The sequence below is a fragment of the Eucalyptus grandis genome, chromosome 9 (genome assembly GCF_016545825.1).
Source record: "Eucalyptus grandis isolate ANBG69807.140 chromosome 9, ASM1654582v1, whole genome shotgun sequence".
Classification (NCBI taxonomy): domain Eukaryota; kingdom Viridiplantae; phylum Streptophyta; class Magnoliopsida; order Myrtales; family Myrtaceae; genus Eucalyptus; species Eucalyptus grandis.
The window spans coordinates 37031518-37101689 of record NC_052620.1 but is presented as its reverse complement, the minus strand read 5'-3'; the positions used below and the strand labels follow the sequence as shown (position 1 = coordinate 37101689).

Below are 70172 nucleotides of genomic sequence, written 5' to 3'. Positions count from 1 at the left end.
CCGGATTTTGGCTTGCGCTAGAGTACTAATTTGGCAATGTTCGTCCTTAAATTTGTGCCATATAGGATTTGAGGTGTCAACGGAAGGGTGCTGCGGCACGGGGAACATAGAAGTGAGCTATCTCTGCAATCGTCTCGACCATCCCGTGACGTGCGACGACGGCACAAAGTACTTGTTCTGGGACAGCTTCCATCCCACCGAGGCCACCTACCAGACTCTCGCCAATCAGATTTACCGCAAGTACGCTCGCGAGCTGTTCTGAGATTCTGAAGCGGAAATCACGTGGTTTTTTTTTTTAACTCGATTTCAACCTGGCAAAGAATGATCTGAACCAGAGAAGTAGGACTGATTTCAGATTAGCTGTGTGCCAGACAGATGTATTCTTGGATAAACCAAGAATGATCTGAACCAGGCCCAAGGCAAGCCCTGTGTTCTTTTACATTTGTCACTAAACTGTCAACTATTCGGTTCGAGCTGAGTTTTCTGAAAACCCAATGTCCTGAACCAAACCAAACATTAGGGATGTACGATCGCTTTAAACTGAACCAAATATCACCCGACTTAAAAATCTGATTGATGGTTGGGTCGCGTCACTTCGATTTTTCCCCCCTCCTCACAAGATAAAGTTCAGCAAACCAGCCCTGGGCTCATGATTGCCATGGCCTGCTAATCACATGTTCTAGGAACAAGTCTCCCATCAACATGGTATCTTTTAATCTTTACGAGAGATGGACGTGCCTGAAATGCTGCAGAAGCTCGCGATTGCTGGTTTAACACAAACAATCTTTTTTTAACTTTCAGTGTGACAAAATACAAGTAAATTGATAAAGATGTAGTAGAAGCTGATGCTCGATTGTAAAATAGATCAGGTACTCCTCTCCTTCGGATCACAAGAGATACATTTGTCTTACCCGAACATCATGCAAGTTTCCCTAGCAATCAATCATATGTAGGGGTACGTGACAAAGTCGCTAATGTACGATAAATTAAATTTTATCTACAGGCAATTATTTCGAACCTCGGCTTTTCCCTCGGCGGTTCTTCGGGTTAAAAAGTTTGAGCTTATGCATCTTGTTTCTTATTCAACTCTTAACTCCTCGAGAAGACCTTGGGAATTAGACAAGGATATTATCAAAATTGAATGGTGACTTCAGTTCAAGTTCCTATGCGCCTCCAAGACAAGACCAGTGAGGACTTTTTTGCTCGTTCCAAATCCATAAGTTCTCTCATTGTTGTTTTAGAAGTGAAGTATCGAAATTTGCAAAGCGCTTCATTTTTGCCTTCAAAATTTAAAACGGGAAAAGTATCAAAAGAAAATAAATTTAACCTATTAAATTGATACCAATTAAGTTCTAATATTTCAATTGAACTAATTTAATTTTAAACATTTTGTATTTGTGCCAATTGAGTCCATTCAGTCAATTTTAGTTGGAAATCGTAAACATGAATATTGGTTGTTTTACATGGCGCAACCGACACTAATATAAATAATTTTAATAATATTTTCACTTTTTTTAATTATGATTTTTTCATTTTCTTTTCTTCTCTATATTATTATTATTATTTTTATTTTTTTTAGATTGAGGGCAGACAATGGTCGTTGGCTGGCCCTCGCCGGCCGCAATAAGCAAAAATGACTACGACAATGTGAGAAAAAATGACCCTACAAGAATTTCCTCCTCTTTTTCCTCTCCATCCTACAATGTGCTAGCATGGACTATGGAAAATCATCAAATGGAGATACCGACTAAAGTGTCCCTCTGGTGCACTTTCGTGTACCGTGGCCGCGCGCCTAAACGACGAGCGAGACGGCTTCCTAAAACATGCCACCTGCTGCTGCAGCTCTTCCTTGAGAAGTTTGCCTTAACACCTTATAAAAATCGCACGATCTGCGAAAAGGAGAGTTGTGCCAAATAGGCTCGTATTTCGTTTTGCCCCATTTGTTTCGCTCTTTCCTTTCTTTACCATATAACGGACGCACGTTCTTGCAAGGAAGTTTGACCTTTATAAAAATGGGACCGAACCAAGTTCATGGTCCCGGCTTTTCCATCGCGCGTGGCTAGGCTTTTTGGCCCTTGCCCCTATTAATCCAAGCTACAGAACCCTTCTCCACGCGTGGTGGCGCACTTAGAAGTCAAACTTTACCAAAAAATCGTTGACCCATCCAATGAATCGCATTGACAAAATGGAGAAATTTACGGTGGGTTATCGAGTGAATTTCGAATTTTGGAAATATTTGATCACGTCGCTTACAAATAACATTTCAAACGAAAAAAATGTCGAATATATTTTATAACAAAAAATTAATATTAATCAAAATTAGGCTTAATATCCTAAAAAACCTCTAACTTTTGGTTTAGTCCCAATTCTAGTCTATACTTTATTTGTCTCATAAAAAACCATCAACTTTTACTTGAGACCTAAATCTGTTTCCATTAACTGACTGTCCAAAATTTCTCTTGACAAACCTAGAGATGGGAAACTCCCGAGCAAGTTGTTCAAGCGTCCCAAGCTAAGTGTCCCGAGCGCGAGAGGAGCATGAGATTGAAGACTGAACATATAATCGAAGATCCTTGAAAGAGATGGAAGAAAGACTCTCTTGGGAGTTAGAGCAATTGAAGGAAGCCAGCCTAATTGCTCTAGTTTTCATTCAAATTTCAGATCCAATAAGATGTCGTTGGGCTAGCATCGAAGTTCATCTTCAAAAGACATCCTTTTGGATATGAAATTTAGGAAAAACTAGAGCAATTGCATGGGAAAAGGGTGATTTGGTACAGAGATTTAACGAAGGCACATATGAGACTTAAGTAAAAGTTTGTGCTCTTTTATATGATAAAAAGAGTTTAAGGTAGAAAAGGAACTAAACCTAAAGTTAGTGGTTTTTTATGATATAAACTATGGTTTATGATAGAATTGAAATTAAACAAAAAATTATATGAGTTTTTTTATGAAACGTAAAAAATGAAAACATATATATGATTCAAGTTAAAATTGATTTTTTTTAAAATATTAAGCTATTGAAATTGTTTGAAAGAGAGAAAGAGAAAAGAAAAAAACAAAGACAAAAAGGTAGGTCAGTGGTCGCTAAATGGGATGTGATATGATAATTGCTGGCTTCACAAAAGCCACTTTTGGGGGTCATATCTTGCCGGTGGGACTAAAGAATGATTGAATCGACTCCCCCTAATATGCGCAACACGAGACCAATAACGTGGACCTCTAGCGACAGCGCTAGTGAAGACAATTCCCTCTTAAAAGGCTCGAACAATGACAATCTTTCAACATTTGTTGTGGAGTGATTAGCGCAAAGACTACGTAGATGCTGATTCTTGGCCGTTGCTCGTGATCTTAATCCTCTTGTCTAATTTCAATTGATATGTCGGGAGCGCCATGTTTCATTTTAATTTCGAGGGATTAAATGGAGTTTGGAAGGTCAAGGCATTGTGCATCGTTGGCACTGCCTCAAATTTAATTCGACTTCTCAACCCGAGATCCCAGAGGGGAGTCACGCCTTTTGGATCATGTATAACTTTAATGAGAAAAGAGCTCACTTTAAGCACCGTTTGTTTCGTGAAAAAAAAAAAAATTGATATTTCTTGAAAATATTCTCTCGGAAGTCTTTTTTTAAGGAGATGTATTTTCCATTGATTGGCTGAAAATTCAAGATGGAATGAAATATATTTTCCATCGTTTGATATGGAAAATTTGATTTAATTTTCCTAAATAAGCATATACTATTCCGGTGCTAATAATTTGCGTATGGGTAGCTAGTTATAGGCATTAGAGTCTAAAGTCTGCCCCGATGGACTTTGACCCGATCATCGAGGATCGAAGCATGGGCGCCCAAGTCCTGTGCCGGTTGTTGATGGACCTAAGCACAGGCATTAGTTCTCAGGCCTAGCTTTGATAGATTTGGGCACAACCTTTGTGGACTTGGGCTCACACGTTTGGGGATATTGTGCTAGTTGCTTGGCCTTTATGGACCTTAGCCGGAGTGTCGAGGCTTCACGCCCAACTTCTATGGACCCAAGCACAGGCGTAAGGGGTCTAAGCACAAGCATTTGGGACCCGAGCTCGAGCTTTGAAGACCTCATCCCAAACGTTAGGGTCCTGGGAACCAACATTGGAAATTCCATACCCAAGTATAGAGTTAAGCCAAATGTGATACTTAATCATATTTTGAAAAATAATTTTTGATTTTTTAGGGTTAGTTCATTTCACGAAAAATTGGTCATTTCCAAAAAATATTTTCCCGGAAGTCATTTTTCTAAAAATAACAATATTTTTGGTGTTCGGCTAAAACCTGAAAATGATTTGATAAGAAAAATATTTTTCGCTCACCAGGCGAGCGCGAGCATCAAGCTCGAGGTTCGCCAAATCAACGAGCTTGAGGTTCACCTAGTTCAATGACTAGTCAAGAAAAAAGAAGATGGGAAACAAAGAAAAGAAAATTAAAAATAAAAATAATTCGAATAAAAAATAAAAGAAAAAGAAGAAAGGGGAGGAAGAAGTGAGGATTTGTAAAAGTGTGAGATAAGAGAGATCAAGTGAGGAAAATGTTTTCCACTTTTCAAAAGTAGAAAACATTTTCCTCTTTAAAGTGAGTTTTTCCTGAATTTAAGCATGTATTTTCTATTGATTAAGAAAACATTTTTCATTGACTCACTTTCCCAAATGAACCAATCACGGGAAATGAGATAAAATACTTTTTGTGAAACAAACAAAGTCTCAATCCGGTGCATTCGACCCATATGACCGTTCCAATAAACTAAACCGCGATCTAGAACTCGATTTTAAAATTAGGTCACTAATGTAGACAATCGGAACATCATATAAAAAAGAACATTATCATGCATAATTGTACCCTTTCTGTACACAAAATTTCATGTGGATCTTCAAGGGGAGTTTAAATAGCTCAAAGGCAAGTGCTCTTTTTGTATCTTAGCGAGCACTACTAGTCCCTTCCCTTAATTTTCACATTAAGGGTGGGTCCAAAATTGGGTGGGATTCCAAAGTGATCCATCCACTTTCTAGTGGGAGTGGCCCCCCTTTTTTTTTTCAGTCCCTATCTCTTTTGCTTAGCGGAATTTAGCTGTCGTGGTCGTTGGCACTTATCGCCCGACCCACATGGGTCACATTAGTTACTGACTCGAAAGGGAGATTTCTTTAGGATTTGATTAGTGCGAGTGGCCCGTCCTCTATTGGCTTTAACGGGGTTCGTTCGCATACCGAACAATCTCGTACTTGACCCCGTGAGGGTCTGTGGACGCTAGCAAGACGTTCACGTCATCACGAAATAATTATGTTAAGTATACTCTGTGTTTCCACGAGAGAATCGCGATATCGGTAGCTTTTAATAGGTCTTTTTCACCACTCGTGCTGAAACGTTGTCCTACATTACTTCACAATGATCTTATATTCATGTGGTCTCTTCCATTGTTAAATTTCGTTTGGCGCTCCTAATCCGTTTTTTTACATGTGAGAGGAAGTGTTTAAAAATTGTTATATATTGCTTGATGACAGGTCCTAGATGCTATTTATCTTAACTTGGTCTCTCTCTACCTATAAGTAGCTACGTCAAAAAAGGTCATAAACCCATGTTCAGTAGATGGGTTTCTTCAACATAATATAAATGTTAAATTGGCCAAAATGGGACCTAAATAGGTCCGCATATGGGTTTAAAACTTATACCCAAATCACCTTCATGACACTTTTCCCATTCTCTCTCCCTAGCACTCTGTCTTGCATTTACTTGCTTCACATTCTCACCTCAATTTGGATATAAATTTTTATATATTTGATTGAATATGTAAATATTTTAGCGATACAAGTAGAGTCGGTATTTATGTGAGCATATTCAACTCAACTCATCCGTTTGACGGATTTATTGATAGAAGTGTTGAGATATCATTCTACATTGCTTGATGGCTTTCACGTGATATCCTTCCATCTATAAGCCCAGTCACGGCACATTGAAATGCTTGGGTCGTGACGAGCGAGGGCTCTTTTTTAACCAACGAAGCGGACGCTTCATCTTCGAGAATGATGGGAATAGTTTATGTCGGAAAAATGCATAAAGCACGTTCCGTCCATCACGAAGTAATCCCCCGACAAATTGGTACGATGCAATTAAAGGCCCGACCCGCGTATCCATCCTCGGACTTAACGATTATCGACCATTGAACCAACCAGCCTATGTACATAGCAAAGGTATAGGCCTAATTCCCCTAAAAAATACCCCTAATTTCAAGTCTAATTTCAAATTTGCCCTGCACGTTTTCATTAAAAAAATTTCTAAACTTTTAATCTAATCTCAAATCTGTACCAAACTTTTCTTTTATTTTGAAAAAGATTACCAACTTTTAACTTTAATTCCAAATCCGTCTCCTATGTCAAAAAATCGTTATTAGCCATTTCTAATTTTCCTAATTTTTATACTGTAGAGCTGTTTAACGTCACTTTGCTAATGTGGATTTATTATTGATTCAAAAATGGAATGGTCATGTCAAATCACTAATGGTGATTTTTGGATTGGGGATTAACAAGACAGGTTTGACACTAGAATGAAAATTTGTAATTTTTTTAAGACAAAAAAAAAGTTTCCTCAATTTCCCTAACTTTTATATCAAAGAATATTTTTGTTTTAGAGATAATATTTTACATCACTTTATAAATGCGGATTTGTTATTGACATGAAAATGCTACGTCAAATAACTTATAGTGATTTTTTATTGACATTAATGTGGATAGATTTGAGACTAAATTTAAAGTTTGTAGTTTTTTTAGACAAAAAAAAATATGGGGTTGATTTAAGATTGGACCTAAAATTTGAGGATTTTTTTTCTTTTTGGAATTAGGCCCAAAATTATAAGTCCAGCTTTTGTTCTTCGATCCTCACCCACGGTACTCCAAGTTAATAAAAAAATATGAACGATTTTTTATAATATATATATGTGTGAGTATATTTTAATATTGCATGCGTACGTGAAGATGTGGAATCTAGAGTCACAGGGTTTCTTAGATACATGATCGATTGTCGCCCCCGTGACGTTAATCATTGACCCTCTTTTCCCTTTTTTCTTCATTGTTTTTTTCAAATTTCAGAGCTCCACGGGACTCTGATTATGGTACTTAACCTCGAAATTAATTATTATTAGTCGATTGAAAAATGACCTGGCAAGTGCAGGACAACAAACGAAGGACGAGGACACGGACTGAGGAACATCCGCCTGGTGGAAGGTCGGTTCCGGCAGCAGGGATTGTGCCTCGAGACAGAAGGTCGTGACGACGACGGCGCCAAAGCGCCAGGCGATCGCGATACTTCAAAAAAAGAAATGTAATTATGATAAAGATAAGGATAGTTTGATTGAGAACAGAAGGTATTCTTGAAGTTGCAGTCGAAAGGGACTGAAATTCTGAAGCAGAAAGGCATGTGGAAACAACCACCTGATGGCAACTCCCATGGTTAATAAACACTGATGATTTCAAGGAAAAGAACGAGTAGATCAAATCGAAAAGCATTGCTAGTAATTAGTAACGTAGAAAATGACATAAAGAGTATCCCGAATTCGGATCTTGGAGATGGTGGCTTCGTGGGTAATATTATTGTCATTCAACGGCTCGGATTTATCAATTAGTTGATGTTTTTATGGACCAGTGTCGTCCCGACAACCAAGTTTGATGGTGTACGGTCCAATGTTGTGTTATAAAAGTATAAATTTTCCAGGAGTAACGTAGAATACACATATTATTGGCGATTGCCAAAATAGTTTATTTTCATAAGTATTTCAGCTGTGTTTTTTATTATGGGGAGAGTAGAATGAAAAGATATGGCTTTTAGATTAGTGCAATCACTCAAAAGATGTGACTTTTAGTTGAACAGTTATAACTCCTGGAACTTGATGAATATAACAAGAGTAATAAGAATATGAAACAGAAAATCATGCGTCGCATGGTGTGAGAAATTATTGGCGATTTTCGAAGCAGTTCATTTTCTAAATATTGTATTATTACTATGATTTTTTTAATATATGTATAACATTATATAAACATACATATATTTTCTGGAAAATGAAAAGACATGACTTTTCATTATGAAAAAAAAATTATTAAATTTAATCACTCGTGACTTTTAGATTAAGGCACTTGCCGAAGAGTTACGACTTACATATTGAAAAATTACAGCTCCAAAAGCTTGATGCACCTTTTCGTCTACGGGAGGTTTGATCATTTATATGATGAAAAGGGGTTTGATCATTTTGCAACTTTTGTGGTTTGCAACATTGGTAATCTACGAATTTACCAACTTTTATCAAATTAAATTACCATCACAAGTACCAAGAAGAGTGAGGTAAAAGGATGGGGACAGCATGATTCATAGAAATATAATTTTTTTTTTCTATTATCAAACAGATTTGCATTTTGAAATAAAAATTTTGAGTCGTTATCAAAAAAGTTTCTTTCTTCGTAAACTTGTCTGAATAAAAATGAATAAATTAATTTATAATAAATCAATTTCTATTTTAAATTTTATCATGCGCAGCTTAAGTATTATAATCCGATAGCGAAATATGAGTGGAGCTTGTAGGGGAAAGCGAAATTTTGTTCACTTTTTTATCACGTGCTCAAGTCCCGCTAAAATAGGTCAGCAACGACTTGAGTCCTTGACCCATAAGGGCGTTAATATCAAGAGAGATCGCAACCTCAAAGGCTTAAAAGAGAGGCTAAGCCGCCGCTCAATGCATGTGATATTCTCAGTCCACCCGTGAGGGGCACTTCAACCCTGAAAGGACACCCAACGAGGGTATAAAAGAGTGATTTTTTTGCACAAAAAGTAAGTGAAAGTGGTACATATCTGTTTGATAATGTTTTTGTTACTCTATTTCTATTCTTTTGATCTTCTTAATAGAATAAAAATATTAATCTGTTAAGTAATATCGGCTATTTTTTCTATTTCCTGAAATAGATAAGTGATTGGAAATTAATTTGAAAGTAAACAAAAAATAAATAAAAAAACATTTTTTATTTTCGGAAACAATTTCTTCAACAAGTTTTTTTTTTTTTTTTTTCATTTTATTCTTCTTCCTCCTCTAGCCGATTGTTGAGGCTGAGTCAGGCTACCTCATCTAACCATTCTAAGGTTGCCTTGGCCCAGCCATGGTGAGGCTAACCTCACTACCTAGCCACAGCAAGGTCGTTGGCCATCATCAAGGCTCGGTGCCCGGCTAAAGGAGGAAGTAGAATGGAGAGAAAGAAAAAGAAAAAATGAAAAATCTTAAAAAGTTATTAAAAAATTGAAAGAAATTATATGTCATTAAAAAAATTGAGGATTGTACCTATCCTTTTTTCTATTTTGAAGATAAAATTATGTGTAGTTACCAAGTGCATTTAAATGCTTAGAAATCCGTCCATGGAATAAAATTGAAAAAAAATGTTTCTTAACATAAATTGTTCTCGAAAATAAAAATGTTACTAAACGTATCCAAGTAGGTATCTTTCTCCCCTAGTCTCTCTCCTTCGCCTACCTCTCCATCCCTCCCTCGTTTACTGACTCAGGCACCGAAGGGTCTTCTCGAGACAAATTCCAATACTCTTCATTTGCTTCGTGATTCACAACGGAACTCAAGAAGACAGCGCATTTACAGGGTTCCGTGATTAAGAATCACGAGAAATCCTGCATAAACCCTTCTCGTGAGAGATGGATCAAAGACGACGTAAGTTCTTCTTCCTTAGCATAATTACTTTTCTAATCTAATCTAACCAAAGACAAAGTGGATCTTTGTCACATTGAAGACTCCCATCGCATAAAACCAAAATAAAAATAAAAAATTAACAGGATTAACCTGATGGAAGTGAAATAAAAATAGAAAAGAAATCACGTAGTTGTTGGAGAAACAAACGACGCTCGTGTCAGAAAAAGGACACGCGCAGTTAAATGGTAATATTAAGGTCGATAGGGAAATCAGGAATCGCATTGAAAACTCCCAAACATAGTATAAAACCGACCATTTGTGTGATTTCCAACCTACGTAAACTGACCGTTCGGAGTTTTTTTTAACCTTGGAAACTGTAATTGGGATTCGGTCCCTCCTTGTTCTTTTCCTCCCCCGAGAAAATCAGAAAAAAAAAATCAACAATAATTTATAATTAATAAGGCGGTTCTCGAATAATTTATTCACGACAAGCGTGGGAAAAAAAATTGGGATAGAAAGAAAGATTTGTAGAAGGTGGTATCTGGGGCAGGTCGGAAGTGAAGGATCATTCTTATTCTCTTTTTCCTAAGTCGAGGTAATATTATATTATCGTCTATTTATTTATTTATTTATTACCGTGAAAATTCCCTTTTATTTATTATTTTCGGGGTTTCATTTTTGAATTGCTAATTGTCATTGGCCAGCTCCGTCATATCGGTAGTAGGATGGTGGCTCATGAGGATTTTTTCTGGGTTGAATCCTTAGATCGAGTCACATCCCTCCGTTTACTTTTTTTATATTGAGAAATTGATTATCAACTAACATCTAATTTAATGAGTATTTCAATTGTAGAAATCTTTTGATAACGACCAATTGTTTCGTTTCTATTTCATTTTTATATATTTATTTCTTAATCTACAACAGCCATTTTCATCATATCAAACACAGTGTCGCGTATTTTGCTCTGTCATTTTCTCTCTCTTTTAATTATGCATCTTTTTTTTTCTCCTAAATAATGAGCATTATCCCCCATGGATTGATACCTAAAAATACTTACATATTTACATAACTGACAAAAAAAATTCATCCACTCATTTTTCCTATTTATTAATTTTTTCATTCCTTTCCTTTTGTATTTTAAAACTCTAAATGGTCCTGTTTACTCTCATTTAACTCTACATAAATTTAAAAAAATGTATTTATTATATAATTAGATTAATTTATTCAGCCACGTATTTTCCACAATTCTGAAACTTTCTGCCCGTGCGACGGAATCTAGTTGGTCCGGCTAAGGTCGTTTGATTATCGAATCTCATTTTGGCTTATGTTATTGTAAAAGACGGATTGATTTGATTGAGACTGAGGGACTGCAAGGCTGGATGGACAACACAAGACGCTGGACACGTGGCGTGTGATCGGCACGCTATCCCCACCCGTCCCATGCTGCTCCGCATATTGACATATATGCCCCCTGCTTCTGTTATTAATTCTATGACAACCTTAAAAATCAAGCTCGTCACATCGTTCTCAATTAACAGTGAAAATAGTGATTTATGATTTACCAAAAAAACATTTGTGGTATATTTATCTGGCGAAAAATGAATAGTTTTAAAATATATTTCTAAAAATAATCAGCCTTATCCCTTGCGTAAATGAATGAATGGAAAATATTTGTATTATCCATGGAAAAATCTTAACTTAAATTGTTATTGACAATGTAATTACTTTTTATTCAATAATATTACTTCAAGCTATCATAATTAGAATTTTTTTAAATCATCATTTTTGTCAAATAAACATAACCTTAATGATACCGTTAACAGTATTATTCTTCCATTTAATTTTGGGTAGAATTGGTATCGCCGACCCTACTATGCTAAGTAAAGGATAAGGTGGTGAAAATGAATGAAATTTCATGTTCGAAGGTTGAAGGATGTTAAGATCATTAATATTATTGTTTTCACTCTTACCAATTCAATTCAATTCCACGGTTACATCACAGGAATAATAAATTCCATGCATATTTTTTATTTTAGGAAGTAATTGACAAAAAAAATAAAATAAACAAATAATGGCATGTAAATGCAATCGAATTGAATTTGTTCTAGTAAAGCTTTATCATCTCCAGCATGATGAACGAGGGAATTAACCATTAAAGAACTTATTGCACATGCTAGTCGATGATGGGGTCTGACTTTTCGCACGCCATAATTTCCCCAAGATGGTGTCTTTTTTTAATCTCTCTTTTTTTCTAATCAGAGGACTATCCCATGGCAACGTTCACCTAAGGCAAATAAATCATTTCGTGATCCACGTTGAATTCGTGGGAGTAATCATGCTTCTCGAACGACCGTCGTTACAGGAATTTTGACATTAGCTCCCCTCTTTTTTAGGCACGAACCCCGAGACTCAATTACCTAACAGCCTCGTGAAAAAAATCTTACTGGCCCCATGTCCCGTTTGATTTAGACCCATTAGACATCGATTTGTAGGAATATGAATTTCTTTTTTTAAAATTTTTTATGACATCACTTGTTGCAATTGAAGTAATTATAAAATGTATTAGAATTGCCTTTGGTACGCAAGGATGGAATGGAATGCCAACTATTCCAAGCTACATTTCCATCTTCCAATGCCTAGTTCGGTTCAAGTCTAATCGGAAGGAGATAGACTATAGAATATTAAGAAATCATTTATATAATTCATCTGGATCAATCTCGACCGGTTATGATGAGCAGGTATTTTTGATTTTTGAAACTCGGATTGTTCATCTAATCCCGCCTACTTGTTCATCACCATAATCCATAGTGTGAAACCCCCCTTTTTTTTTTGGGTAGGTTTTCGAGAGGGAAATTCCTAATCCGAATTATCGACGAGAAACAGTGGGCGACAAGAGAAAAAGATTTTTCCAAAGCCTGGCAGACGGATTTCGCTTTGATGCCGGGGGGATCACGTGACCGGCTACCCACCACACGCCCTCGATAAGCAAAGGCGGGCGGGGCACGTGCGCCCCTCCCTCGCCGCCTTCTGGCGAGTCCCACTCGCCAGCTGTCTGCGCCCCTCTCACAATTAAATTTTAAACGGATTTATTCTTCTTTTCTTTTACCTCCTTTTATTTACAGCCCGTAAATTAAATTAAAATCCAGTCCTTTTTTTTTATTTTTTCTCTTTCATAGTCAACGCCCGCATTCATCGCCTCCGGCCTCCCCAAAGCTGTCCCATTCCGACCAAAAAAAGAAAAAAGATAAAAGAAAAAAGATAAAAAAGCTGCTCCACCTTTTTCCATCGCCCCACCGGTGGCAAATCGCCGTAATTACGGCGACCTACCGGGGGCACGGGGGTAAATTCGCGGGGACCCACCAGGCAAGGCAACTGAAAACCAAGCGTCTCCGTCTTCGCCTTCCGCTTTGTCTCGAGCGGGCGGGGGGGCATGTGGGAGTGCGGATCGGCACTAGCACTTGGCGCTCTGCATTTGCAGCCATTGAAGATGGACGACGCTTCTCAAGGTCTCCTTCCCTCTCTCTCTTCTTTCTCTCCTTCTCGCATGCTCCAAAAGGATGCAGAGCAGGCGGACGCGCGTCATCGACAGGTGAACCAACGAGGAGAAGAAGAATCGCCCGGCAGAACGGGGAAGGTCTCTTCTTTCGCGCAAAGCAATGCCTGTCGCTCTCGCACTCCGATGCTCTGCTCTGCTCTGCTCTGCTCTGCTCTGCCCTCCTCTTCTTTTTCTTTCTTTTTTTTTTTTTTTTTTACTTGCATGGAGGTGGTCTCTGCTTTTTTAGCCTGAAAATCCCACCTGAAAAGCTCGGAGAAAAAAGCCGTTTTTTTTCTTTTCAAATCGAAAAGGCGAGAAATTTTCTCGGAACCCGCGAGGCTTTTTCTGTACGAGAGAGAGAAAGAGGGTAGCTTTCCATGTGCGTTTCGCCGGAGCTGAGCTTCGCTTCCACTAGCTCAGAGCTGTGGATGAGCGACGACTTCGCGTGCATTTCGATCTCGCGAGTGATTTTCACGAGCGCAATTCCCTGTTGCAGGTCCCCGAGGTTGCGGCTGCGGCGAGTGATAGGAAGTGCCCGTTCGTGGCAATTCACGGGTCCGTTTCTCCGTAACAATGTCGCTTCGCAAATTCATTGCTGTCTGAGTAGAAACGCTTCGGCTGTCCTTTCGCTTTTCGCCGCTGAAAAGCTGGTCAACAACGAGCGTAACGGATAGTCATGTTCTGTTGGACGAAGCTTTTTCCTCAGTTCCCTCGATTTCTCTGCTGCAGGTGAACTTCCGGAGCACCGGCGGGTTCGAATCCAGAAAAAAATCGTGCATTTTGCGACGCCTTTCGTCTGAAGATCTCGCAGAGTAGTGGCGTTCGAATCCGACTCCGTAATGTTTTGGCTGGACAGAACGACGTGACTTCCGAAGACCTCTGAAAATTTTCGCGGCGTTGACGGGACGGAGAGGTCGTCTGAAGCTTCAATTCGGCTTTGCATGTGCGTGAATTGGGACCGGAATTACTGTCTTTGAGCGTGGACTTCGATCTAGCCGCACGACCCATCTGCACTTTCTCGACTGTCTTTCAGTGGAGAGCTTAGCGAGCGACATTGCATCGGAGATCCAATGGCGGGCGTCTAGAATTCCGGGTTCGTGTTCGGCTGAGTCAAAATTCCTCGTGCCGAGCGGTCGTCGTCGACATGGCTACTTGGGAAGCTTTCGGAGAGGTCGCGAATGTGGCCCAGCTCACCGGCCTCGACGCCACGCGGCTGATCGGGATGATCGTGCAGGCCGCCAACACGGCGCGGATGCACAAGCGGAATTGCCGGCAGTTCGCTCAGCATCTGAAGCTGATCGGCAACTTGCTGGAGCAGCTCAAGATCTCGGAGCTCAAGAGGTACCCGGAGACGCGGGAGCCCATCGAGCAGCTCGAGGACGCGCTGCGGAGGTCGTACATCTTGGTCAACAGCTGCCAGGACCGGAGTTACCTCTACCTGCTGGCCATGGGGTGGAACATCGTGTACCAGTTCAGGAGGGCGCAGAACGAGATCGACCGGTACTTGAAGCTCGTCCCGCTCATTACTCTCGTGGACAATGCTCGAGTTCGGGTGAGGATTTCTTTTCGCTCTTGTCGTTGCTGTGTATGATTATCGTGATCGTGAGACTGTGTCGTGGAGTCGATAATGATGACGTATCTGAGATCAGGATTGCATGTGTTTATAAAAAATTCCCTACCTTTAATCAAAGGGTCATGTCCATGGATGCTGATGATACGTGTTATCGGCGAGGTTACAGAATTTTCTCAATAGCATTCTGAGTGATGACTTGATTGCAATGAAATTTAAATCAGGTCAACTGATGATAAATCTCAGACAAACAAAATTTTCTTTAGGTTTGGTTAGCTTACCAGGTAGGACTCCAGTGGAGTAGAGTTCATATCACTTCAATTTTCCGTAGATATCAAAATGCATTGCTGGTCAAAATCTTGTGCATGGTTTCCGTCATGTTGTAGTTGGAGAAAGACCTGTAAATAGATGGAAGTTGATTTTGAAACCTTGAATGAGTTTTTCTGGAATAAAAGCTAGAGAGATGTCATTGCGACTTGCAATCAGTCCTGGAGGGAAGAATGGTAATTGGAAGGAAAACCTGCGTGGTTCATCTGAAAATTTGTATGTTGAGTCTTGTCTGTACGTTCTCCAAGGATCTTGCTTTATCTCGGAGTCCTCATTGGGAAAGGATCAATTTGCTTGACATAGGGGACTTTTCCTACTATACTGAAAAGCGTGTTCAAGTTGCTAGTGTCGAGGGCTTTGCTTATTTTTGTTATTAATTTACAGGAAAGGTTGGAAGTTATTGAGAGGGATCAACGAGAATACACATTGGACGATGAGGACCAGAAGGTGCAAACTGTAATCTTAACGCATGAACCTTCGAAAAATGATGCCATGATGTTGAAGAAAACTCTGTCCTGTTCCTATCCAAACCTCTGTTTCAATGAGGCTCTGAAGAAGGAGAATGAGAAGCTTCGAATGGAACTTCAACGGTCACAAACAAACATGGATATGAACCAGTGTGAAGTTATTCAGCGCTTGCTTGAAGTCACAGAAACTGTTGCCTCAAATTCACTCCCTGATTATGGTTCACCTGTCAAAGGATCCAAGAAAAAGGAGAAATATACCTCTGATGCTGATAGTGATAGAGAACAATCCACGGGAGAAACATATCCTAATAATTCTACCAGCAAAACTTCAAGGTCAGTCTTCTTTGAAGTTGAACTCCTTTATGTATCACCATCACCACTGCTGCCTTCAGTAATTGGCTTCTTCCCAATCTTTTGTGGACTCCTGTCTGGCTAATGTAGTTTTAGTCTGTTAAGATTAAGAGGGATCACTTGCAAACATCAAAGTGACATTGCTTTGGATAATTTTGTTGCCTGCTCATGTCACTTCATCGACTTAAACTGATAAATGACCCAGTTTTGATCCTGTTTAACCTCTTTAATCATCGAAGCGTCTTAGTGCTTGAGGTGTTTCTACGAATATGCTTCATGTACTTCATTGCACTGGTTCCAGCTTGAGGAGTTGAAAGGATTTTGAAAAATTTGCTTCTTCCTTTGGTGGACAGAAGTACATCAGTCTCCTTGGACAATGATCTGCTCCCATCTAAGGGTTCATATGGACATTATGAATGGCACACTGATTTACTGGGCTGTTGCTCAGAACCACTTCTATGTAAGTTCCCTCATACAAAATTTAATGACCTGCTATGCAAGTTCTTTTGAGACAACCATAAAGTTCTACATCTCTACTTTTACATGTGAGAAATCAGTAAACCTCTGTGAGTTCAACCCAATGATTCGATATCTCCCTGTCATTGTACTTGCCAAAGCAGTTTATCTTAATTCCTTACTGCCCAGTGGCCCTTTATACCACAAAATCCTATTACTCCTGTGTTTATGACATTACCTCCATTATCACCACCTTTTACATAGTAATGATGGCATAAGAGGCTCACTACCTCTATCTGTAGCAGTGCTTCCCTTTTCCCTTAGTGAAGTGTTAAGCAGGGGTTATCAGATGAACTGTTGAGTTCCCCTCCCTTGAAGTGGTTATTGTTCTTCACAGTGGTGCTTTACTGTGAATGACCTCAGACATGCAGACAACATTTTTCTATTTAAGGGGCAATGGTTAGCCATCTATATCAATACTGATTGTGTTACTGTCAAGCGTGTGTTCTTGATTTATGTGCAATATACCCTGCATTCTAACAGCTTATCTTGATGTGCAGGCATTAAAACATTCTTCTGCCCTTGTGATACATTTTCAAAAATTGCTACTGTGGCAACTAATAGGCATATGAGTAAGCAAATCTCATGTCATATTCTTGTTTAGATTCTATTATAAATTATAACTTTAATTATATGGCTGATTGGATGTTTAATGTATGTGTTGTGTATGAATTACCATGCAATCATTTAGCATTAGATGCACAGACTCTCGCCCCTCGACTCCCCACTAAATAAAGAAGCAGAAAAAGGGAAGAAGAGTTGGAAAAAGAGAAATTGAGAAATGCAGAAGTAGCTGGGTTAAGTAGCCCATATTTCAACTCACTGATGAGATGATACATGATCTGTCTACAAGAAGATTGTCTATCGTATGATGCAAATGTACATGACTTAAGCTCATGCCCAAGAATTTTCAAAGGAAGAAAAGATTTCAATTAGTTGTAACCATATCTGTACAGGAATAGCCATATGATTTGAAGTGTAGAATCTATGGAGATTCATTTTTCAATAGTGTTTCGCTTCTGCTTGAAAAGGAAAAATAACATGCAAAATCTAAGCATTTGGAGGCTGCATTTGAGGAATTAATTTCAAGACGCACTCTTGCTCTTGGCTTAGTTTTTTAGCTCATAGTCATTGACCGTCTCAGACCAAAACAATAAAATATATATATATATATATATATATAATAAATATATACTATCAACTGAGTTGGCTCTCTAATTACCATCAATTAGTACTAGTGCGGCTTATGTGGATACCTTATTGGTGAGTGCTTCCAAGGAGCTCTAAGTTTGTTCCTCTATTGAGACTGTCAACTTGAAAATGCAGAATCACTTCTGCATGTGCTAAGTGGAACAACTTTTAGTTCAAGATTTGCAGTGTCTATGCCCTTTCCACTTTACAAGAGCTTGAATGTTCTCTTACATACTCCAAAGATACTTTCTCATTTCACAATTATAGCTTCTTCTAACTTCATTTTAGTAAACACTCTAATTTGAATAATGTTGGACACATCTGTATCGTGAGAACATAGGAAAAATCTCCTAGCAAGACTGTAGTCCTATGCTTGTGCTTCCAAAGTTGAGCATCCTTCCTTGCTCCCATCATTTGTTGTCGATTGTTGCTCGACTGGTCTACATTTATTTTCGTAAGTTGATTATTCTGCTGCAGTTGTAAGTTAACTACAAAATTGCAGCTTTACCCGTTCTCTGGTTTTCATAAATTAATTGGCAATTTTTCATGATTTCCTGAGCTTGACCAACAGTGAACTATAAAAGGCACGCCTCATTTTTCATATTTGCATGATGAATTTTCTGAAGATACACTTGTTTATGAATGTGTAGCATTGATGCATGTAAAAAAGCCTCTACGATGTCGAAACTTTGAATTTGGAGCATGTCTTTTCATGCGCTTGCAGAGTTCTCAAAGTTGCGGATCCATGCATAGTAATACATGAGCGAATGCTCTGTGCCGGTTATATGTCTGAATGTGAAAATGGGGAATCACGTGATTTTAATTAAGCATGTGGATACATGACATTGCATTCCTCTTCAAATGTAACTTTGACAACTTTGCAGAATCTTAAGAACTCTGTGCTTCCTTATATTCCATGAAAGCTAACTGAGATATTTTCACATATTCACCAGGTCCAGGAGAAGCATGCAATGATTTGTTGGCATATTCATTAATACTGTCATGCTGTTGCTACACGTGCTGCGTCCGAAGGAAACTACGCAAGATGCTGAACATAACGGTAATTCTCTTATCAAACATGAAAATGTGTCATATTTACCAAACCAAGCGATGACAAAACCAAATGGATTATCTGTCCACTCGATCCTCTTCTTCTCCATGAAAATGATCTTGAAATCTCTTGGAAATTTTCAAACTGTCTCTGCAGATAGTGGGTGTAGCTCCAAAAGACCTCCACCCTGATTTTATAGGATTTCAAGCTTACTAAATTTGAAGTTCAATACTTTCATTTTGCGAAATTGATGTGCTAATTTTCATGGAGCATAGGCTTACAGTATTATGTGCTTTGGATGGCGGAATGGATCTGAAGAAAGAATGGAGGAGAATTACTCACTCTTGTCGTATGCCTCACTTTTCTTCGTCTAATTTTGGCAGGGAGGTTGGTTTGATGATTTCCTCTCACATTTTATGTGCTGCTGCTGCGCTCTCGTCCAAGAATGGAGAGAAGTGGAGATCCGAGGGCTCAGTGGTAAGTCGCTCGACTTCTGTTGTCAGCATGATCTCGTACGTCGTGCAAACAGCGACAGTAGTCAAAGTGATAACTGAGTAATCTCTGAAAGGATCTTATGTAGCAATGCGCTTTCCCTTCACTCTGTTGTTGTTTCATTCCGAATCTTTCCGGGTTCTTCAAACTGAAAACGAGACATGCGTAATGAGTTTAATGTACTGACTCGCAGGTCATGAGAAGACGAAGACAAGCCCTCCTCCCTCACAATACATGGAATCGTGAGCGGCCGCTCACGAGGACCCCGGAAAGGATCGGATGCCTAGGGAACATTGACATAGAGGTGATACCTAGTCACCTCCAGGAACTTCTCCGGTGTAACATATACGACATTGTAAAGCAGTTCGTTCTTTATCTCTTGAACTCCGATAGCCGGTGTACCACATAAAGAATGATCCGCAGTAAGTGTCTGTGTCGTTCTCTTGATTAGCTTTCTGCACTGTTCATACCAAAAGTTTGTGACCACACAGCAGGGTGAATGAGATAATTCAATTATGTTCTTGTGTTCTTCTAGGTCGAAATTACTTGCAAACCACGCGACAGCTCTGCAGGATGAATTTTTAAATTTTTGATGCGATCCTATTTATTTATTTATTTTTTGGAGTTGGAGATGCGATTCTAATTAATGTAATGGCAAATAGCTGCATGTATAGGTGGATCTGTTAAATGAATAGAAGTCGAAAATGATCAAAACTCAAATTCATCAATTTAACTCGTTTTAATATATTTGATGCAACATGAATTTTGCTACTAATATCTGACACAAATCTATATTCAACACATACTCGACTTGATTTATGTTGTTAAATCATTCAATCTATATCCAACACATACTTGACTTGATTTATGTTGTTAAATCATTTTTCTATTTAAAAAATTGATATCAAAATTGAGGTGAGCACGGAATGAGCGAGGGGAGTGAAGAATTAGAATCATATGAATGGGATGGGTTGGCATTTAAATAAGTTATGAATATTCTCGATAATTTTGTGGGCTTTACTATTTTAAACCCATTAATAATCGATTTACTAAACTCAACTTATCAAGTACAGGGTAAGAAATAGGTCAATGATTCGTTTTGACTATCCATCGATCGGTCGATTTAGGCACGGATGGGCGATGCCATATACGTGCATCATAGGCATGATGCGTGGGATGGAAGGAAAATTCATCAAAATTCATAATGGGAAATTAAATAAAATCTATACAGATGGCGCCAGATATCCTTTATCAAAACTTTGAGTTTAAAAGTGAGATTTAGATTTGATTTGGATTTTGTTTTTCAAAATCCGTAACCCCAAAAAGAAAAGAAAGTTACACTAAATCTCTAAAAAGGAAAAAGAACTGCACAATAGATTACCGGTAAATAAAAACGCATCGAAAAATCTAAATAGAAAATGAAATAAAATTTAGCAAAAGGTCTAACATCCTTTTTCGAAACTCCAAGCGAATCGAATTGAATTTCCGGGTCGGATATACGCGTGTTCGCGTCACCGACGTACGGCCCCAATAAACTTCCCGACACGTTTCGACCGCTCGATTTCGAGAAGAGAGGGAGAAAAAGCGACAGGGCCTAGAGCGAAATCCGGTCGCCGATTCTTGGCGCGGAGAGGGAAGGGAGGACGATCTTCTGCCGGTGCCGGCGAGGAATCCGTTTGGGAAGCAGCGGGAGAGATGGCGACGTCGAGGAAGGTAACGCTGCTGAGCTCCGACGGGGAGTCGTTCGAGGTGGAGCAGTCGGTGGCGGTGGAGTCGATAACGATCAAGGACAGTATCGAGGAAGGCGGCGCCGGCAACGCGATCCCGGTGCCCAATGTGAACAGCAAGATCCTGGCCAAGGTGATCGAGTACTGCAAGAAGCACGTCGAGTCCGCCAAGGCCGAGGATCGCGTCGACGACGAGGACCTCGTGGCCTGGGACGCCGATTTCGTCGAGGTCGACCGGGCCACCCTGTTTGACCTCATCCGGGTCGGTTGATTCCCTCCCCATCTTTCCCTTGTTGCTTTTTTTGGCTTCATTTTGTTTTCGGGGGCCTTCGGTCGGCCGGAGAATCTGCGATTCTTTGCTTTTTTCAAGTGGGGAAACTCTCTGTGAGAAGCACTTTCAAAGATCCTCTGTTTTTATCTTCCTTATGGGAACACTTCTACCTTTGAAGTTGTAATATTATTACATTTCAATGAGCTATTAGGAGCACTACCATCTCTATTAACTGCTTTTCACAGTGCATTTGAGTCATATATCATCTTTGAAATGGCACAATGCTCCTTTAAACGACATGTTGAAGTCTTCTAGTAGCATCGTCAACATGAAGTGCCTTTCTAGTTTTCTCAAATTGAATTTAGCGATTGTGTAATTATCCATGGAACTAGCTTCAGTTGGTGGAGCTGCATTTGATATGCCTTACTTGGACCATGTGCTAAGCTTTCTTAATTTTTTTTTCCCTAATTGTTGTTTTAGCCTTTGAGGCTGGCGTGTGAATATTTCTGTGCTATTAAACATCATGTAGTTTGACGTTCGAGCTAGTTAAGTGGCATGTGCTGTGCCCTGCATCATCTAGGATTATATTATCGAATCATTGATCATTAAAGATAATTGGAAAAGGGGAACCATGTGCAATCTTTTTGTTGGTGAGGAATTAATGCGGGAATTTCGCATTTGGCATAGAAATAGGAAACTTGTGCTTGTCCTGCACCCACGCTACTGCTTAACTTTGTGCGGGAGGGACTAACACAGTGGTGGGGCTTCCAATATGAAGGGAATTGTGGATTCCCAGCCTGGGCAGGGTCTTTGACTTTGGAGAAACCTAAGTGTTCATTTAATATGCCAAGGTCTTGATTGTAAGGGTTTTCTGTTTTTACAAATGGTGAACGTGATGCGGCATGGCCAACTCTTTTTTGGTAATAAGCTGTTTCAATTAGTTGTTACTCAGTCTGACGCATGTATGAATTTGTGTCTAATCAGGCTGCAAACTTTCTGAACATCAAGAGCTTGTTGGACCTAACATGCCAGACAGTGGCTGACATGATCAAACGCATGACCCCTGAGGAGCAACGCAAGACCTTCAGCATCAGGAATGACTTCACCCCAGAGGAGGAGGAAGAGGTGCGGCGGGAGAACCAGTGGGCATTCGAATGATATGTCTTAAGTCTCCTCCTGAACCTATGGAGATGGTTTGTGTTTTATTTTGCCGTGTCATTCTTTTAGTCGTTGAAACATCTAGTATATGACTTTGCTTGGCTCACGAATGTAGATAGCGGTTCGTTATGGTGGCATTGTTGGTTGGCTGGATCCTGCTTTTGGACTTCAGCTCCCTTTTAATGTTACTAAGATTATCCTGTCTGATGATGGCCCTATTGATTTGATTATTATAATTTATATGCATTTGAACCTTGAATTGGTCGATTGGGGTTGGCTGTGTTGCCCCCGTGTCGAATGAGCCACCGGATGGAACACAATAAAACGATTGGGGATACGGATCCTATACCATCCATGAAGGTGGTTCAGGGATTGGGATGAACCTGCAACGTCATGTGCTATCGCCAGTGCTATCGCCAGTGTTGGGAAAATTGAACGCCGTCCGTCTATCATCTACACAGGCATTTCATTTTCAGGTCCTAGACATGCATTTCATTTTCAGGTCGATTTAATGCATGAGTTATGAGTATTGCAGATTAAGCGGTTGAATGTTTTTTAGTCAAAAGAAATTTTCATTCTTTACTAAAATAATCACTAAAATAATACATGCAAGGATTTTCATTCATTACTAAAATAATCACTAAAATAATACATGCAAGGATCTATGAGAAATCTCAAAAGTTATCATAACAAGATAAATTCATAGAACTTCAAAATAAACCAAAAATCAGTAATTATATGCTCGTTTTTAATGAATAAATTTATAACTGTATCTGGGCAAAATGATCAACAATCAATTACTAAATCACATATTATCATTAATGATGAGCACATGTCGAGATCTCCAACTATAGGTGTGACTTTACATTTCGGCAATGTGCCCCTAAGATTTGTGTCTCTAATACTATTACTGTACAGAGGCAACATAAACATATTGAAGAAGCTTGGATTTCAAACCTATGAGTACGAGATGCCAAAGTTTTTAAACAAAAATACTTTAAATCATAGAGTTAATATCAAAGGTGCTGTGAACACCATTAAAGCTCACAGATATAAAATCATGAGAGTAAGGAAAGAAAATAAGTAAAAATAAAGGAATAGCAACTCAAAGGGGGAGATTGAGGTCAAATCCCTCCCCAGAAGTTGAAGAGAAAAAAAAAAAAAAAAGGCTAAACTCAGAGAGGGGGAGAGAGGGATTGAATTGTCGACGTTATTGACTAAAATGAGAAAAAGGACCTCAAATGTATGAGAGAGTTTTCACTTTTCAGATGGAAAAGTTTCGTCTTTCTTGCCATGGAGGTTGACACATGAATGGGTTGGTGTTTAAATAAGTTATGAATATTCTCGATGATGTTGTGGGCTTTACTATTTTAAATCCATTGATAATCAATTTACTAAACTCAACTTATCAAGTACGGGTTAAGAAATAGGTCTATAATCAATTTTGACTATCTATCGATTGGTCGATTTGGGCATAGACGGGCGGGCCTATATACGCGCATCATGCATGGCATGATTCGCGGGATGGAAGGAAAATCCATCAAAACTCATAATGAGAAATTAAATAAAATCTAAAAAAGATGGCACATATATTATTTATCAAAGCTTTGAGTTCTAAGGGTGAGATTTAGATTTGATTTGGATTTTGTTTTTCAAAATCCGGAAACCCCAAAAAGAAAAGAAAGCTACACTCTCCATTCGTTTCGTAGAAAATGTGGCGTTTCTGGAAAATATTTTCTAGAATAATGTAATTATTTTCCGGTGTTTGGATGAAACATGAAAATGAAGTGGAAAATATTTTTCGATGTTTGGTAAGGAAAATATTTTCCTTCATATCTCTTTTTCATTTATTTTATTTTTAAAAATGGATTTTTCATATTTTTAAAAATTGATTTTAATTATTTATAATTTTTAAAATATATTATTAATTTTTTTAATTTTTAATTTTCTTTTCGTTTTTCTTTGTTTTCCATCTCCTTCTTTCTTGGTTGGTCGTCAGCCACAACAATAGCTCGTGACCGGCCATCGGCATGCCTTGAGCTTGTCGATGAGCATGAAGCTTGCCTCTCATCAGATTGGTGAGCGCAAGCGTTGAGCTCGAGGCTCACCAGATTGGCAAGCGCAAGCTTGAGATCGACGGGCTCGAGATTCGCCTAGCGACGGTTGACAACTAGCCAAGAAAGAAGAAGATGAGAAACAAAGAAAATAAAAAGAAAAAAAGAAATGAAATGAAAAAGAAACAGGAAATTAAAAATAATTTGAATTAAAAAAGAAAAAAATTATTAAAAAATCGAATAAAAAAAGAAAAGAAAAAGAAGAAAGAGGAGGAGAAAGTGAGGATTTGTAGATGTGTGAAATAAGAGAGATTAAGTGAGGAAAATGTTTTTCACTTTTCACTTAACCAAACCTTTTGCATGGGCTCGTCGAGCACTTGTATGGTCTGGGGAGGCTTACTTGTCTTATACTTTTTTTCCTTTCATGAAAAACATTTTCCTTAATGAATCCATTTTCCGTGAATGAACACCAGAAAATCTGAAAAACGTTTTTTTGAAAATTATTTTTTGCGAAACAAATGAAGCCTAAAAACGCCTTGAAAAATCTAAATTAGCAAAAGGTCTAACTTCCTAACTCCAAGCTCGAATGGAATTGAATTTCCGGATATGTTATATATGCCCTTTCGCCTCAGTGATGTATGGCCCTCGATAAACTTCCTGACACATTTCGACCCCTCATTGGTTCGATCCAGGGCGCTACCCCGACCCTGTGCAACACCCGATCAGGGGCTCACCAGATTGGCAAGCGCGAGCTTGAGATCGACTAGCTCGAGATTCGCCTAGTGACGGTTGACAACTAGCCAAGAGAGAAGAAGATGGGAAACAAAGAAAAAAAAAAGAAAAGAAATGGAAAAGAAAAAGGAAATTAAAAATAATTTGAATTAAAAAAAAAAAAAATTATAAAAAAATCGAATAAAAAAAGAAAAGAAAAAGAAGAAAGAGGAGGAGAAAGTGAGGATTTGTAGATGTGTGAAATAAGAGAGATTAAGTGAGGAAAATGTTTTTCACTTTTCAAAATTGAAAAACATTTTCCTTAAAATTAGAAGAATTTTTTTCCTTTTATGAAAAACATTTTATTTAATGAATCCATTTTCCATGAAATGAACGCCAGAAAATCTGAAATTTTTTTTTTTTAAAATTATTTTTTGCGAAACAAATGAAGCTTAAAAACACTTTGAAAAATCTAAATTAGCAAAAGGTCTAACTTCCTAACTCCAAGCCCGAATGGAATTGAATTCCCGGATATGTTATATACGCCCTTTCGCCTCAGCGATGTACGGTCCCCGATAAATTTCCCGACACGTTACGACCCCTCATTGGTCCGATCCAGGGCGCTACCCCGACCCCGGGGGCCCTTTCTCCTCCTTCGATATTAAGCCCTGCCCCCTCCTATGTAAGCCCTGCCCCCTATTATCTGAGTCATCTCTATCCTTCTACAGCACTCGATTTTTCGATTTCGAAGAGAGAGAGAGAGAGAGCGACAGGGCCTAGAGCGAAATCCGGTCGCCGATTCTTGTCGCGGAGAGGGAAGGGAGGACGATCTTCTGCCGGTGCCGGCGAGGAATCCGTTTGGGAAGCAGGGCGAGAGATGGCGACGTCGAGGAAGGTAACGCTGCTGAGCTCCGACGGGGAGTCGTTCGAGGTGGAGCAGTCGGTGGCGGTGGAGTCGATAACGATCAAGGACAGTATCGAGGAAGGCAGCGCCGGCAACCCGATCCCGGTGCCCAAAGTGAACAGCAAGATCCTGGCCAAGGTGATCGAGTACTGCAAGAAGCACGTCGAGTCCGCCAAGGCCGAGGATCGCGTCGACGACGAGGACCTCGTGGCCTGGGACGCCGATTTCGTCAAGGTCGACCAGGCCACCCTGTTTGACCTCATCCGGGTCGGTTGATTCCCTCCCCATCTTTCCCTTGTTGCTTTTTTTGGCTTCATTTTTTTTTCGGGGGTCTTCGGTCGGCCGGAGAATCTGCGATTCTTTGCTTTTTTTCAAGTGGGGAAATTCTCTGTGAGAAGCACTTTCAAAGATCCTCTGTTTTTATTTTCCTTATGGGAACACTTCTACCTTTGAAGTTGTAATATTATTACATTTCAATGAGCTATTAGGAGCACTACCATCTCTATTAACTGCTTTTCACAGTGCATTTGAGTCATATATCATCTTTGAAATGGCACAATGCTCCTTTAAACGACATGTTGAAGTCTTCTAGTAGCATCGTCAACATGAAGTGCCTTTCTATGGTGTACATTTGTTAATATTTTCTCAAATTGAATTTAGCGATTGTGTAGTTATCCATGGAACTAGCTTCAGTTGGTGGAGATGCATTTGATATGCCTTACTTGCACCATGTGCTAAGCTTTCTTAATTTTTTTTTCCCTAATTGCTGTTTTAGCCTTTGAGGCTGGCGTATGATGAATATTTTTGTGCTAGTAAACATCATGTAGTTTGACGTTCAAGCTAGTTAAGTGGCATGTGCTGTGCCCTGCATCATCTAGGATTATATTATTGAATCATTGATCATTGAAGATAATTGGAGAAGGGGAACCGTGTGCAATCTTTTTGTTGGTGAGGAATTAATACGGAAATTTTGCATTTGGCATAGAAATAGGAAACTTGCGCTTGTCCTGCACCCACGCTACTGCTCAACTTTGTGTGGGAGGGACTAACACAGTGGTGGGGCTTCCAATATGAAGGTAATTATGGATTCCCCGCCTGGGCAGGGTCTTTGACTTTGGAGAAACCTAAGTGTTGTTCATTTAATATGCCAAGGTCTTGATTGTAAGGGTTTTCTGTTTTTACAAATGGTGAACGTGATGCGGCATGGCCAACTTTTTTTTGTTAATAAGCTGTTCCAATTAGTTGTTACTCGGTCTGACGCATGTATGAATTTGTGTCTAATCAGGCTGCAAACTTTCTGAACATCAAGAGCTTGTTGGACCTGACATGCCAGACAGTGGCTGACATGATCAAAGGCAAGACCCCTGAGGAGAAACGCAAGACCTTCACTATCAGGAATGACTTCACCCCAGAGGAGGAGGAAGAGGTGCGGCGGGAGAACCAGTGGGCATTTGAATGATATGTCTTTTAAGTCTCCTCCTGAACCTATGGAGATGATTTGTGTTTTATTTTGCTGTGTCAGTCTTTTAGTCGTTGAAACATCTAGTATATGACTTTGCTTGGCTCACGAATGTAGATAGCGGTTCGTTATGGTGGCATTGTTGGTTGGCTGGATCCTGCTTTTGGACTTCAGTTCCCTTTTAATGTTAGTAAGATTATCCTGTCATATGAATGTTGCTACTAATATCTGAAACAATCTATATCCAACACATACTTGACTTGATTTATGTTGTTAAATCATTTTTTATATTTAACTAATATTAAAAAATTAATATCAAAATTGAGGTGAGCACGGAATGAGGGAGGGGAGTGAAGAAAGAGAATCATATAAATGTATTGGTGTTTATTTAAGTTATGAATATTCTCGATGATGTTGTGGGCTTTACTATTTTAAACTCATTGATAATCAATTTACTAAACTCAACTTATCGAGTATGGGTTAAGAAATAGGTCTATGATCCATTTTGACTATCCATCGATTGGTCGATTTGGGCACGGATGGGCGTGGCCATATATGTGCATCATGCGTATAGCATGATGTGTGTATGGAAGGAAAATCCATCAAAACTCATAATGGAAAATTAAATAAAATCTAAAAGGATGGCGCCAGATATCCTTTATCAAAACTTTGAGTTCTCGGCATGAGGTTTAGATTTGATTTGGATTTTTTTTTCAAAATCCTGATACCCCAAAAAGAAAAGAAAGCTACACTAAATCTCTTTAAAAAAGAAAAAGAAAAAGGAAATGCACAAAAGATTATCAATAAATAAAAACGCATCAAAAAATCTATATAGAAAAGGAAATATAATTTAGCAAAAGGTCTATCTTCCTTTTTTGAAACTTCAAGCCCGTATCGAATTGAATTTCCGGATTGGATATACACTTTTTTCGCATCACCGACGTATGGCCCCAATAAACTTCCCGACACGTTTCGACCCCATAATGGTTTGATCCGGGCCTCACATAGAATGATCCTCCTCCCTCACAATAATCGGATGCCTAGGGAACATTGACATTAGACTCGTCAAATGGGTGGTTCATTTGGGTTTGGATTGGGTCAAAAATGGGTTGACCCATATTTGACCCATTTAACTTAGTTTGACTCATATTCATGTAGTATAAATTTAATAATCTGTACATGATCCGATCCATACCCAATTCATACCCGACTCGACCCGTATCGCCAGATTTGGCGAGACTCGAGCTCGCCCAACGCTGACGAGATGGAGTGTTGCTGAGGCTGAGGCCCCACTAGCATTGAGCGAGGTCTGATCTTGTCGATCTAGCGAGGTCTTCATTGGTGAGGTAGAGGCTCGATCTTGCCGATCCGGTGTGACCGAGGCCCCACTCGATATCGATGAGCTCAAGTCTCACCAGATTGGGAGAGGCTCGAGCTTGGCCTGGCCGTTGCCGTGTTGGCCACTGGCTAAGGATGGAGGAAAAAGAAAGAAAAAAGAAAAGAAAATTAAAATATGAAAAATAATTATAATTTAGATTTTTTATAATTTTTTTATAAAGTTAAAGAGGGAAATATTGTGTGGAGCTTGGGTTGGAAATTTAGAAATGAATTCCAAAGTTCTAACTCACTTGATATTTTAAATGAGTCAAAAATGGATTATAAATTCTGACTCATTTTGGATCCATTTAAATCAAACTCACTTTTTGATCCTGGATTTTTAAAAATCTCTAACTCATATAATTTAAATATGAGTCCAAAAATAGATTTATGTCCCATTTAAACACCTTATCGACGTAGAGGTGATGCCTAGTCACCTCCAGGGACTTCTCCTTAGGACATTGTAAAGTAGTTCGTTCTTTATTGCTCGATCTCCGATAGCCGGTGTAGCACATAGAATGATCTAGCGTCCGTGTCGTTCTGTTGATTAGCTTTCTGCATTGCTCATACCGAAAGTTTGTGACCACACGAATGATTATTAGTACTCGATCCCAAGGACCTCCTTCTATATTAAGCCCTGCCCCAACTTCTCTCGATCCTTCTACCGCACTCGATTTTTCGATTTCCTCGCGAGATTCGATTTCGAGAGAGAGAGAGAGAGAAGAAGCGACAGAGCTGAGAGCGAAATCCGCTCGCCGATTCTTCGCGCAGAGGGGGGAAGGGAGGACGATCTTCTGCCGGTGCCGGCGAGGAATCCTTTTGGGAAGCGGGGCGAGAGAGATGGCGACGTCGAGGAAGATAACGCTGCGGAGCTCCGACGGGGAGTCGTTCGAGGTGGAGCAGTCGGTGGCGGAGGAGTCGCAGGTGATCAAGCACGTGATCGAGGACTGCTGCACTGACGACGCGATCCCGCTGCCCAACGTGAACAGCAAGATCCTGGGCATGGTGATCGAGTACTGCAAGAAGCACGTCGAGTCCGCCACGGCCGAGGATCGCGTCAACGACGAGGACCTCAAGGCCTGGGACGCCGAGTTCGTCAAGGTCGACCAGGCCACCCTGTGTGACCTCATCAAAACTCATAATGGGAAACTAAATAAAATCTAAAAAGACGGCAACAGATATCCTTTGTCGAAGCTTTGAGTTTTGATTTGATTTGGGTTTTCTTTTTCAAAATCCGAAAACCCAAAAAAGAAAAGAAAGCTACGCTTAATCTCAAAAAAGAAAAAGAAAAAGAAAAAGAAACTGCACAAAATATTATCAGCAAATAAAAACGCATCGAAAAATCTAAATAAAAAAGGAAATAAAATTTAGCGAACGGATCTATTATACGCCTTTTCGTGTCAGAGACGTACGGCCCCGATGAACTTTTTCGCGACACGTTTCGACCCCTCAATGGTCCGATCCAGGACGCTACCCGCTACCCCCTCGCAGCACTCGACGGGGGGACCTCCTTCTATATTAAGCCCGGCCCCCACTTATCTTGCTTCTTCTTCCGCACTCGATTTTTCGATTTCCTCGCGATATTCGATTTCGAAGATAGAGAGAGAGAGAGAGAGAGAGCGACAGGGGCCTAGAGCGAAATCTGGTCGCCGATTCTTGGTGCAGAGAGGGAAGGGAGGACGATCTTCTGCCGGTGCCAGCGAGGAATCCGTTTGGGGAAGCAGGGCGAGAGATGGCGACGTCGAGGAAGATAACGCTGCGGAGCTCCGACGGGGAGTCGTTCGATGTGGAGCAGTCGGTGGCGGTGGAGTCGCAGACGATCAAGCACATGATCGAGGACGGCTGCGCCGACAACGCGATCCCGCTGCCCAACGTGAACAGCAAGATCCTGGCCAAGGTGATCGAGTACTGCAAGATGCACGTCGAGTCCGCCAAGCCCGAGGATCGCGTCAACGACGAGGAACTCAAGACCTGGGACGTCGATTTCGTCAAGGTCGACCAGGCCACCTTGTTTGACCTGATCCTGGTCTGTTGATTCCCTCCCCCATCTTTCCCTTGTTGCTTTTTTAGGGTTCCTTCTTCTTCTTTTTTTTTTTTTTTTTTTTTTTTGAGTTTCTTCTTTTTCTTTTTCGGGGGCCTTCGTTTGGCAGGAGATTGGCGTGTTGTTCTCGAATTAGGTTTTGTTGGCTTTTTATTTTTATTTTTGGGGGTTTGGTCGAGGGGCTAGGTTTTGCGATTCGGCAATTAGGGTTTCGCTTGTTCTGTTTGACCGATTTTTTGTTTGTGCCGAAAGATCGGATTTTTTTCCATGAGATCGGGAAGTTAGTGGGTGGTCTTGATGAGGGATTCAGGGTTCTCCGTTGAATTTGTCGAATGTGGGTGGCAAAGAGAAGGACTGGGGATGCAATTCCGATTTGAACTAGTCCGGTGCGAGGCCGTGTTCGTGCGAAGTTTGATGTGTTGATTGATGTGCGTGTCATGTGTTCTTGTTCTCTTTTGCTTTCCCTTTTTTCCCCCTTTTGTGCTTGGCAAATAGGATTCTGTTTGCTACAGGACGTCACGCTAAGAGGGATTGGACGGTACACGAGGAGTGGAATTGGATGCTTTCTCTTTTGGTGTGTGCACCCATGGTAGCCTTTGTAAATCAAATCACGCAGGCCGGCCTATATACAATAGGAAACCCTTTTGAGTTTTGGGGAGATGATTTGAATTGACTAAAACGTTAGATTCCTTGCTTTTTTCAAGTGGAGAAAAACTCTGTGAGAAGCACTTCCAAAGATCCTCGTTTTTTTCCTCCTTACGGAAACACTTATACCTTTGAAGTTGCAATATTATTACATTTCAATGAGCTATTAGGAGCACTACCATCTCTATTAACTGCTTTTCACAGTGCATTTGAGTCATGTATCATCTTTGAAATGGCACAATGCTCCTTTAAAAGACATGTTGAAGTCTTCTAGTAGCATTGTCAACATGAAGTGTCTTTCTAGGGTGTACATTTGTTAATGTTTTCTCAAATTGAATTTAGCGATTGTGTAATTATCCATGGAACTAGCTTCAGTTGGTGGAGATGCATTTGATATGCCTTACTTGCGCCATGTGCTAAGCTTTCTTAATTTTTTTTTCCCTAATTGTTGTTTTAGCCTTTGAGGCTGGCGTATGAATATTTTTGTGCTATTAAACATCATGTAGTTTGACGTTCAAGCTAGTTAAGTGGCATGTGCTGTGCCCTGCATCATCTAGGATTATATTATTGAATCATTGATCATTAAAGATAATTGGAGAAGGAGAACCATGTGCAATCTTTTTGTTGGTGAGGAATTAATGCGGAAATCTCGCATTTAGTATAGAAATAGGAAACTTGTGCTTGTCCTGCACCCACGCTACTGCTCAACTTTGTGTGGGAGGGACTAACACAGTGGTGGGGCTTCCAATATGAAGGTAATTGTTGATTCCCAGCCTGGGCAGGGTCTTGACTTTGGAGAAACCTAAGTGTTCATTTAATATGCCAAGGTCTTGATTGTAAGGGTTTTCTGTTTTTACAAATGGTGAACATAATGCGGCATGGCCAACTTTTTTTGTTAACAAAGCTGTTCAAATTAGTTGTTACTGGGTCTGACGCATGTATGAATTTGTGTCTGATTAGTCCGCAAACTATCTGAACATCAAGAGCTTGTTGGACCTGACATGCCAGACAGTGGCTGACATGATCAAAGGCAAGACCCCTGAGGAGATACGCAAGACCTTCAGCATCAGGAATGACTTCACCCCAGAGGAGGAGGAAGAGGTGCGGCGGGAGAACCAGTGGGCGTTCGAATGACATGTCTTTGAAGTCTCCTGAATCTATGGAGATGATTTGTGTTTTATTTTGCTGTATTAGTCTTTTAGTCGTTGAAACATCTAGTATGACTTTGCTTGGCTCAGGGATGTAGATAGCGGTTCGTTATGGTGGCATTGTCGTGGCTGGATTCTGTTTTTGGACTTCAGTTCCCTTTTAATGTTACCAAGATTATCCTGCCTGATGATGGCCCTATTGATTTGATTATTATAATTTGAATGCATTTGAATCTTGAATCGGTCGATTGGGGTTGGCTGTGTTGCCCGTGTTGAATGAGCTACCGGATGGAACATAATCAAACGATTGGGGATACGGATCCTATACCATCCATGAAGGTGGTTCAGGGATTGGGATAAGCCTGCAGCGTCATGTGCCATCGCCGGGGTTGGGAACATTGAACGCTGTCAGGCTATTATCTTTTTTGTCAAAAAAAATTTCCATTCATTACTCAAATTATTATTAAAATAATACATTACAGAATTTATGGGAAATCTCAATAGTTATCATAACAAGATGAATTCATGGAACTTCAAAATAAACAAGAGTCACCATAACAAGACAAATTCATAGAACTTAAAAATAAACAAAAAATCAGTAATTATATGCTTGTCTTTAATGAATAGATTCATAACTGTATCCAACAGTCAATTATTAAATCATATATCATCGTTAATGATGAGCACGCATCGAGATTTCCAACTATAAGTGTGACTTTGCATTTTGGCGATGTGCCCCTAGGATTCGTGTCTCTAATATCATCACTGTACAAGGCAACATAAACATATTGAATAAGTTTATATTTGAAATCTACGAGAGCGAGCCTTTTAGCAAGTGCGAAATGGCAAAATTATTAAATAAAAGCACGTTGAAACATAGAGTTAATATCAAAGCTGCTGTGAACACCATTAAAACTTATACCTACAAAATCAGGAGAGTAAGGAAAGAAAACAAGTAAAAATAAAGGAATAGCAATGAGAAAGGAGGGGGTGATTTAGGTAAAATCCCTTCCCAGAAAGTTGAAGAGACCGAAAAAAAGAAGAGGCTAAACTCAGAGAGGGGAAGAGAGGGATCGAGTTGTTGAAGACATTTGACTAAAATGAGAACGAGAACCTCAAACGTACAAGAGAGAGTTTTCAGACGGAAAAGTTTCTTCTTTCTTCCGACGAAGGTTGACAAGTAAAAAAATATTCCGTTGCCGGGAATCGAACCCGGGTCTCCTGGGTGAAAGCCAGATATCCTAACCGCTGGACGACAACGGATTTGTGCAACGTTGGTACGTCATATTTAATTTGACGGATTCTTTCTTCTTAGGATAATTGCTTTAGCTCAAAATTCAAATTGCTGAGGGGAGAGAGATATTTAGATGATGTCTTGATGTGGCACGGCAATTTAACCAACTAATCGCAAGATATCCATTAATCCCTATACTTTCGTATTGAACTAATTCAAGATCATTTATTCGAAAACAAGATCATGAACTTTTTAAATAGATGCGTTAAAATACATTTCTTCTTTTTTCTTCTTTCTTTTAAATTGCGATTTTCCTTGATTTTTCTCAAGTTTCAAATTCGAAATATCAATCTTGATAGTTGCACGTATCAAGCTTTTGGAGATATAATATCTTCTTTCTGCGTTTGTTGAATTTGGCACGTTCGATGTCATTTTTCTCAATTATTTCAAGGGTTTTTTTTGTCTCCTTTCATCAACTCTTCATATTTCGGAGAGACAAATAAAAAATAAAAAGCTTTCTCGTTTAGACTTAGGAAAGAATCAAGCATCTTGATTTACTTGGTAGATAGACTGAAATTTTCTGACTCATCTCTAATATTATTCCAGAAGAAGAGCCGTCTAACATATAACTAAAAGTTAATAAACTACTGGAGAAAAGGAGAATAATTAGCAATAAAATGCTCAAAAAATAGCATGTTTGTACTTGATTAATTTAATTTAAGCCTACCGTGTTTTTCTTAGTAGTATCAACCCAACAAGGCAACCATCCAGCAACCAAAAGTCATAAATTTTAAGGAAAATAACCAGAATGATCCCTAAACTTGGACTTGTTATATAATATGGTCTTCGAACTTTAATTAGTTCAATGTTGTTCATAAATTGTAGCTCAATGTATGATGTCGTCTCTAAACTTTTAATTTGTTCAATACGATTCTTGAATTTTTGGTACATGTGCAATTTATAATTCATAGAGATTAGATTGAATCCGAGATATAATAATCTAGAGATTAGATTGAATGTTTACCATAAGTTCAAGAATCGTATCAAATAAATTAAAAGTGCAGTGACGACATTGCATATTGGACTTGAAGGGAATTTCTGATTCCCAAAAATCGGATTCAACACTAAATTGAACCCCTAAACTTGTGTGGAAGACGAGCCCGGGAAAAAACACATGCATCACTGATCCTAAGGCACATCACAGAATCGAACATACCTTGTTAGTCACAGATTAAGCACCGACGCTGATATGAGGAAGATAATTTGGCCCTATTCGATCCGATGACGCCAATTCGCCTTGAAGGGAAGATGTGTGTCGCCTTTTTCTTACTGTTTTTCCTTTTGGAAGTGTTTTTGAGGGAGAGAGAGAGAGAGAGAGGAACGTACGTTACTTCAAAAAGGTGCGTTCCTCCCTCTTTATTTCCCCTTATACATGTCCCCTCCAAAAAGAAACGTGTCCCTTCATTATATCCCTTCATCCATAGGCCCTAATCTTGTGGGCTAGGCTTTTAGGCCCAACATGGGCGGACAGGCCAACTTAGGCCCATCACATTAATAATTAAAACCATCATCTCCCACTCACACATGGTGGGCCGAATATGATCCTCTTTACCTCTCTTCAACATTCATACTGGTGAATAATCCGTGCGACCAGATGTTAGGAATATATAGCAGCTCATAATGGGCATCACACTCTGAGTAGATTTAGTATGCAATACCCTAGATTGATCAATCACATTTATATTTTTCTTGATCTCTTTTAAATAATGATATATATATTGTATTCACAATTATGATTATCCAAAAGATAGTCATAATTGATCGACTAGTGAATACAAAAAACTACAATGTGATTCTCCAAATTCGATCTTCTTCTTTCCTTCAAACTCTTAATTTCAGTTCAGCTTACTTTTTCTAGAAATATCCCATTAGATTGAATCAACTCATAACCATTAGCAACATTCTAAGATAGCAAAACACTAAATAGAAATCTTGAGAATAAGTAAGAGTCATAAAGGCACTTAAATTAAGGAACTCTTTTCCTCAAGAGTCTCACACGGCATAAAAGTTGAGATCAAACTTTTTGCCACTCTTATTGATCGTCTCATGCATACTGTCGCGACCAATTTTTTCGGGGTTTGAACCACCTTGGGTTTTGGCTAATGGATTGTTAAGCCTAAACTTAACTCGGGCTCTCCCAAGCCCATACCAATTCGCGACTTAGGTTCAAGTTCTTAACATGCAAATGATTTTCAATCAGAGTCGCCACTAATCTATTTTTGGTGGGTCGATTAGAAACCCAAGTAAAGTAACGGGAGATTTACTTTATTCCTACGGACCGAGAGATTTGGGTACGGGGACTTGGTTACGCTAAATTTCTCTAACGCCCTTTCGGTACCATTTCTTTTATTTTGAAAAATGAAAAAAAAAAAATTGTTTGGCAAGCAATTTGAATTGATTTTAATTCCTTAACATGTGAGGTGGATTAAACGGTGCGCAAACCACCAATTTAACACTCAAGAAACCAAATGAATAAATTCGAGTGACTTACCTCAAAGCAACGAAAGATTCGCAATGTTAAATTAAAATCCACATCAACAACCCTAGATATGGTTTCTAATTAACACATAATTTTTATTTTGTTTTCACTTTTTAATGAAAATCATGCAATATGCAATGCAATATTAACTAAATGACCTAATTCTAATAACATGTAATTTGAATGGGCCTAGCAAAAATACTAAATGACATGCATCTCAATGAATTCTAACCCTAATGACGTGCATATGACAATTTTTCTTTTTCCTAAAAGAATACATTTTTTATCCTAAAAAATAAAGACAAATCAACCTATGGCATTTTTTATTTTTTTATGAAATTCGAAATTAGGTGAAATATGAAAATTACCTAATTAGATTAAGATCCTATTTAATTTGTATTAGGAATTAGGTTGAGCCACATCCTAATTTAAACTAAAATATTATCTTAACCTAAACAATCCTAAAATGCAATATATCTAAAAATGCCTAAACTTATAACAAATTAAGAAAAGATATTATCTAGAATTAAACTAAGTGCAATTTAACCCTAATATGCAATGACATGCAAAATATGCCCTAATTCTACATGACAAGTGTATGATGATTTTTTATTGTGTTTTTATTTAATCTCGAAATTAAGAATTGTCAAATAATTAAACGTGCAACCTAAATTAAAATCTAGCAACCTAAATTGATTTATTTGATTTTTTTTTATTTTTATGAAATTGAAATTAAAATTCCTATTCTAAATATGCAAACCCTAAAACAAGTAATATCCTAACATGCATCTAATCTAAACCGATTTTTATTTCGAGAATTCATGATAAATAGAATGCTTTGCCTAAATATGTAAATAACCCTAAAACACGTGATATTCTATCTCAAACATATCCCAAGATAAATAAAAACAATCGAATTCATTCAAAATTACCCCAAAAGGGACATCACATATCGCTCAAATCAAATGATAATATTTCGCTAGTAAAATCGATACTTTGATCTTAAGCCTTAAAGATCAAAACATCAATTTTAGTCCCGTTTAATTAATTATTTCATCTAAAGCTTTATAGATGAAATAAAAAAACCTGCGCGGTTGCGATTCGGGTGTCACATGAGATTTTCAATTATGCATAAATAGGTATTTCAACCAAAGAAAACAACACATAAAAAGATAACGATAAAAAAACAGAGAAAAACCTAAACTTGCTTAATAAAGTAAAGCAAAAATACCTAGTAAAATTTTTCTTTTCTTTTTTTTTTTAGAAAGAAAAAAAAAATCTTGGCCGCTGGTTTTAGGGCTCCGGTGGGGAAAGAACGCCGGCTAGGGTTCCGGCGAGGGCTCAACAGGAACCGGCAGCGAGCGAGCGGTGAGCGCGTCGGCACGGGGCGGCGTCGCGGACTGAGGAGGGGCGACGAAGCTGGGATCGCGGACCGCGGACCGCGGGTCGTCGGGACGATGGAGGTGCGGTGGAGCGACGGCTTGAGCAGCGGGGGCGGCGTCACGGGCGAAGCTTGGAAGTCGGCGCTTAGATCTGGACCGGCTACCGTCGGGGGCCACGAGCAGCGAACGAGGATGCGGGGCGGCGAGCCGGCTCGGAATCTACTAGGTCACGAGTTGCAGGCGAACCGAGGGCGAGATCAGCGACGGAGCAGCAGATCGGGGAGCTGGGGCACTGCAAGTCGGCGACGGCAGAGACAGCGTCGGGGCGACGCGAGCTTCGGGCGTCGGGGCTGCAGAAGGTGAGCGGCGGCGGCGGAGAGTCGGTTCGGCGCGACCTTCGGGCGTCGGGGTCTGATCTGCGCGTGGTTAGGAGCGGAGCAAAGGCGGCGTCGGATCTGGGTCTTCGTCGAGATGGGCGGGACAGATCTGCAGAGGTGACGGGGGACGCTGTGGCGCGTCGGGGCAGCGCGGACGAAGGCGGCGTCGGGACAGCGACGACGCGGGCAGTCGGCGCCGGCGCCGACAGAGACCCCCTCCCCCACGAGGAAGATGAACAGTCGCGGGGGGGGACTTTTCTTTTTTTTTTTTTTACCTTTTCTTTTACTCTTTTTTTTTACTTTTCCTCTCTCTTCACTCACTTTTCACTTTTTGCTCTTTTTTTGTGCCTTTTCACTCGACGGAAGGGATCCCTTTTGCTCCAAATTTTTTCGAAATTCCTCCCCCCTTTGTCCGTACGTGCGCCATGCCTTTTATAAGGGGAAAATTTTAGATCTTTGAAGCATATTTTATTTCCAATTTTACTCATGCATGATTCTCTGAATATATCATTTCACCCTGCGCAATATTACCTTTTGTATTTATCAAATATCCCATCCAAAATTTTCCTTTTTGCTTGAAAATATATCATTTGGTGTATATTGCCTAAATGTGTGAAGAATTTGAACGGAATATGTGAAAAATTTTGCACTCGCCGTTGGTCCAATAAAATAAACAAAAATGTTCCTAAACTATATGCCATGTGATTTTATTTTTTCAGGGATAAAATTAACCCCTAATTTTTTTTTTAAATGTCTAAATGGGTCGCCAAAATTTAGGTGTCAACACATACGTAGTATGAAATACGTATTACGGTATTAACTCATTTCCCATGGAGCGTATGTCTACATCATCAATACCGTACAGATGATAGTTCAGACATACCAAATGTCTAACTTGAGTTCACTTATCTACTCATTCACATAATTCATCAGAACTCACATCTGGCATCTTAGACAGATAAAGTAAAATATGTGGGGTATTTTACTTTCGGACATAGTAAATATTATGTCTTCATCTTAACACTTAATTAAGACGACATAAATGTTTTAAGCTTGAGCTCTCGATTATCACCTAGATAATAAGCTTAAAAACCGTCTCATCTCTATTTATCACATAGTAAATAGAGACGATTACCCGTATGAGTGGGCTAATCTTATATCTTTCCGACATACTTTCTCAACTTAATATAATACACTGAGCATTAAGATGCATAAAGATCAAACAAAGATTCATAGGCATTAATGATGAAAAAACACAAATTCATTAAATGTGAACACTTCAGGGAAATTACAATATTCAGTACATCAGACTCTACGCAATCCTAGAGATTTTACATGACCACAAAACACATCTCTAGGCATTGGCTTTGTACCATTCTATGCGTAGATATGTACTATAAGTTCACATCCTTTCGTGTAACCATATTTTTGACAAAGTTATACTTGGTATCTATATGTTTGGTCTTGCCATAATATTTTGGATTTTTGGTATACGCTATAGCTGCTTGGCTATCACAGTTAACGGCAAAAGAACTCTTCAAGTGCCATAACTTTGCCCAAATGGACACTTAAGTGCCATAACTTACGAAAGGTACACTTAAGTGCCACATTTTAAGAAAAGTGGGACACATGAGTGCTATCTCTGGCGAAGCTGGCCGGAAATCATACGTGGCATTAAAATATTAATATCTCTCGCCGATGTGTCTCGCCGAAGAGCTGAGTCAGCTCGAATTAACCCAAAACGACGTCGTTCCGGGTGTTCGCCCAAAACAGCCCCTTAAATCAGTGAAAACGCCGTCGTCTTCCCCATTTGCCCTAAATCTAAAACCCTAAATCGGGCAAGATGCTATTGAAGCGCTGGAGCCCTAATCCTGCACTCTAATTCGATTTGCCCCAAATTCTACCACCGAATATTGGAAATGGAGAGCAAGACTTTCAGCAGCGGCTTAAATTTCTCTCGCCGAAGCGAAAGAGAAGGCGAGCATTTCTGTTTCTGTGGGTTACCAAGTCCAAGAAGAACACTGTGGACTCGAATGAATCCCGGGAGAAGATTCTATGGATGTGCTCGATACAGAGAAGGCTCGAAGTGCAAATACTTCAAATGGGTCGATACGAAATTCTCTCACCGAGCCACAGAGGTGATATTGAACCTACTTGATGGATGTCATCAACCTCCATCTACGCTTGTGAACGACTTGGACGATGTTGACTCAATGCAAACTCAAGCTCATGCATCTTCGGTTAACCATTTGAAGAACGAAGTTTCAAAAATGAAAATTGAACGGAAGTGTTACCAAGCGTTTATTGTGTTGTTGTTTCTTTGTCTATCCTACTTTATGATGAAATGTAAAGGACTGGAAGATGAGAAGAAGTTTCTCCAACTGCCATAGTTGTAAATCTGTCGGGAAATATACTTGTTTTGAATGAATGAATGAATGATTTCGACAGTTTTTGCTTATTCTCAAATATAAATCAGAGATGATGGAATGTATATTAGGTCGATGTGTTGTGGTGATTATTTTTACTTGAATTGAATGTAAATCAGCAGCAAATGTGTAAACCAGCAGCTTCTCTGTTTTGTTGCAAACCACCATATACATAGAACAGACACGAGTGATTACTCGAGTACTATAAGTTGTATCTAGTGATCACTTAAGTGCCAGTCGTGATAGACACGGAGTCATTTAAGTGTCAAGTTATTATTAAAAGGATCACTTAAGTGTCACTTGTTGTTAAAAGTGAACACTTAAGTGCTAGATTTTTTAGAATGTGATCAATTAAGTGGCATTTTTTTTGTACACATCGGCTACTACCAGCCACCACCACCGCTCACCACTGGCCACCATCTCCAGCCATCATCACCACTAGGCATCCCAAGCATCCATTTGAGCCACCACCAGCCACCACTATGCTGGTGGTATGTTGCTGCATAAGTTGCAAGTGTAAGGTGTCTTACACCAGCTTGCACTAGCACTACCTGGTGCAAGCTGTGCATATTGCACATACATCTTGCACCAGGTGCAACAAAAACCTCCAACCTAACCCACCACCACCAGGCTTTTCACCAGTAGCCACCACCAGCCACACGAGCACTCCAGTCACCACCACATATCCACCACCAGAAGTAGCAATAAGTAAAAGAAAAAACAAAATCAAAAAGAAAAAAAGAAAAAGGCACGCCAAAAATGATAAGCAACAACGGTTGTTCCATTGATTTTGAACATCTATCTCACAAACTCAATGACTGAAGTCTCACAAACTCAACTAACTCAATGACAAACTATTATATATATATATATATATAAAAAAAAAAAAAACAAACATCCACAGATGTTTACAACTGACTCCTCAGCCCCACAAACCATATCACATCCCATTTCATCAATCAATATGCATAATGCCTCCTGTTCGTGCTCGTTTTGATGGACTTCGCACTTGATTCATAATCCTTGCACTTTTTCTAACCGGACGTGAGACTTCTTCTTCGATTGTCTTGGGATGCGTTGAGTCTCGATGGAGCTGCAATTGTCCTAGGCTGAACCGATTCGAAGGAGCTGCAACCGTTGTAGGCCGAACCGATTCGGATGGACCCGCAACCGGGTTCTTCTTACTCTTCTTTCTTGTTGGCGCAGGCAATGTCTTCTTCTTTGTTGGCGCAGCCGTTGATTCTGAGTTCGGCCTTGAGAGATAAGAACCTCTGAACTTCTCCCAGGCTTCAAAAAGAAAACTCAATTATCAACAAAAGTTTGCACTATAAATTAAATTAAATGCAGCCTATAAAACTTACATTAAGAATAACTGTTTCAGAACGGTCATCTATATAAAGGCCATATTTAAGCCTCTTCCCAAGAGCCCCTCTTGTTCGAAGGGGAGCGTCACTTTCAGGTACTTATGATTGGTTGCCTCTTCTTCTCACATGTGATTTCTTCGGCTCTTGTGGCTATTCAGCTACAGAAGGGGCTTCTTCGGCCAATTCTTCAGCTAGGCATCTTGTAGATGGCCTTCTTATAGGTGGCTCTTGATTTTCAGTGACACCTTCGGTAGGCTTTGGTGGTGGCCCTTGTGATGACCCTTCTAGTGGCCTTTGTGATGACCTTGGTGATGGATCTGGTGGTGGCCCTTTAGTTGGGCCCTCTATTAGCAGCTAAGCTCTAGCTTGTCTTCTTCGAACCTGAGAAAAATGCAAAGGACATCATAAATATAACATCAGGCCATATTAGAACGTAAATGAAAAGTAAACTCAAATCATTTAACTGATCGGGTATTTTTTTTCTCTGTTGTTGCTGAAGAACAGTTGACTTAACTGGCCCTCCAGTTGTTTTAGCCAATCCTACAGCTGGCTGTCTTCCACCTTCGGTTCTTTGAACAGGCCCTTCATTTTCAGGTATAGCAGGGGCTTCGACCAATTCTTCACGTGTCACCGTGACCCGACAAAGACAAAAACATTACATACATGTCACTTATATCTATGTACATATTCATAACAAACCATAAAGCAACATAAACACAATTGTCATGACTTACTGGGTTTATTGTCGTCGACTGAAGAACAGTCGACTCACTTCGCATTTCTATTTCTCCTTCTCCAACTGTCCCTTCACTAGGCCCTTCGGCTGGCCTCAATTGTTCCTGCTACTTCTTTAATTGACAACCCTTAATATTGTGTCCTGCTATGTGGCAAAAAGAGCACTTTATCGGTACACCCATCCTATTCATCCTATGGTGACATGAGTCCTCTCCCTCTGTCATTTTTCTTTTTTTCTTTGGTCTTCCCATTCTCTTCTTTAGTGGCAAAAGTTGAGGTGCTGCGCGATCTGTTGGCTCCCAGAATTTGCTACTTCTAATTGGCTACAACATGAATTGATACGAAGCAAGATATTTCAATTTCTTGTACCAATCATCAAGGTAGTCTTCTGTGTTGTGGCCCTTCAATTGAATTGCACATATGGCATTTGCACAAGGAATTCCACTGAGTTGCCATGCTCTACATGAACACTTCATCGTACCTAAATGGACAACATACTTATCGGAACCCTTCATTATCTCATATCCTTCATCCCCATTCCAAATGGGATGACAATACCTACTTGCAGCCAAATTGTCATCTAATTTCTTAGCAATCCTAGGACCATATTGCTTAGTCCACTTTGCAGTGTCATCTCTGTCTATGCAGCCGAGTCATGACCAAAACCCGTATGTCTTCAAGCATCGAGATAATTGGTTTACATCTAGCATCTATTATCCTCCCATCGAATGCTTCGCAGATGTTGTTATCAATGTTATCGCACTTGAATTCCTCGCTGAAGAACGCCCTACACCAATGCTTCGGGTCTATTTGGAATAGTGCATCATAACCCATCCTTTGTCAATTGAAGCATCTTTTCTTTGGTCATCCTAAAGTCAGCCATATTCGTGCTCTTTGCTAGCTACCAAAATTGCGACTGCAACTTGTCCCATTTATAGGTCTTTGCCCAATTTGCGTATATGTGTCGCGCACACATTCGATGTTCAGCATAAGGCAACAGCTCAGCTATTGCTGGAACAAGTCCCTGCAATAATTGAAAATATAAAAAAATATAAGCAAATGACATGTTGATATCAAAAAGTAAACAAGTATGTTAATATTTAAAAAAACAAACATTACATTTTGTTGGTTGCTCATGAACGCCCACCCTGCCCCATTTGTTATCTCCAAATCAGTCATCAAATTTTTTAGGAACTAGGACCAATTGTTCTTGTTCTCTACCTTCACAAAAGCCCAAGCCAGGGGAAACGTTTGGTTGTTTGCATCTCTTCCAATTGCGGCCAACAATTCTCCCTTGCACAAGCCCTTCAAAAAACACCTGTCCAATCCTATAATCCGTTTACAACCAGATAAAAAACCTCATTTGCGTGCATCGAAACAAACATAAAATTTATCGAACTTTGTCCCAATATCAGGAAGTGGTCTCTCCACGACCTCGAGATACACTCTACTTCCAGGATTTTGCAACCTACACTCCCAAGCATAGTCCCACAACTGTCCATATTCACCACTTGACTTGACCAATGAGTATCTTCATCACCTTTTGCTTCGATCTTTTACATTGATTCCTAGATATATTGATGCCTACCTGCTCCTTCACCAGCATCCTGAACTGAGTAGTATTCATCTGAGGCATCAGCTTAATCAATTCAAAGAATTGCTTCGATAACCATGCACTTGTTACCCTTTTATTCTCAAAATTAATGGAACAAGTATGTTCTTCTTGGTAGGCTCTAACTGAAAGATCCAGTTTTCCTAACAAATGCGCCATAGATCTTCCATGGACAATTTTGCTGCGAACACCTAGCTCTTACAAAGGTCTTAGTGTTTCTAATGAAGTCAATGTTTCTTTGTGTAGCAATGGAGATCTTCAATATAGCTTCCCTAAATTGTTTAACATCATGAAATTTCATGCCTACCAACAAAGTGGGAGAGGCAACGGATGGATCATAAGAAGGAAACTTACTTTTCATTTTCCTTCTATGCACAGGTCCTTCATCTTCTTTAAGCTCATCTTGGGAAGTAGCATTCTCGACGCTTTCTTCATAGTCAGTCTCCTCGCCAACAGCACCAGCATCTGTAGGGCCTTTGGGTCTTTTTGGAACTTCCTCGGCTATTTGCAAAGCTGCAAACTTAGCTGTTAAAAAATCCCTTCGCTGTATTCTTGACTGTACAAGCTCCTCGTCGTCATCATCACTTATAAAATTTTCAGCAGGCAACCCTCCATCATCATCATCATCAGTTGATTCAGCTACTTCCCAATCTAATCCAGAGATTGTGACATCACCTATGTCATCATCACTTTGGTGAACTGCATTTGCGCTTCTCTCATGTCCATATATCTATCCTGCCCTCCGACCCTAACGTCAGTACTACCTTGAATACCATCTCCTTCTTGTCCTACTCCGGCGCTCTCTCCATCATCATCTTCATCCTCACTTTCATTATTATACTCAATAAATATTTTTACCTCTTCACCATGAAGATAATGGTATAGAACATCCCTAAGACCATTATCATCTTCTAAGCATCTCAAACCCTCTCTTAAGTCTTTCCCAGGAATACAATACAGCAGCTTCTGAACTTTACAAGGCAAATAAGTTTTTATATCCCTAAGAAATCTTATATAAGATGCCTTCTTTATATCTACAAAGATGGTGCCCTCATTTCCACCCTCATACTCCCACTCATCCTTCCCAATCACAAATTCCCCATTGTAGCAAACTATAACAGCGACATAATCCTTGTCATGCGCCATTACTGCACCAAAAACAAGAAAAATAATCATTAGTTTTTGGGACCACTAGACAATTGCACATGGGAGTTCCCCCACTCTCATGGACTTTAGTAAATAGAGGTCCCCACACTGACAATATGCCCCTACATGACAGCCAAAAAAGCCAAAAAAGAGGTCGGCACTTTAATTATTTGCCTTCCCTTCCCTTAAAATATTAACCAAAAACAGATGTCCCCACACAGAAATCACAGCTCAAGCATGTCTACTGCACTAAACGTGCGATGTGAGATAATGTACATTAACTTAAGCAAATCAAAGCATGGCATATTCTGACATCAACTTAATCAAATCACAGCAGGATTATGTTCTTATTCAGGATTTTGGATTGATAAACATACCCTATACAGCAATCACAGCAGGGTTTTGGATTGATAAACATACCCTATACAGCAATCACAAGCAGGGTGGTTCAATAAATTAGTTTTTTTCTCAGAATGGCATTAGTCACGTGCTTTACTAGGATGCTCTTAAGGAGATGCATAGACAGTGATCTAACAATCACATACTCTGACATTGGCTTGAAAGACAAATTCACCAAAATAATGAGAAATCTGGTCTCTTTGTGTAATGTCAGCAAGTTTCAGTTGAAGTATATCAACACAAATTCCATCGGAGCTGTAATAAAATAATTGAGCCATAATTAAATAATTGAGCCCTAATTTCATCACAGCGGAGGGGGAGAAGGGGCCAAACCTGGATGATCGACAATTGTGAGCAGTGACGACGACCAAGGATGGTGAGCGGTGAGCGGCGACGGCGACCAACAATTAGGGCTGAGCGCGGTTCCCGGGTTACCCGGGAACTGGAACCGCACCGGAGGAGGGTCCAGTTCGGTTCCCAGTTCCAAGGGGGACCGGTTCCAGAACCGGAACCAGTTTCGGAACCGGAACCTGTTTTGGAACCGGAACCGGAACCGGTTACTTAGGGCAGAAAAAGCTCGACCTTGGATGTTCTAGTGACTTGTATCTGATGTTCTAGTTGAATTTTGGCTTCGGCCTCTAAATGAAAGTTGTAAAGGACTTCTTGGAGTATAACATACTCAAATTTGGGACAAAAAAAACAAGTATAAGTTGGTGAAATCGTTATTCTTTGGAAAGACTGGATCTGGAGATTTTGGGACCGACCCTTGATGAATGCATGGACTGTAAGGCAACCTTTTGTCGAAATTTCACTTCGGTTTCTTAACAAAAGTTGTAAAGGACATCCTGAGGTACAACATATCAAAATTTAGAGAAAAAAAAACAAGAATAGGTAGGTGAAATCGTGGTCCTTTGGAGACGGTTAGATCTGGAATTACGGTACTACGAACAGGGAATTTAACCATCCATATTTAATTATCTAGGACGAATTTGACTTTGATGTTTTCATGCAGTATCTACCTTATGGTCTTGGCTATCACATAGTCGAATTTCATAATTTTTGAAGGTCATTTGGGTATTTAATCAGAAATGTTTCTAAAACTGTGCAATCTGATGTGTTCGGATCTTGTAAGTTGCAATGCGTGGACTATATCATTTTTTATGAGGTTCTTTTGGAAATGTGTTCTGCATGAAATATCTCTCTTCATGTCTTCCCTACAACATATTTAAATTTCGTAATTTTTGTAGTTCATTTGCCTATTTAACCAAAAATGTTTCAAAAACTGTGCAAGCAGAGAATAGGAAAAGTAAATCGATTTTATCTTTTAATCCAGAACGAATTGGACTACGATTTCTTCATGAAACTTGTACCTCTAGGTCTTAAATACAACGTGTCCAAATTTCAGAATTTTCTGAGTTCATTTAAGGGTTTAATGAAAATTGTTTTCAAAACTTGTATCTCTAGACATTCTTGTTCTAGTGGTGTTTTATTTCTACTTTCTAGGTTGCTATTTGTTTTGAAATTTCTAATTATATTCTATTATTGTTGTGCAGTGCAAAGTTAATGTATCAAGATAACATGTCAATGGGAAGTTACCGTGTAGTATACACGTACAGTATAGTTTTTTTTGGTAACGTGCGCATACGTTATATTTTTTTTTAGTAACATGCGTGCACGTTATAGTTTTTTTTTGGTAACATGCGCATACGATATATTTTTTTTTAGTAACGTGCGTGCACGTTATAGTTTTTTTTGGTAACCTGTGCATACGTTATATTTTTTTTGGTAACGTGCACGTACGTTATAGTTTTTTTGGGTAACGTGCGCATATCTTATAGTTCAAATCTGAAAATAACAAAAAAAAAAAAAAAGGAACCTATTGGAACCTGGAACCGACCCTGAAACCTGTGACAGGGTAGGTTCTAGGTTCTCGGTTCCCACAGGTAGGTTCTAGGTTCCTCATTTTGAGGAACCTGTACCCGAGGGTAGGTTCCAGGTTCCAGACGAAACCGAACCGGAACCTGGAACCGCTCACCCCTACCAACAATGGCGACTGACAACGGCAACCGATGACCAGATCTAGGCGTGAACAGCGACGGAGAGAAAGGCCTGTGATCTACTGTGAACGCGGACGGTGAGGAACGGCGTTTAGGTCAACCAACCCTAATTAAATAATCGAGCGAGCCATAATTAAATAATCAAGCCCTAATTTCATCACAGGGGAGGGGGAGAAGGGGTCGAACCTGGACGAGCGACGATGGTGAGCGGTGACGACGACCAACGATGGTAAGCGGTGAGCGGCAACGGCGACCAACAGCGGCGACGGAGAGAAGGGCCTGAGATCAACTGTCAATGCGGATGGGGAGGAACGGCATTTAGGTCATCGCACAATGTGGATGGACGACATCGTTTTTGTCGTCCACATCGGCTTTTTTTTTTTTTTTTTTTTTTTTTTTTAAAACATTTGCCACATCAGTAAAAGAAGTCGCCGAAAATCGCCGGAAAATGCCACGTATGCAATTTGGCCGGATTTTGGCCGGATTGGCACTCAAGTAATCCCTTTTGCTCCGATTTTAGCACTTAAGTGTACCTTTCGTAAGTTATGACACTTAAGTGTCCCTTTGGGCAAAGCTAAGGCACTTGAGGGGTCCGCACATCCATAATTAACCAATAATGGATTTGCAGCTTTCTCAATAACACATAAATGATCCAAAAATCTCTTAAGCCAAATTCTTTCTTATACCGCTACTGATAATGCCACGAACTCAGCTTCCATCGTAGACAAGGTTATACACGTTTGCTTCTTACTGCTCTATGATATGGCGCCATTGTTCAGTAAAAAACCAAATCCAAAGGTAGATTTTCTTTCATCTAAATCTCCTCCCCAATCAGCACCTGAATAGCCTTCAAGTCGCAGATCATTTCCTTGGTAATTCAGTTTGTAATCAGCAGTTCCCTTCAGATACCTCGGTATTCTTTTAACGGCTTTCTAATGTGCTTGACCTGGATTGAACTGGTATCTACTCACCATTCCAACTACAAAACATATGTCAGGTCTTGTACACATCATAGCGTACATCAAGCTCCCAACAGCACTAGCATAAGGAACATGTTTCATTTGTTCCTTCTCTTGTGGAGTCCTTGAACACAGTCTATGACTCAATCCTTCACCTTTTGCAATAGGAGTGTCTATGGGTTTATAATCTTGCATACGAAATCGCTCAAGAACCTTATTTATATATGTTTCTTGCGAAAGAGATAACGATATCTTCAAACGATCTCTTGAAATCTTAACTCCAAGAATGTATGCAGCATCACCCATATCTTTTATCTCAAAGTTGGAAGACAACCAACTCTCATATTACTTCCGGCAATTAGTATATCATCAACATATAATGATATGATCACAAATTGATCTTTGGATCTTTTGATATATATACAATTATCCTTATCTATCATTGTAAAATCATATGCCGTTATGGTATTATGAAAACGTATATACCATTGTCTTGACGACTGCTTAAGACCATATATCGATCTCAAAGGTCGACATACATTTTCTTTTTGGCATTTCATTATGAAACCAACAGGTTATTCCATATATATTTCTTCCTCTAATTTTCCATTGAAGAAAGCAGTCTTTACATCCATTTGATATAACTCAAGATCCATACTAGCCACTATTGCCAGAATAATGCGAATCGAGATAAATCTCACTACATGAGAAAATGTTTCTTCATAATCAATTATTTTCTGTTGATTACACCCCTTCGCCACAAGGTGAGCTTTATGCCTTTCTATCAAGTCATTAGATTTTCACTTTATTTTGAGAACTCATTTGTTCTTAATAGCTTTGTGTCCTTTTGGAAGATCAAGCAGTTTCCAAACTTGATTTGACTTTATTGACTCAATCTCCTCTTCCATTGCATGAATCCATTTTTCCTTACTAGGGCAATTTAGAGCCTCATTAATATTTGTTGGCTCATCCTCATCTTGCGGAGCAATCATAAAAGTTTCCCATTCAATGTCAAAACGTCGATAGGGAATACTTTTGCGACTTGTTCGCCGCATAGGAGATTGTACACTTTGCACACCGTTCCCCATCATGCTCCCACTCGGATTAGATAATGACGATGTCATCCCATCATGTGGTTGTAATTGAGAGTGAGTTGAATTAAATTCATCACTTCTTATGTTACTCCCACTTGGATGAACTCCACTAATATCATTATCTTGATCCAAGATTTCAAATAGGGAGTAATCTTCACATATTTCGCTCTTCTTAGGAAATCCATTCTCTAAGAATGTGACATCCCGTAATTCAAATTCAGTTATATTCTCACTTTCCTACTCACCTATGAACACATACCCTTTCGAGTGTTTGGAATATCTTATGAAAATACTTTTCTTTTCTCTAGGACCCAATTTCCCAAAATTGTGAGAGGGTTCATGAATATAGGCAGCACAACCATATAGCTTAAGAAAACTTAAGTCCGGTTTTCTATCTATCCATAACTCATATGGAGTGGAAGTAACTGATTTGGAAGGCATTCGATTAAGTATATAGGCAGCAGTTAACAACGCATTACTTCAAAAAGTGATAGCTAAGTTAGCATGCGCCATCATGGACCTAAACATTTCCAGTAGGGTTCCGTTTCTTCTTTCCGCAACACTATTTTATTAAGGAGTATATGGAATAGACAATTGTCTTTCTATTCTTTTTTCATCACATAATTTTCTGAACTCATCAGATAAATATTCTCGACCTCGATCGGATCTTAATACTTTTATTTTCTTGTCTAATTGATTTTCTACCAAGTTCATAAACCTTTTGAAACAACTTAATACTTTAGATTTATGGGAAATCAAATAGACATATCTGAATCGAGTATAATCATCTATAAAAGTGATGAAATAAACAGCCCCATGCCTTCCTCTCACATTCATTGGACCACAGACGTCAGAATGGATTAAATGTAAAGGAAATTAAGCTCTTTTACCTTTTCCAAATGGTTTCCTTGTCGTTTTTCTTATTAGGCAATGCTCACATATGGGCAAATCGACTTTTTCAATGTTGCCCAACAAGCCCTCTTTGGCTAGTCTATTCATACGTTATTGGCCAATATGACAAAGTCTAGCATGCCACACATTCACATCATTATCATATGAATTAGGAGACGTGAGAAGGGAATAACAAACATTTGCATTAACATAATCAATATCTAATAGAATGAAACCATCCAGAAAATAACCACAACCATAGAAATTTGTATCCAAAAACAAATCCACACCTCTATTATGGAAGTTTATATTAAAACCTAACTTGACCAACACTAAAACAGACACTAAATTCCGACGAATCTTCGGCTTATACAATACATCATGTAGGAATAAAGTGCGTCCACCACGCATGTTCAGTTGGCAGGTGCCAATTCCTTTTACTTCAGCTCTGGAGTTGTTTCCCACATAGATCCACTTAGTTCCAGTTGGTACTCGTCAGAATTCCACGAAGGATCCTCTATCCTTCGCTACATGGTCTGTCACTCCTGAATCTACAGTCCACAAAGGATTAAACTCAGTCAAGAATATAGAACTTGATACATAGACAAAGTTCTTAAAAGCACAATGGGTGTATACATTCTTTGGCTCACGACAGTCGCGAGCATAATAACCCTTCTTGTCACAATTTTAACACTTTACCCTTGTAAGCTTCTTCATTCGAGGACGCTTTCCTCTTTCATGTTGGTTAAACTTAGGTTTATTCCCTGAAGGACCTGCTTCATTGCCTTTCCCTTTATCAAACCAGTTAGGACGTTTGTGCTCGAAGCTCGAAGCTCCATGTGAGCTAGAACCAGCATGATAGATTTCAGCTTCCAACTTAGCCGTCAAGAGGCGGTTCTCTTCTAGCTCAAGATGACACACTGCATACTCAAAGATTTTGATATTCTCATTATGGGTCATGTGCACCTTCATATGCTTCCAACTCTGAGGCAATGAACGAATCACTGCTTGCACTTGCTGCTCATCAGTCAGGACATGGCCAGCATCTTTCAGCTCATTAATCATGTTTGACATCTTTCTAAGATGTTGCTTCATGGTTTGACCATGAGGCTTCTTATAAGAGTCAAACCTAATAGTGAGCTGCCTTAGTTTGGTCACCGAAGTATGACCAAATTTTGCTGCCAATGCTTTCCACATTTCCTTGGCATTCTCAAAACGCCTAAACTCTCGCATGACGTCATTTTCCATGCTACTCAACAACATAATACGAGCAAGAGATTTCTTTCTTTTCCATGCAGCAAAAGCTTCCTTATCTCTCTTGTGCTGTGCAATGTTTCCTTCTTCAGGTTCTACCATGGTCAGGTTAAGAACTTCTAGTGCCTCTTGCTCTTCCAGCACATATTGGATTTTCATGTGCCATATTTCATAGTTATCGCCATTGAGCTTTTCACTTTTGTTCAGCTTGGCAACTATGCTCTTTGTGGCTGAAGCCATTGATCTGAACACATCAGACATATATGCACGAATTATTAATGCCTATCATTTATGCATCTATTTTGCACAGACCCATCATATTAATGAACAATTTCAAGTAAGGTTTCAGAATTAAAAGGTCACTATGTTTCCAATCATCATGCAAAAATCCTAACTTAAAACTATCATTAATATAATTGCCTTATGCAAAATAAATTCTATGAAGCTACAAAAACTTCTATGAATTACCCACATCAGTCAACAATAACAGAAAGCAAATAATATTTGACATCCAATAGAATAATAATGCTTTCACATAATACAACTTACATATCGGTTGCCACATCAACAACAATCAGGTAGTAAATATTACATAAAATGTCCACAAAGCACACTAAATAAAGTCCAGCTAATACATCTAACACCAAGTCAATACACAAACTGGGAAATATCTTCTTTTGTTCAATTTCTTGATCTTTTCCCTTGTAACAATCCAGTAATAATCATCTATAAAATCCATTACAATTTTTCTATATGAAGCGGCTTTGTTGACATCCCATATGCGATTTAATACTCCTTGCCATTCTGGTGGAAGAGTGTTCATGAAAAATCGCACCATTTCAAACTGTGGCAATGGACGACCATTCCATATGACCTTTTGAATTTTTCCGTTAGCTTCAAGAACATGATCAATTAAGTCACCACTCTCCCATCGATGATCACTCAGCTCAGCTATCAACTTAGAAAGCTTTTCCTTTTGTTCATCAGTTATTGCGCGAACAGGTGTGCGCAACCTAAGAGGAGGCATTGTTCATGCAACAAATGCAGAACAAATAAAGGATCGCATATAATCCACATAGACTTAATTGGAAAAAGAAACACATTCTTTTCCTCTCTCCCTCTCTCTCTCTCTCTTTTGGTCAACGGTCAACGGTCGTCAACGGTCAACGAGTCGGGTCAAACGAGCCGGGTCGGACTGGTCAAGCCGGTCGAGCAAACCAATCGGCATGTGCGGCACGCGTGGGCAGCTGACGTCAGCTGGCACATGCCTCGCACGCGCCAATGACGACACACGCGCACGTGCACGCGTCGGCCGTGCGCGCGCGTGTGATGCACGCGCCTGCCCCTGCGAATCAGCGCGTGCAATGCACGCGCCGAAGACGCCGGTTTGTTCCGGCTGCACGTGGGGGCACGTCCGGCAGCCTTTGGCGGCCTTCCGCCACTCGTCGCACTCGTCTCGACGAGACCTTTCATCCAACGCCATTAGAAAAGGATTTCGACTTACAAAAACTCGAAAAAATGGATGAACAGTGCTCGGGTGTCGGGATTTTCTGCCCTGATCGGTGTCGGCCGATTAATTTCACGAAAAATCAATAAGAAATCATCCATAAACATGAAAGAGGTCGGGAAAAACATGGAAAAGGATCGGGAAACAAGAACTACGGCTCTGATACCAATGAAGGGAATTTATAATTCTCAAAAATCGGATTCGACACTAAATCGAACCTCTAAACTTGTGCGGAAGACGAGCCCGGGAAAAAACACATGCATCACCGATCCTAAGGCATATCACAGAATCAAACGTACATTGTTAGCCACAGATTAAGCACCGACGCCGATATGAGGAAGAGAATTTGGCCATGTTCGATCCGATGACGCCAATTCGCCTTGAAAGGAAGATGGGTGTCGCCTTTTTCTTACTGTTTTTCCTTTTAGAAGTGTTTTTGAGGGAGAGAGAGAGAGGAACGTATGTTACTTTAAAAAGGTGCATTCCTTCCTCTTTATTTCCTCTTATATATGTCTCATCCAAAAAGAAACGTGTCCCTTCATCATATCCCTTCATCCATGGGCCATAATCTTGTGGGCCAGGTTTTTAGGCCCAACATGAGCGAACGGGCCAACTTAGGCCCATCACATTAATAATTAAAACTATCAGGACTAAAGTTTAAAAATCACATTACACATTTAACTTATTTATTGGAATCATTTGTGTAATTTAACCTAATTCTTGATGATAAAAATGCAGCATATCGTTGGAACAACACTCGAACAAGTTCACTGTTCCGATCCAAAAATTCACCACCAAACGTTTGAGAGACAACTGATTTGCAATCAATTCGTTTCTCTCTCTGTTTTTTTTTTCTTTCTTTTTTTTTGCATGTTTCATTTCAAGAAAAGACCACAAAAAAACCTTAAACTTTGCTCAAAGTAACAAATTTATCTCAAACTTTTTTTTTTGTGACATGAAAAACCTCAAACTTTGCTAACCGTGACATATTTATCCCACCAAGGGCATTTTTGTCTTTTTCTTGTTTTTTTTTTTTTTCCTATTTTCTTTTTCTCTCTTCCCTTCGTCGGCCATGGTGGAGGGAAGCTGGACTTAGGCAAGGGCGGTTCTCACCAGCATCGGGCGAGGGTAGCCCCGGCGAGGACTGCCCTCACTCGACCTAGCCGAGGGCTGCCTCGCCCTCACTTGACCTAGCCGAGGGTTGCCCTCGCTTGACTCTGGCGGGGGTAACTCTCGCTCGACGTCAGCGAGGGCAGCCCTCGCCCGAGTTCGGCTTCCCTCCGCCATGGTTGGCAGAGGGAAGAGAGAAGAAGAAAAAAGAAAAAGAAAAAGAAACAAAATTTAAAAAGTAAAAAACAAAAATGCCCTTTAGCTTAGAATAAATGTGTCACGTAAATACTAGTATAGAGTTTTTTGTGTAAAAAAAAATGATAAATATGTTACGGTCGACAAAATTTGAAATTTTTCGTGTCATAAAAAAAGATTTGAGGTAAATTTGTCACTTTGGACAAAATTTAAAATTTTTTATGATCTTTTCCTTCTTATTTAACAATTAACAATTAAGCGGTCGAACCCTACACACAAGAATACGATTCAAGAATCAGGAACTCCGTGAACTCAATACCACAGGCTATAACTCGGGCAACTTCCCAATGGATCGGCAAATTCGCTACCTCTGGCATTTCGAAAACGGATGTACACGAAGCAGGTACAAGAAAGAGCTTCCCAATAAAATTTTCCATCCCCATTCTCCTAAAGCACAAGGGGAAACACCACCTGGTGCCCCACTCGGAATTTCATGAGGAACAGAAAAGGCCATGCAGCTTCGTACGTAAATAAATGCGCAAATACCAGGAAAGAAAAACGTCCATGACTCTTCTTTGGTAATGAAAACAAAGGTCCCCTGTCAGTTGCTTCCACAATGTAGAGTACAAAAACAATAACATTCACAAAATGGTTACAGGAAAAAAAGAATAGTTTCTAGAGTTTCCGATCTCTCTGATCCAAATACCACCGAAAGCATCGGATCACATCAGATCAGACCAGCAACTTTCAGGAATATCATCCACACCATGGTCCAGAAGTAGTTCATGCAAAAAAAAAATAAAAAAATCTTCGAGGTCCTGAAGAAATTGCAATTAGAAAAAAAAAAAAAAAACATTTTCGTATTTAACAAATGAGATGAGCGCTACAACTTTGAAAGTCGTGCATGAGTAAAGACCAGGACTTTCGCCGCACTTTCCACAACCGGTATGCCAACCCCCTCCGTTGTCGCCGCATGCAATGCGTCGTCCACCATCGTTATCTTCCTGCCGTTCAGAATCATCCTTCGCTGAAAGAAAATGTAATCTGACCCCAAAGATTGAAAAAATGAACTAAGGGGCAGTAAAGGGACACGCAACAAAAATCCCCTCATGATGTCATCAGCACATAGACCATAAATATCTATAGAAAATTTCCACAAAATCACATGAATCAACCAGTATACTCATGCAATCAGCTCGACTCAAGTACTTCAACCGCACGCTCTTCTACCCTTTCACGATATTGTATCTTCTGCTCCTTTTTCTTTCTTTTATACTGGATTTGTAAGCCATGGTAAGACTACTAAGCAAGCATTATATTAGTCATAACAAATCCTCCATGATCCCTTCTTGGTAAAACATGCGAAAGCATGTACTTCATGTGCTTGTTCCTGTAGCTGCAGTGCTAGTCTGGCCTGTTTCGTGATTACGGTTGGCCTCCTCTAACCTCCTTGATATAACCACATAAGCATCAACCTGACCGACCACATTGTCAGATCTCGTCTCCCTGACATTGAGAGAGCCCAATTCGGTTCCAGATGCAAGAGTGTCGTGATTCAGAGAGGTGGGGACCCGAGGGCTTGTGGTGCCCGAAGAATGAGCAGAAGTAGACAAGACAAATTTCATCCAATCAGTGCGCTTCCTGACTTTGTCGCCCTGTGGCTCACAACAGAAGGCACGAGAATGATCATAAGTCAGAAAAGAAGAGAATCGAATCCAGTTATGCAAATTATACAGAACATTCTGTAGCACCACACTAGCAGACAAGTGGAGTGGATCTGGCACCCGGAAAAGATACCTGCACTTCCACAACAGCTGAAGTTCGCACAGCATCCAATATGAGCTGTACATCATTAGTCAACTCCTTGACCTGGATCCAAAACAAGATTTGCAGTAAACACAAAGGTTTGAAATAAATAAGTGATGAATCGCATCCAATATAAGCAGCAATATGTTTGCCTTGCATGGTATACGTAATCCTGGCAAAAAGCCAGGGTCTGTGTGGAAGACCTGAACTAACAAAGGACGACCAGGACAAATAGTATAATTTCCTAATTGACTAGTTTTTCTCACCCCAAAAAAATAGTGCAATATCTATAATCAAAGTTTGGGGTGTCCTAAATACCAAAAGATGCCAACAATAATAAATCATTATAGGTGAAGTCATCAGCCACCGGTACAGAAAATATCAAAAAGAGTTCCACAAAGAAGGTGCATGCAAAGCTATCAAATCGGAAAAAAACAAAAAAAGTAACAAAGAAAGTAAGAAAATCTTTTTGACTAACTTTGTTCAGTCAAGCAGCCAACACACAGTCAAAGGCAGAGTCTGCATCTTCCCTCAGAAAAGGGTTTTAGGGGAAGGGAAGTAACACTTTTTGGCCAAAATTTATATAATAGCAGATAACTATACGGACCAGCCAAGTTGTAGAAATTGTCCGATTCATAGTCCAAATCATATGATTCATTTGAATTCATCTTTCAGAAGATTCAACCAGCTGTCGATGCCTCCAACTCCAGCTGTTGCGCCTCTGAGGACTGATGAATTCGAGGTGCATGCCCTCTGAGAAGGCACGGCTTCTCAACACCTCTGAATTGGGTCTACAGTCCTCTGACCCTCCTCTTTTCTGCACCTTTGACCAACCTCTTTAACTTGTTTAAATCGCAAGCATAGACAAAGTCGCAGCTTGCATGTGTAGGAATAAATAGACTCTTCTCTTTTGCATGCTTCATGAGAAAGCAATACAAATGTAGTCAAAATAGAGATTTGGCTTGTAGAATAGTGACGAGACAAATCATGAATATTGAGTTAACTTGCTGCAAAATCTTGTACCGAGTGAAGTCAGAGTAAAATCAAGAGTTGACTCAGCAAAATTGCCAAAATTGCAAGTCAACTAGGTGAGAATCATTGGACTGACTTTATTAGCCCAAGTCCACTTTCTTGGGAAATCTGGGCTTTGTTTCAGCCGAATAGCAAATGAAACAATGCAGGCCATATCGACCTTTCAATGAAATGGTTTGTTTCAACAGCACAGATTGAAAAAGGAAAGAAAAGAACTAAATAACATAAAGAAAAATAATTTCCTCATGCCCAATTCACAACAGTGCAGTGGGCCCTCTCGATTCCAAGAAGCAGCCATAAAAATCCACTTTAACCATCAAAAACCTCCATTGCCACCCCCATCATCTTTTGCCATTCAGTAACAGAACATAATGAAGCTTCAAAGTCTTTTGTCGTATGTGAATTTTTCCTAAATAATCCTAAATTGTACCAATATTTCTATATTTCGTCCGGTCAGTATAATGTATTTGATCAATTTGCTCAATACTATCATTTGACATGCTCCAATTTCTTCCTTAATGGTATGGAAGTTTTTGTTGTAGTATTTATCAAACTCATTATGTTCTTTGGGTTATTTTATAAGCTTTGCGAAACCTTTCTATATAATGATTTGATCTTACGATTTAGTTTTGTGGAGGCCCCTCCAATTTCCTAGTTAAAAAAGTGATTTTAACTACCTTGGCAAATAGTTTCCATTGTTTTTGTGTATTTAAGGTTCTTGTTGAAGTGTCATGAAGTTTCTTTTACAAGTTCGAGGCCTTTGGGTATGGAACAAATAGAGTAGTATGTCAATCTGTTACAAGTCTGTGACTTCCTCTTTGCATACAGTTTCCCACAGAATGCGAATTGAAATTTATACTATTTTAATCAGGTCCCAAAACGAAAGAGTTAAATTTTCTCAACAATATTTACCATAATATGCTTTTTAAGTGCTTTCGCAACTAATAGCTATGTTCTAGTAAGAAATGCCAATCCTTTCTACCAAATCTTCCCAAAAAATGAGATTTACAATTCAGGATTTGGAACAACACTTCAGTCACCTACAATCCATTGTGAATATATCTAAGTGTCCAACTAGTAAGTCATAAGTTGACACGAGTCAAATTCTAGTTGCCACATGCAAGTTGTCCATTTGAAATTTAACAGATCAAGGCAAAGCAACAAGGCCACCAAGATAACGGATTTAATTTTTAATTCTGAAACTATGAGAATGAATATTGGCAAAGCAATTTGAAACTATAAGGCCTACCGGAGAGCTTTCATCAGAATTAAAAATTAAGATGGTAAATTTCACCATTGGTTACTGAACTTTGATGCACTTTGTAATCAGATTAGTGAACTTTCATTTGATCACCATATACATGAAACCTCTGTATCTTTGCAGTTAATGAATTTTAACCAAAATCCAAAAAATTGTAAGCTTGGTGCTAACGTACCCTTGCCACTTGCCAATAAAACATGGAGTTCAGTTGCGCGCTTATGTCAGCAGGAAGTGAAAATAGTTTTAATATCATAAAAAAAATTGAAATAAAAAAGCAATGAAGCAACTAACCCTCTGCCCCTCTTTGGAGGGTCGTTGACCATCAATTGTCAGAAAGGACAGTGCAGCACTCTACCACAGTCAAAGAGGGTCATTTCCCTCCATCACTGCTGGCAGAAGGCCTGCAACACTCACTGGGGATGCAGGAGGGTCACAGGCCCTCAAGCCTTTATTCCCTTTTTCTTCTTGTTCTCTTCTTAAATTCTTTGTATTTTCAGGAAAAAAAAACTCAAAGATGACATCGTCCACCGACTCCATAGAGCCACACCACTATGTTAGTACTTCGCCAAAAACTTGTTCAAATTCTTATCAAAGTACGACAATTTCAATGAAATGAATGTTTGACCCATTTGGTGATTTAAATCATAGCTCATTAATCTATTGAAAATAGCACCCAAATTTAGCTATAAAAATGAAGTATACCCAGTTAAAGTAATATGCAATAAAAAAGATTTGGGGAAAAACGATATTACTTGCAAAGTCTCACCATCTTCAAAACTACAAGTGTGGAAGTTAAAAGATTGGAGGAGCCATAATAGAAAATCCATCCAGAAATGAAAGAGGACTTCCATCTCCAGTGAATTTTTAGGCTGAAAACACATAACTCATCAAAAGCAATGTTGGGTGCTTGACTTCCAAACCTCGAAGTGCATTGCCTTCACAAGTGGTATATTATAATTATATACAAATCGAGTAATCTGGTACTGCACTTTTTTACAAATACACCAACCTCATTCAAAATAATAACATCCAAGTGCATAGCAAAATTCACAGGAGATCCCTGATAGTTAAAGACACCTTTCTATAATTAGCTCAAGACAAAAGGGATTATCAATATCAAAGCCAAATAAGAGCTAAATCAATCACGAAACTTGAATGCATTCCCTATAACACAATCAATTAAGGTTAAGGTAGCTAGATGTAAATGCTACAATGGAACTCGCCAAAAAGACGACAAGAAAGCAATTAGCTTAATTACAAGCACGGAACCAGGAACCCAACACTTTTGAGGCCAAATAATTGGCTGCTAAGGGATCCCAAGTTCATTTTAAGAAGTAATACATCAAAAGAAGAAAAGAATGAATGGAGTTCAATTGTCGGCAAGTATAGTATAAATTAACACCCCAGATGTCTTCTTCTGGAAGTATCGTACTATAGAATTAATGTCATTTTGAATCCACGTGAAATTATATCTTTAATCAATAAGCTAACAAACCATGACTTGATACTAGATGGAACTAAAAGGTACAATTAAGTTCAAGAGTGCAAACTTCTGATATATTCAAGAAAACTTACTTTTTTAAACCCTGCAATAACAGCTATAGAAACCCAGCCCTGTCTATCCATTTGCTGCCGCAAATATGGATCCTTCACAAGATTCTCGTTACTGCACCAGCCAAATATAGAGGATGATTTCAGTTAACTTATGAAAACTTGCAATATGTTTTGAGAAACAAAGAGTACTTATTTTGAGGGGGGGAACAGTAAAATTACCTGAAATAATAGTCTATCTGACTAACTATTTGAGCACGCAAGAGGTGATTAGGAGGTGGAATATAAACCATAGGAGGCTGCATTGGCGGATAAAAAGGATTCCGAATATCCAACGGAATTGGGAAATAATACACTGGAGTCTCTGGAAAAAATAAAGGACATCAAAGAAAATCTTTCGGATGGTAAGTTTCGACAGTTAACATAATCTGCCTTACCAGGGAAAACTAAAGGGCCGCCAAGAGGCCGAACTGAAGCAGGTCCAATATATGGAGCAGTAGAAGGTGAGACAGGCGGCGGTGGTGCGGGCCTGCCAATCCTCGGCATACCTCTTTGATGTGGCATGTGAGAATCTCTGTTATTGTTAAAATTTCGGTGACCACTTAGTTCTTGATTGCCACGTTCATGATCACGCCTAACCCCATAGCTGTGGTGGTAAGAACCATCCCCACGTGAATAATTACCCCCACCTCGCCTGAAGGAGCTGCGCTGCTGTTGAGGGTGCTCATTGCCATTTTGTGAATGCGAAACAGGCCCACTCCTATGGTTATGGTCCCTGGCAGAAGGATTATTTGATCTCAGGTCAACTGAAGGGGCTACAACTGCTGATGTCTGAGCAACTCCGCCACCAGAAGATGTAGATCCACTTTGCCTCTTTGATCTCGGACGTGCAGGCATGGGGGAGCTTGTTGCTATAATTGCATCCTTATTATCAGTGAGTTGCTTCTGTGAAACAGACGAGGCATTTCCGTTTCCCTTCAACATGAACAATTTCTCAAGGGTCAGAGCATTATGTATGCAATGGAAGAATAAATGACACAGACACAGCTTGATGCAAAGTCCCCAAGTTACGGAATGATAAAAGACTCTCTTTCATTTGCAACACCTAGCAAAAGTATTTGCCCAACAGAAAAACCAAAAGATGGGGCAGGAAGAAAAATCCCATTTCTTTTTGGTCGTTGTTCCATTGTTCCTTTCAGAAAAAGCACAGAAACAGCCAGAAGAGTAAAGTGTGCAAAGAAGGAAAAACTGTATATGTGAGAATACAGAGTTAGCTGTCTATTTTCTGTACATCATAAACACCCAAATCAATTAAATCTGAGTCTTTGGGTTTCACAGGCCATTTAATTATTTCAAGGTCTCCAATTATCAACAAGGCACCAATGACTGCACCATCCCATGTCTCAAGTAGAAGCAACTTAAAAGCACCAACTATTCTACCCAAAACAAAGCCACTCATCTTGTTTATAAGAAAGAAAGGGAACTGTCCAGTTCTACTTGCAACTGAGTATCACGTGTGAAGTGCTCATATTTGTTATAGGCATAGTTTTTTTTTTTTTTTTTTTTTTTTTCATTTCAAGTCCATCACAATATCAAAAGGAAAACCCACATTAAGGAGCTATTAATGTTCTTGACATCAGGCAACGTTCATTCCTTCAAATTTAATTTCCATAGACAAGCTAGCTGGTAAGAGATAAAAAATTACATGAAGTAATAAGCTAGAAGGCTTAATTCTCATGCTCTCTTAGCTTGACTGAGGCCACATCCTAGGAAGCACTGAATTAGACCCCTTAGGGAAAGACCTAAAGGCAGAAGGGGCCCTTGCTTTTGTATATATTTTCAGCTAATGAAGCCTGGGAAACATGCAAATGTCACGTATAAAGATATTTTCCCAATGGGGGTAAAAAACCTCTTAATCGACCTGGCTATTGCACCATTTTTTTGAACGTGTTTTTTTAAGACGTAGTAGAGCATTTAGATGATATTTCTCGAATCTAAAGCCTTTTAGTTCATCAAACATTTAAAAAAGGAGTTCAAAAATTGAACTCCCCTCTAAAAGCTAACGGAGCTACTTCAGATGTGCTCCAGCACTCCAATCCTAAAATCTCGCTAGTAAATGTAACTTTCTTGTGCATTCCAAAATCTTCAGAAATTCCATCACACAGAACAAGTAACCGCCTGAAAGCATAATAACTTATCTTAAGTTCCAACATCTCTTCTCGTATGACCAAATAAGCAAAAATCGAATAGCACAAACTGTTTTTTCCCCACGCTCTACACTTAATCCACAACCAAACCAAGCCAAACCACGAGAAAATTATATAATCGCATTCTTACAAAAGCAACATCCAGAAAGCAAAAGCTATACCTCTGTCACAGGCACGGGTGGTGATCCATCAGATAAACCTTTCACAGGCACCGAAGTCGATTTCGTTGATGACCTAGTCGACTCGGACAAAGCAGGCCACGATTCAGCCCCCATGACTGGGCCAAACTCGGCAGCAGGGGGACCGGGGCTCTCCGAGGGCAGCTTCCATGGAGTCTTCTTGCCCACATTGCCGTTCTCGGAGCCCCCCTCCTCCGCGATCGAAGACAGAGACGAAGAGGATGAAGACGGAACAACCTCCGGAGCGACCGCAATGTTCATCTTGCTCAACAAATCAACAGACTCGGTCACATCCGATTCCCCCCCACGGACGATCTCAGTCCACTGCTGCGGCGAGGCCATCGTCCTGGCCTGTCTGCCGACTCGAGGACTATTAACAGCGCCAGCAGAATTGCGAGGAGAGTGATTGTTAGCTTCTATGGAGTTAGCGTTAGTCGTGTCCGTGACGATAGCCATGAGAGAGAGAGAGAGAGAGAGAGAGAGAGAGGCAGAGGAGATTGTGGTTATCTTCTCAGGTAAAACAGCGTCCGCCGACGAGGATAGACGAGGAAAAAAAGAGAGAAATCGGAGAAAAGATGCCGGAAAAAATAGATGAAACAGAGTACCTATCGATTGAAAAATGAACTAGGGTTTGATTCCGGACACTCCTTAGAATCGGCTCATCGACGAGGAATCGAAGCGAAGGAAAAAAAAAATCCAACGGAGGATGAGGCAAAATTTGCGGAAAACAGAGAGCGCTTGCTCGATCGATAGATTAGGGTTTCGAACCTGCCTCCGAAGTGCGGGTGCTTCTCAGGGGACAACAAAAAAACAAAAAAACGAATTTCGCCGATCGGCTGATCAACGACGAAGCGAAATCGAAAGGAGAATCGACGGACGGCGATAATCGGCGGCGGACGCAAGGAGCGATCGGCCGACGCGAGTTAGGGGCTCGATCCTTCCCCTCCGGCAGTGCGCGCGCGCGCCTCTCTCGGGGAAAAATTCGTCGAACGGATGGTATCGACGGGGGAGAGAGAGGGGGGGCGACTGATCGGGAGAGACCCGGGACGATCGGGGATTCTCGGGAGTTCCGATCGCCGGCGGCGGCAGGAATCCGGGCGGGGCGGGGCGGGGCGGGGCGGGGCTGCGGGATCGAGCTCCACTCGTCGGCGACTCACTGAGTCCGAGGGTGTGGCGAGTCTGGCGAGTCTCGGTGTGTTTTTGTGTGTTTTCCGCCCTCTTCCTGGTCTCTCTCTCTCTCTCTCTCTCTGCTCTGGCTTGGGGAGCTTCTCTCGCTTTTTGCTAATAAGAAATTCTTCGGCGAGAAGGTTTTGTATGACGGGGATAGTGTGTTTACAGAAATGCCCTCCCCCGGTGGAGCCCCCTTGATGTGATTCCATTCGGATATATACATAATTAGTATATAATTATCTCTCTATTATCTCTTTCTAGCTAGCATCTGTTTATTTCATAAAAATAAAAATAAAAATATTTATATTTATATCACTTAAAATTATTAACTAACGAATAATATTTTTATTATAAATAATAATTTATATCTAAATAATTTCGTGAATAAAGAAAACATTTTCTATTTATTTATTTTATAAGTGATTAAAGTGATTTTACCTACCTTGCTATGAACGAGTTGGTTCGGGTGTTCCCCCTATTCCGGTAGGGGGAGGTTCGAGCGACCGTCTCGGGTTTTGTGTCGTGGTCGCCACTGCACTGACGATTCCTAAATCATTAAAAAAAAGTGATTTCTTTTTGGAAATAATATAATTCATTCGCTTTTCATGGTTAAAGGGTAATTTTAGAGTGATCAATACATTTTTTGTGCCCTCCCATAATAATCTAATTCCTACGACAGAGAAAGCAAAACTAATGAGGATTTTAAGTATGGATTTTAGTCCAAAACTTTGATGAAATTTATTATGACAACTGTAGGAAAAGAGCATGAGCAATTACTTGCAAGGAAAATACTATAGAAAGTAAGAGATTTATTAATTATTTGCCAATCGATTGATTATAAAAATGATGGCAAACGTTATTTTGATACGGAATGAATATTTCATTGAAATATTCTTATAATTTCTTAGTGTTGAAATAACTGTTGATTCATTTAGTTAATAGTATAGACTAAAACGATGGAACACATGAATGAAAATTCATAATTTAAAAAGTCAAGATAATCTCTAATTAGTCTAGTAAGAATATCACCTTTCAATATCGAATGCAAATCTCAACGTCTTTAAAATTATTCAAATTTCTTCCAAACAAACTCAAGTGTAATACTTGACCCAAAAAAAAAAAAAAAAAAACTCAAGTGTAATAGAAGAGAGTCGACATAATTATGAACTGTCTTCATAAGCAGCTTTCCTTTCGGAAAATTGATGCAAATCTCTCTTCTTCCAATTATTTAAGTTTTCTTCCTAAATAGAGAATGAATTTTGCAAGGCAATTTAAATGAAGTCCTAAAATGACGCGAACCACACATTTCCTTCCCATTTTGATGTTTTTTTTTTTTTTTTTTCACGTTCTTTGCACACGTATATGTACGCGTGCGTGACCCATCTGTTGTCGGTACTATGTTGGAACTCCAAAGGAAAAAATAAATAGTAATTTTGTCAATTAACTACAGGAAAATAGATAAACAAACATTTTGTACGGTCGCTTATACAAATGCTCCTCGCTTGTCAGCACTGAACTATCTAGGGGACGCTAGCCTGGCATAGCTACAAAATTAAAGCTCTTAAATTTGGTGACGTGCTATAAAGATACTATACCGTCCTATTGAATTATCAGAAGAAATCCAAGATACACTATATCTTCCGTGGGGACCAATCTGAACTTGGAATCTCTTTGCTCATATATCATGCAACATTTCATAAAATTATTGCCAAATTTTCTCAATTTTCAAGCCATTGAATGAAAGCACTGTTCAATATGACATGTTCCAATGGCCGGCTTTCAAATTCACATGTCTATATTCATCCATACACTGATATTTCGAGATTCTATATTCACCCTCGAATATACTTACATATAAAATTACTCACAATTTAAAAAAAAAATTGTAACATCCATGCACATCATACACATGCCCTGTTCTTCTTACCTTAGTGCCTTCTTTCGAAATCACGGTATAATCAACAAAGTCAATATTCATTTACCCAGTTCACTTAGCCAAAATCTCGATTCGATACGTTCGAATTCATGGTTTGATCAACAGTCAACACGGTGCTTACAAGGCTATTTAGAAAGATAGTCGCGTGCGAAATGCGTGTTCGAGAGCGAATCATGTAATTTTATCTCTCTCTCGGGGATGGGTCACGACAGAGCTAGAAAACTACAAAAAGGTATCTTGCCCACGGCCTCTTTTCTCATAACTCAGTCGCCGCCGCGTATCAATGTGTCAATTTTGACTAGCACAGGCATAGGCGACTTGATTTGACAAATTTATGACGATAAATCGAGTCGTTGACGTAGAACCCACGCTCTCAAGAACAAAGTCCGAGTCCTGGCGGAGAAACAAAAGGTACAAACCTTGGAATCTTCAGCCCAAAAGCGGGCGTTCATCGTAGAGAAACGGAGGGCCCGCTGCTCCTCGCGTGTTTCCAACTCCAATCGAAACGCTTTGCCTGGAAAAACGCAACCGGTCAACCCAAATCTATGGGCATGTAGTGTCTGTAATAGAAGGGAAGTGCCAATGGCACGACAGAGCTGGTTTTCACGAATCATCAACATGGGAACCGCGCGCGGACAGCGAGGACGTGCGATGTCGGAAGCGCGAGAAGCCGTCTTGCGCACTTCAGTTCCCGTTTCTGCTTGGAAGTGGGCGGGTGGGGACGCCCCTATGTTTCCCCCCCATCTCAATATCATGGACCACCTCGTACTTAACGAATAAAGCCAAGAAATGGTCCTCCTTTATTCACTCTAAACACAAGGGCTTCACAAAACTCCCTATCTTAGCGAGGTTAGCATGGGGACAGGGAAAATAGCATGCTATACCATATGCTTTAGAAAGCCCGATGATCGACCCCGGACTCCGTTGTCTGTCCCCAAGTCCTCCAATTTACTTAACAAAATCTAAGTTACCCCCAACCACCATCACAAGGCTTGACAAGCTAAACAAACTAGCAACCCGAAATTCCCAATCCAACCAAAAATACTAGTCGCCTCTGGGAAAAAGGGCGTAATGCTGACCTTAGAACAATTGGTTATACTCTCAGGAAAACTCAGTAAAAAGGGCTCCGGTGGAGAAAAGGCAATATATACCTGTAACGATATAAAGAATAGAAGGAAAATTATCGAGGCACCCCTTGTCCAATCAAAAGTGTCATTCGAGGATTAAGTTACACTACTATCTTACTGTTATTTGCAAAGTGACATTTACAATGGTAGAAGAATGACAGGACATGGAATGAACTCAGCTAACAAGTTTGCATCCACGTGCTTAGAATGGATGGCTTCCATGCTGAGAATAACCAAATCCAAGTTTAGATCATCAGCGACCTCACCAATAATAGCAGTTGGTTTGTTCCCTTCTCCAAGACGTTCTAGCAACTTATATTCTTGGAACCCACCTGTAAAAGCTCATGGATGATGAGGAACAGTCATCAACAAACTGAAAACAAGACATTTTTAATTGGTGCATGTGGAATTTCAAAATGGTCAAAACTGCCAGAATTCCAATATATTGAACTTTCTTCAGATTGGATTGTAATTGAAGTGTCCATGAACTTCTAACCCCTCACTCGGTCTTCTTAATGAACGAGAGACCAAGCAAAAGTCAATTCGTCATTCCAAGCTTGACCATTCTTATCTTCAATCTCCTCTCATCTTCCTAAGCTACTTCCTTTCATGGTACCAAGTTGACAAAAATTTTCTTAGCCTTATACCCATGTCATGTAATGATCTAAGCGGACAAAAGAGCACAAATCTTTCATTGCAAAATGCTCAAATAAAACTTGTTGCATCTTCAATTCCTTCCACGTTCATTTGAAACCTAGAGAAGGCCTAACATTCTACAAGTCCCATTTTTTGTATTTCTTTCCAAGATGTTATAATATCAATGCCGAATTACTAATATCCAGGAAATAAATTGATGCAGGAACAAACTGAATCCGTACAAAATCTAAGTTGAGAAAAGTAGGCAGACACAGCAGACCTTCTGACAGATGCCAACGGATGCTAGATAGTTGGGTCTCATGCTCCGGCAATGTTTCCTTCTGCTTTTTGTCAATAACTGCACAATGAAGTCTAAATTCCTTCAACCTTGCATTAGAAGCTCACATTTTAAGAACCAAAATCCATTGGTACGGTGCTAAAAGAAGAAAAAAGAGCAAGTCTCCGCACCCACAACAGTGATATCAGCTCCATACTTCTTTGCCAAAGCTGCAGTAGTTGCTACAGCCTGTGAATACAGAACAAGAGTGAATATTCACATGAAACGGAATGGGATGCACAGTGACTGCAGGTCATAAGGACAATTAAAAAGGAGTCCACAGAACGCCACTGAAGATCCTTCCCTTCGTAAAAATTCAAAATCTTGGGCTGCCCACATGGATTAATGCTTCGTGCATCATGGAATTCAGAAAACATGAAACAAGACACTATGAGCAGGTCCAGGATGTATTTCGGTCACATAAAAATTTATCAACTCCATAAATAACATGGCTTGAACAGGAGCAATACTTATCTTGATTGATGCTCAACAGGAAAACACCCATATAACAGAATTATCTAAGTACACTTGCAATAAGTAGGCGACTTGAAGTATGGTCACCTGTCTCGTTCCTTCAGAAAGGTAAGGATTTCGATCCGTGATTGGCAGAAGTAGGTGCTTGAAATTGTTGAAGGCTTCTGCAGCTGTATTAACTTCAGATTGTTGAGGCGCTGCCTTAACTAATATCAATGCAAAATGCAAATGAGGTTACTTCACACTCATCAGTCAATGCATCGAAACAACCTAAACAATGCCTGAAATGTGAAAAAGCAATGAGAACTAGTTTGCAACGTAAGATATCAAAGATGACTAGATTCATAACGCAGCATGTTATGGCTCATACAAATTGGACCCGAATGCAATACTCCTCTAGTCAACTAAGTGGGTTATGAATGGCAGACTTAGCTGGTTCCACAATTTCAGATGCAGTACTATCCGAAGCATTTATTTGTATAATTAACCATGTATAACTATCGTATGAGTCAATGCTAATTCTCATTTTGCTAATCACGAGTTGAGTTATAGATCTAGAGGAGATATAACGGCCACGATACATCATGTTGCATTAACCATACACAAGTCGTATCAAGTGACAATTCAACTCATTCATCTCAATCGCGGGAACAAGAAGAAGAGCCGCTGCCGTCCCGTCCGTGGAGAAAACCGCATGAATTCAACCAGAACTTGATTGCCACCGCAGATAACGCGGATGCCGATAACAAACAACTCAGGCAGGCACTTCACAAAACACCCCCAACCCATCATCCTACGTCTTGCAGAATGCAATGTCGCTGCATCATCAACTCGCGAACGAAGGACTCGAGAGAACTACTGCCGAGGCGGCGGAAAATTCTACTCTAACATGCCCAATTCATCGCTTCACGACAACAATAGTTAGTAACAACAGACGAATAGAAAGAAAGGCAGGATTTTTCCGGGCGAACGAACCCTGCGACATACCTGTGTGTTCAAGCCTGCGAGGTCCGGCGCTCCGACGCAGAGAAATCCGCCGATTCATCGGGGACGAGCGAGCCGACGAATCGCGAGCCGACGACGGAGAATCCGCGCCGGAGCACGAAGGAGGCTGCGAGGGCGCCGAGACCCTGGGGAAGAACGAGGTCTCGGCCGGAGCTGCGAGGAAGTGGCTGGCGAGGGCCATGGGGAAGGCGCGACCGATCGAAGTCGACGGCGAGATTGAGCTTGAGCTGCGATGGAGGAGGCGCTCGTCTCGAGAGAGTTCAAGAGAAAAAGGCAAAGTGAAGGGATGATGATTGCATGCGCTCGGTCCAGGTGTGGGGCCTGCTGGGTTCCGCACCGTGGACCGTTGATCGATGTCTGGTGGGAGCTGGGGGTCTCTTGATCGTACACGTGCCAGATGAGGACAAGCGGTGCGTCGATTATTATTTGGTCGCTTATCCGATAATGAGAGTGGGGCAAGCGGCAAAAGAAAAGATAAACGGC

General features: G+C 39.9%; 7 protein-coding genes and 1 non-coding gene across 13 annotated transcripts; 5 read left to right on the top strand and 3 right to left on the bottom strand.

Annotated features, from left to right (window-relative positions):
- Window positions 1–13052: 13052 nt before the first annotated feature.
- Window positions 13053–19721, top strand: LOC104419634 (protein MID1-COMPLEMENTING ACTIVITY 1). Of its 3 annotated transcripts, none has more exons than XM_010031350.3 (9): window positions 13053–13198; window positions 13724–13782; window positions 13957–14779; window positions 15509–15924; window positions 16299–16402; window positions 16959–17030; window positions 18603–18709; window positions 19084–19177; window positions 19386–19721. In XM_010031350.3, the coding sequence occupies exons 3-9, from the start codon at window positions 14372–14374 to the stop codon at window positions 19436–19438; spliced, it is 1254 nt and encodes a 417-aa protein (XP_010029652.1). In that variant the 5' UTR covers window positions 13053–13198; window positions 13724–13782; window positions 13957–14371; the 3' UTR covers window positions 19439–19721. The 3 variants fall into 3 exon arrangements, with proteins under 3 accessions (XP_010029652.1, XP_010029651.1, XP_018718278.1); XM_010031349.3 differs by having other exon boundaries at window positions 13054–13198; window positions 16296–16402; XM_018862733.2 differs by having other exon boundaries at window positions 13113–13326; window positions 16296–16402.
- A 981-nt stretch (window positions 19722–20702) lies between these two features.
- Window positions 20703–22607, top strand: LOC104419633 (SKP1-like protein 1B). Its single transcript, XM_010031348.3, has 2 exons — window positions 20703–21181; window positions 22175–22607. The coding sequence occupies exons 1-2, from the start codon at window positions 20888–20890 to the stop codon at window positions 22346–22348; spliced, it is 468 nt and encodes a 155-aa protein (XP_010029650.2). The 5' UTR covers window positions 20703–20887; the 3' UTR covers window positions 22349–22607.
- A 3186-nt stretch (window positions 22608–25793) lies between these two features.
- On the top strand, window positions 25794–27683 carry LOC104419632 (SKP1-like protein 1B). The gene is made up of 2 exons (XM_010031347.3): window positions 25794–26284; window positions 27303–27683. The coding sequence occupies exons 1-2, from the start codon at window positions 25991–25993 to the stop codon at window positions 27474–27476; spliced, it is 468 nt and encodes a 155-aa protein (XP_010029649.1). The 5' UTR covers window positions 25794–25990; the 3' UTR covers window positions 27477–27683.
- Window positions 27684–29448: 1765 nt separating this feature from the next.
- On the top strand, window positions 29449–30305 carry LOC104420786 (SKP1-like protein 1B). Its single transcript, XM_010032567.3, has one exon. The coding sequence runs from the start codon at window positions 29694–29696 to the stop codon at window positions 30015–30017; it is 324 nt and encodes a 107-aa protein (XP_010030869.3). The 5' UTR covers window positions 29449–29693; the 3' UTR covers window positions 30018–30305.
- A 95-nt stretch (window positions 30306–30400) lies between these two features.
- LOC104419631 (SKP1-like protein 1B) lies at window positions 30401–32927 on the top strand. Of its 2 annotated transcripts, none has more exons than XM_010031345.3 (2): window positions 30401–30879; window positions 32500–32927. In XM_010031345.3, exons 1-2 carry the CDS (start codon window positions 30586–30588, stop codon window positions 32671–32673), a joined length of 468 nt encoding a protein of 155 aa, XP_010029647.1. In that variant the 5' UTR covers window positions 30401–30585; the 3' UTR covers window positions 32674–32927. The 2 variants fall into 2 exon arrangements, with proteins under 2 accessions (XP_010029647.1, XP_010029648.1); XM_010031346.3 differs by having other exon boundaries at window positions 30414–30846.
- A 951-nt stretch (window positions 32928–33878) lies between these two features.
- Window positions 33879–33950, bottom strand: TRNAE-UUC. Its single transcript has one exon. It is a non-coding gene; the product is annotated as a tRNA-Glu (tRNA).
- Window positions 33951–55517: 21567 nt separating this feature from the next.
- Window positions 55518–64272, bottom strand: LOC104419627 (la-related protein 1B). 2 transcript variants are annotated; one of them, XM_010031340.3, is made up of 6 exons: window positions 62987–64272; window positions 61056–61593; window positions 60841–60982; window positions 60643–60733; window positions 56766–56837; window positions 55518–56623 (listed from the first exon to the last, which is right to left on the bottom strand). In XM_010031340.3, exons 1-6 carry the CDS (start codon window positions 63458–63460, stop codon window positions 56345–56347), a joined length of 1596 nt encoding a protein of 531 aa, XP_010029642.2. In that variant the 5' UTR covers window positions 63461–64272; the 3' UTR covers window positions 55518–56344. The 2 variants fall into 2 exon arrangements, with proteins under 2 accessions (XP_010029642.2, XP_039157436.1); XM_039301502.1 differs by having other exon boundaries at window positions 60841–60973.
- A 3000-nt stretch (window positions 64273–67272) lies between these two features.
- LOC104419628 lies at window positions 67273–69964 on the bottom strand. Of its 2 annotated transcripts, none has more exons than XM_010031341.3 (5): window positions 69672–69964; window positions 68772–68890; window positions 68342–68399; window positions 68154–68231; window positions 67273–67569 (listed from the first exon to the last, which is right to left on the bottom strand). In XM_010031341.3, the coding sequence occupies exons 1-5, from the start codon at window positions 69868–69870 to the stop codon at window positions 67376–67378; spliced, it is 648 nt and encodes a 215-aa protein (XP_010029643.1). In that variant the 5' UTR covers window positions 69871–69964; the 3' UTR covers window positions 67273–67375. The 2 variants fall into 2 exon arrangements, with proteins under 2 accessions (XP_010029643.1, XP_039158181.1); XM_039302247.1 differs by having other exon boundaries at window positions 68772–68854.
- Window positions 69965–70172: the final 208 nt, after the last annotated feature.

Bases quoted from the DNA above. Each gene is read 5' to 3' on its own strand.
- LOC104419632 (XM_010031347.3), top strand. From the start codon at position 25,991: ATGGCGACGTCGAGGAAGGTAACGCTGCTGAGCTCCGACGGGGAGTCG. The intron at 26,285-27,302 runs GTCGGTTGATTC...GTGTCTAATCAG, and splicing joins CCCTGTTTGACCTCATCCGG to GCTGCAAACTTTCTGAACAT.
- LOC104419631 (XM_010031345.3), top strand. From the start codon at position 30,586: ATGGCGACGTCGAGGAAGATAACGCTGCGGAGCTCCGACGGGGAGTCG. The intron at 30,880-32,499 runs GTCTGTTGATTC...GTGTCTGATTAG, and splicing joins CCTTGTTTGACCTGATCCTG to TCCGCAAACTATCTGAACAT.
- LOC104419634 (XM_010031349.3), top strand. From the start codon at position 14,372: ATGGCTACTTGGGAAGCTTTCGGAGAGGTCGCGAATGTGGCCCAGCTC. The intron at 14,780-15,508 runs GTGAGGATTTCT...ATTAATTTACAG, and splicing joins TGGACAATGCTCGAGTTCGG to GAAAGGTTGGAAGTTATTGA. The intron at 19,178-19,385 runs GTAAGTCGCTCG...ACTGACTCGCAG, and splicing joins GGAGATCCGAGGGCTCAGTG to GTCATGAGAAGACGAAGACA.
- LOC104420786 (XM_010032567.3), top strand. From the start codon at position 29,694: ATGGCGACGTCGAGGAAGATAACGCTGCGGAGCTCCGACGGGGAGTCG.
- LOC104419633 (XM_010031348.3), top strand. From the start codon at position 20,888: ATGGCGACGTCGAGGAAGGTAACGCTGCTGAGCTCCGACGGGGAGTCG. The intron at 21,182-22,174 runs GTCGGTTGATTC...GTGTCTAATCAG, and splicing joins CCCTGTTTGACCTCATCCGG to GCTGCAAACTTTCTGAACAT.
- LOC104419628 (XM_010031341.3), bottom strand. From the start codon at position 69,870: ATGGCCCTCGCCAGCCACTTCCTCGCAGCTCCGGCCGAGACCTCGTTC. The intron at 68,891-69,671 runs GTATGTCGCAGG...CATTGATATTAG, and splicing joins TCGCAGGCTTGAACACACAG to TTAAGGCAGCGCCTCAACAA. The intron at 67,570-68,153 runs GTCTGCTGTGTC...GAGCTTTTACAG, and splicing joins CCGTTGGCATCTGTCAGAAG to GTGGGTTCCAAGAATATAAG.
- LOC104419627 (XM_010031340.3), bottom strand. From the start codon at position 63,460: ATGGCTATCGTCACGGACACGACTAACGCTAACTCCATAGAAGCTAAC. The intron at 60,734-60,840 runs GTAATTTTACTG...TGGCTGGTGCAG, and splicing joins CAGATAGACTATTATTTCAG to TAACGAGAATCTTGTGAAGG. The intron at 56,624-56,765 runs GTATCTTTTCCG...TGTGAGCCACAG, and splicing joins CAGCTGTTGTGGAAGTGCAG to GGCGACAAAGTCAGGAAGCG.